The sequence below is a fragment of the Dermacentor albipictus genome, chromosome 4, assembly GCF_038994185.2.
Source record: "Dermacentor albipictus isolate Rhodes 1998 colony chromosome 4, USDA_Dalb.pri_finalv2, whole genome shotgun sequence".
Taxonomy (NCBI): domain Eukaryota; kingdom Metazoa; phylum Arthropoda; class Arachnida; order Ixodida; family Ixodidae; genus Dermacentor; species Dermacentor albipictus.
In genome coordinates, this window is record NC_091824.1 from 10,974,665 (window position 1) to 11,046,753 (window position 72,089).

The 72,089-nt window shown below is 45.1% G+C and overlaps 1 protein-coding gene and 1 long non-coding RNA gene across 3 annotated transcripts; one reads left to right on the top strand and one right to left on the bottom strand.

The window, feature by feature from the left end:
- The first annotated feature begins 36,255 nt into the window (after positions 1 to 36,255).
- LOC139059029 (uncharacterized) lies at positions 36,256 to 39,204 on the top strand. Its single transcript, XR_011513813.1, has 3 exons — positions 36,256 to 36,660; positions 36,730 to 36,898; positions 39,076 to 39,204. It is a non-coding gene; the product is annotated as an uncharacterized lncRNA (long non-coding RNA).
- A 12,768-nt stretch (positions 39,205 to 51,972) lies between these two features.
- On the bottom strand, positions 51,973 to 57,715 carry LOC139059030 (uncharacterized). Of its 2 annotated transcripts, none has more exons than XM_070536835.1 (2): positions 57,382 to 57,715; positions 51,973 to 55,765 (listed from the first exon to the last, which is right to left on the bottom strand). In XM_070536835.1, the coding sequence occupies exon 2, from the start codon at positions 55,606 to 55,608 to the stop codon at positions 54,376 to 54,378; it is 1,233 nt and encodes a 410-aa protein (XP_070392936.1). In that variant the 5' UTR covers positions 55,609 to 55,765; positions 57,382 to 57,715; the 3' UTR covers positions 51,973 to 54,375. The 2 variants fall into 2 exon arrangements, with proteins under 2 accessions (XP_070392936.1, XP_070392935.1); XM_070536834.1 differs by having other exon boundaries at positions 51,973 to 55,826.
- Between the last annotated feature and the right edge of the window lie 14,374 nt (positions 57,716 to 72,089).

Below are 72,089 nucleotides of genomic sequence, written 5' to 3' on the forward strand. Positions count from 1 at the left end.
CCATTGTTTGGGCTACAGCGAAATTTCGCCCTTACCTATATGGCAGGCCATTCAAAGTCGTCAGCGACCATCACGCCTTGTGTTGGCTAGCGAATTTAAAGGATCCCTCAGGACGGCTAGCACGGTGGAGCCTCAGACTACAAGAATACGACATCACTGTAACATACAAGTCCGGACGAAAACACTCAGACGCCGATTGCCTATCACGCGCCCCCATTGACCCGCCGCCGCAAGATGACGAGGATGACGACGCCTTCCTTGGTATAATAAGCGCGGAAGACTTCGCCGAACAACAACGAGCGGACCCGGAACTTAAAGGCCTCGTCAATTATTTGGAAGGGCACACCGACGTTGTCCCCAGGGCATTTAAGCGCGGATTATCTTCCTTCACGCTTCAAGACAGTCTACTCGTGAAGAAGAACTTCTCACCAGTCCGCGCCAATTACCTTCTTGTTGTCCCGTCAGGACTTCGTCCAGAAGTATTGCACGCCCTACATGACGATCCGACCGCTGGACACCTCGGATTTTCCCGGACACTCTCGAGGATACAAGAAAAGTATTATTGGCCGCGCCTGACCGCCGACGTCACCCGTTATGTCAGAACATGCCGAGACTGTCAGCGACGCAAGACACCGCCAACAAGGCCAGCCGGATTACTACAGCCAATCGAGCCTCCTCGCCGACCATTCGAGCAGATAGGGATGGACTTGCTGGGACCCTTTCCGACGTCAATAACCGGAAATAAGTGGATCGTCGTGGCGACGGACTACCTCACCCGCTTCGCTGAAACAAAAGCACTGCCGAACTGTAGCGCAGCCGAAGTCGCGAAATTCTTTGTCGAAAACATCCTGCTGCGACATGGCGCCCCAGAAGTCCTCATCACCGACCGAGGAACGGCCTTTACAGCGGAGCTCACCCAAGCCATTCTGAAATACAGTCAGACAAGGCACAGGAGGACAACGGCTTACCACCCGCAGACGAATGGTCTTACGGAGCGGCTGAATAAGACCCTCGCCGACATGCTAGCGATGTACGTCGACGTCGAACACAAGATGTGGGACGCGGTCCTGCCGTATGTCACCTTCGCGTACAACACGGCGGTGCAAGAAACAACACAGATCACGCCGTTTAAGCTGGTTTATGGCAGGAACCCGACGACGACGCTTGACGCCATGCTGCCGCACGTAACTGACGAAGAGAACGTTGACGTCGCTAGCTATCTCCAGCGCGCCGAAGAAGCCCGACAGCTCGCCCGCCTGCGGATCAAGAGCCAGCAGAGGACCGATAGCCGACACTACAACCTCCGACGACGCTTCGTCGAGTACCAGCCTGGCGACCGTGTTTGGGTATGGACCCCGATACGCCGACGAGGACTCAGTGAGAAACTACTCCGACGCTATTTCGGACCCTACAAGGTCATCCGACGTATTGGCGCTCTGGACTATGAGGTCGTGCCAGACGGCATTTCGCATTCACAGCGGCGCCGCGCACGATCTGAAGTGGTCCACGTGGTGCGCCTTAAACCGTTTTACGGACGCTGACGAACTTCGTCATTTTTGTTCTTTTCTTTGCTGCGAGTGCTTTTGTTTATCACTTTTGTTTGTTTGCAGCATCGGGTCGATGCTTTTAAGAGGGGGGTAATGACGCGTGTACTTATCTTTATCGAGCGACACGTTTTGCCGCCTAGCAAATGTTATCGCACAGCGCGGGACGCGCCTGCATTTATCCGAAGTTTCTGGAAAGTTGTCGATGCTTCTATCCGCTGTCTGTTGTCGCCGAACCTTGTGTTATCTGATTTCATCGCTTGACGCGAATGGTGTAGAACATTGTGGAAGGCACACGGGTCCGAACGATTAGTCTGGAACATTCGACGACCGCTCTATAAAAGCCGACGCACTTGACCCGCTGATCAGATTTTCGACGATCGCCGAGCGTGTTCGCCGCTTTCGTTGTGCTATAAGTGTAGCCTGTTTTGTGGGCACAGGTTCGCCCAATAAAAGCTAGTTTTGTATTCCACCGTACTGCTTCTTTCTTCACCGTCACTACCACGTGACAATATTTTCTTCTTTGAAGAGAATATTTGGTAACATCTGGGTGCTTGCTATGTGCACCTTTCTGGTAGTTTTAGAATCGCACTCAACAAAACTCCTGCGATATCCATCCAAATTAGTATAACGAAAGGTGCATAGTACTAAATGTACTGTCGGGAACAAATAGAGACTACTTAACAATACCACGTGTTAAAACAATTTTATGTGGATAATAAATGCATATTTTCTCAGATAAGGGGATTCAAGTAATATTAGTCTCAGTAAATTACAGGTGTACATCTTCAAATTCTAAATGAACATGTCAACAAAATTTAATGCAAATTTGTCTTTACTTTGGAATCATGTGATTGCCAAACTGCACCTAGCTCGTGCAGGAAGAATATTTGACAGAAGCTTCATAAGCGGCACCAGTTTAAAGATATTCCAGATGCAGCGACATCCTGCTCTCTATTCTACGCGCCTAACTATGTTTGGTCAGTGTGTGAAAGCTTTGCGTGCAATGTTTAATTCTAGTGCACATTTCTTGAAGCTGCTGCCAATTGACGTACTTACTAACAAATACTTTCCAGACTGGCTAGCTTTGACTTTCATTACTACATGGCCTCTAAAAGTAATAGGTAAAAATCTAAAGAGCAAGCTGTTTGCATGTTCATAAGCAATTTCAATATATGCACCTGATGTCCACCACAGCAAATAATGGATTACTGGAAGAAATGCACAAATATATACAACTCTTTTTTTTTACATTTACTTAACTGAAACACATGGTATGTGTAAATGTTACTGCAGTGTTGCAGTATATGTATACTACCTGATGTCCTGAGAGAGCCAGATAGTCTGGCATCCATTTCCAAGTTACAACACAGACATATCTGTGCACTCCAGTGCAGTTTGCACTTCTTGAGAAGCTTTTGTTTCCACCGGATATAAAACCGCTAAGAGTAAGGTTTCTGGCTTGGTAACAAGTGAAATAAGACCTAGGTGCCTCCATAATGCCAAACAGCTTAAGTGCTGACTAGTAAAAGAAGCCTATGGATTGAAATATATAAATCCCTTGCCGTCACAAAAAGTGCATGTTTTCTTGTTAAGTAATTTATTTAATGTACCTTAGACTCTTCAAGGAAGCATTGTGTAAGGGGGGGTTACATGACCAATAACACAATACTACATAACTTCCGTCACAAGCTTGAGGTGAATTTTTTGCAGTAGTGCTGTATTATGGATTAGTCCGATTAGTCCATAATTTGTTCATTTTGTGATGTGTTGCACTTTCTTCTTCACTTGCAGTCAAATGCTATTTTAGTGCTTTTTCGCAAACCTGCTATGGTCTCAGTAGAGACTGGCAGTATTGTAAATAAATAAAATAAATAAATAAATATTTTGTTGTGTTGCATATTTTTGTTCACTTGCATTGGAACCTTGTTTTGTATTTTGCAATTTGCTTTGTTGCATTACATTTTGATGTTACTAGTTTGCTTGTACTTTCATTGTAATAACTAAACCCCCCTTACTCAATGCCCTTTGGGCCTGTAAGGTATTTTAAATAAATACATAATCATGCTCGGAAATAAAAGTCTTGAAGCAATCTCATGCCAATAATTAAAAAGTGAGCAGTTCCGATCATTTCAAGTTAATCAAGTGCAACACATAGTGCAAAGAAAGTTAAGGCACCGAAACTGCAATTTCTGTCATGAAGAAATCTTTAAATTATTAAATAAAAAATGTCAATGTGTTGTATATGTGTATAGAGTTGGTCCAGTATGGGCTACATTTTACAGTGCTGTTGTTAAATATGTGCTTGCTGTAAATGATACTTGATCTCTGAAACACCCCACCCAGCACTTGTATCAAACAGTAATGAGGACAGCCATTCTTTTATGAAAAAGATGCATTTTTATTGCACAACCAGAAATTACATTCAACGATGTATATATGCATCTCAGTATGTCTATTCTTAAACAGTAATTACTCTACTTCTTGGGTGACATGGTAAAAACTGCAATACACAATGCAACCAAAAGAAAAAGGCTTAGTCTTCCACACCAAAAACAAAATTGCTCAACACCAGTGATAAGCAACCACTAATAGTATTATAGTTGAAAGGCTCACACTAGCACGTTGCTCAGAGAGGAGAAAAAATAGACTAATGTAAGTGCATGTTGAAGATTTCACCTTTTACATTTTTTAAATTTGTCAGACTTGGCTGCAAAATTCGTTCAGGTTCACAGTAGTACCAACTGTAATTACTAATTGAACCAAGGTGATCAGTGATTTGCAAGTCTGTAACCTTATATCTTAATAATTTATAATGCATGTACTGCTGCCTTGCTTGTGCTCTCAACTATGTGCACAGGCAGCATTTTCAGCCAGCTACATACCCAGCCACTCGCCGAACAAGCTAACTGGACAGGTGGTCTAGCCTGCAAGATAAAAATGTGACACGTTTCACAGGTCAGCCAAGAAACCAACTAGCCCACCTTGCACCTGAAAATTGCTTTGCTTAGGCACTGAAACGAAATGGCTTCATTTTCCCATTTTTCCCCTCGAAGAATTATCTACACAGTCTAAGGGTACTTTTGTCCTCGTCACGGTCATTAGAACGGCTTTCATAGTCTTGACAATTGTCACTGCTCACAACCTCCCCATGCTAAGTGATACACTCCGAGAAAAGTGGCCCTTGTAATTACTAGTTTTATGGTACATGAGTATCCACAAAAAGCTTGAGGGGCCCGGAAACACTTTCTATGAAAACTGAAATATGCATTGCAGCGAGCGCATTGCCCTTCCCAAAGGCTTGCCAGAAGTAATTTTTCAGATTGGCCGAATATTTTCGGAGATACGAAAAGGATTCTGCATAGTTGTCACCTCTTTGGTTATTATTATCATCATCACCATCAGCCTGGTTACGCCCACTGCAGGGCAAAGGCCTCTCCCATGTTCCTCCAACAACCCCGGTCATGTACTAATCGTGGCCATGCCGCCCCTGCAAACTTATTAATCTCATCCGCCCACCTAACTTTCTGCCGCCCCCTGCTACGCTTCCCTTGCCTTGGAATCCAGTCCGTAACCCTTAATGACCATCGGTTATCTTCCCTCCTCATTACATGTCCTGCCCATGCCCATTTCTTTTTCTTGATTTCAACTAGGATGTCATTAACTGGCGTTTGTTCCCTCACCCAATCTGCTCTTTTCTTATCCCTTAAGGTTACACCTATCATTCTTCTTTCCATAGCTTGTTGCGTCGTCCTCAATTTGAGTAGAACCCTTTTCGTAAGCCTCCAGGTTTCTGCCCCGTAGGTGAGTACTGGTAAGACACAGGTAAGACTTTTCTCTTGAGGGATAATGGCAACCTGCTGTTCATGATCTGAGAATGCCTGCCAAACGCACCCCAGCCCATTCTTATTCTTCTGATTATTTCAGTCTCATGATCCGGATCCGCAGTCACTACCTGCCCTAAGTAGATGTATTCCCTTACCACTTCCAGTGCCTCACTACCTATCGTAAACTGCTGTTCTCTTCCGAGACTGTTAAACATTACTTTAGTTTTCTGCAGATTAATTTTTAGACCCACTCTTCTGCTTTGCCTCTCCAGGTCATTGAGCATGCATTGCAATTGGTCCCCTGAGTTACTAAGCAAGGCAATATCATCAGCAAATCGCAAGTTACTAAGGTATTCTCCATTAACTTTTATCCCCAATTCTTCCCAATCCAGGTCTCTGAATACCTCCTGTAAACATGCTGTGAATAGCATTGGAGAGATCGTATCTCCGTCTGACGCCTTTCTTTATTGGGATTTTGTTGCTTTCTTTGTGGAGGACTACGGTGGCTGTGGAGCCGCCATAGATATCTTCCAGTATTTTTACATACGGCTCATCTACACCCTGGTTCCGTAATGCCTCTATGACTGCTGAGGTTTCGACAGAATCAAACGCTTTCTCGTAATCAATGAAAGCTATATATAAGAGTTGGTTATATTCCGCACATTTCTCTATCACCTGATTGATAGTGTGAATATGATCTATTGTTGAGTAGCCTTTACGGAATCTTGCCTGGTCCTTTGCTTGACAGAAGTCTAAGGTGTGCCTGATTCTATTTGCGATTACCTTAGTAAATAGTTTATAGGCAACGGACAGTAAGCTGATCGGTCTATAATTTTTCAAGTCTGGCGTCCCCTTTCTTATGGATTAGGATTATGTTAGCGCTTTTCCAAGATTCCGGTACGCTCGACGTCATGAGGCCTTGCGTATACAGGGTGGCCAGTTTCTCTAGAACAATCTGCCCACCATCCTTCAACAAATCTGTTGTTACCTGATCCTCCCCAGCTGCCTTCCCCCTTTGCATATCTCCCAAGGCTTTCTTTACTTCTTCCGGCGTTAACTGTGGGATTTCGAATTCCTCTAGACTATTTTCTCTTCCATTATTGTCGTGGGTGCCACTGGTACTGTATAAATCTCTATAGAACTCCTCAGCCACTTGAACTATCTCATCCATGTTAGTAATGATATTGCCGGCTTTGTCTCTGAACGCATACGTCTGATTCTTGCCAATTCCTAGTTTCTTCTTCACTGTTTTTAGGCTTCCTCAGTTTCTGAGAGCATGTTCAATTCTATCCATATTATACTTCCTTATGTCAGCCGTCTTACACTTGTTGATTAACTTCGAAAGTTCTGCCAGTTCTATTCTAGATGTAGGGTTAGAGGCTTTCATACATTGGCGTTTCTTGATCAGATCTTTCGTCTCCTGCGATAGTTTACTAGTATCCTGCCTAAAGGAGTTACCACCAACTTCCATTGCACACTCCTTAATGATGCCCACAAGATTGTCATTCATTGCTTCAACACTAAGGTCCTCTTCCCGAGTTAAAGCCGAATACCTGTTCTGTAGCTTGTTCTGGAATTCCTCTATTTTCCCTCTTACCGCTAACTCATTGATCGGCTTCTTATGTACCAGTTTCTTCCGTTCTCTTCTTAGGTCTAGGCTAATTCGAGTTCTTACCATCCTGTGGTCACTGCAGCGCACCTTGCCGAGCACGTCCACATCTTGTATGATGCCAGGGTTAGCGCAGAGTATGAAGTCTATTTCATTTCTAGTCTCGCCATTCGGGCTCCTCCACGTCCACTTTCAGCTATCCCTCTTGCAGAAGGTATTCATTATCCTCGTATTATTCTGTTCCGCAAACTCTACAATAACTCTCCCCTAATATTCCTAGTGCCTATGCCATATTCCCCTACTGCCTTGTCTCCAGCCTGCTTCTTGCCTACCTTGGCATTAAAGTCGCCCATTAGTAGAGTGTATTTAGTTTTCACTCTACCCATCGCCGATTCCACGTCTTCATAGAAGCTTTCGACTTCCTGGTCATCATGACTGGATGTAGGGGCATAGACCTGTACAATCTTCATTTTGTACCTCTTATTAAGTTTCACAACAAGACCTGCCACCCTCTCGTTAATGCTATAGAATTCCTGTATGTTACCAGCTATATTCTTACTAATTCTCTTCTCCGGTTCTGAATTGCCCTTGAGTTTTTTTGGTGTTTCACAACATCTGTCAGTGTTTATTGCTGTCTCAGCAGGCAGAAAGTTGACCAACATTACCCTTTTCCAGTCCCAAAACACAGTTGCCATGACTTTATCGGCAGACTGTGTTAGAATTTTTGTGGCTGGGGCAAAGAGGGATGCCGCAACTTGTGGGACTGTTTTGTCTCAGGTGTAAAGTGGAATGCCATGGTACCCATCTTGGACACACCTTCCGATATTGCAACGTTTCCATTAAAATCCTGTGGATGGTGCTTCGGGAAGCCCCGGGAACCAAAATGCAGAGAGTACCCAGAGTGACCCTCCGATCTTCACGCATGACCTCAATCTTCGCAACTGTCTCTTCGGAAACTGACGCCCTACCGCTCCTTTCTTTGTCGTGAATTTCAGTACCGCCGGCTGTAAACTCTCTACACCACTTGCAAACGTTCTTGACATCCATGCACAAGTGGTCATACACTTCCATCAATTACCTATGAATTTCAACCTGCTTAACGCTTTTTGCATTAAAAAATTTAATAACTGCGCAAACTTCACACTTGGCAGTAGTGTTCAACGGGAGCTTCATTTTCAATGGCTGCCAAACCAAGACTGAGCATCCGAGCAAAGCGCACACGGGCTTATTTGAGAGTGGAGGAAGCGCCACTCACAACAGTGTGGTGAACACCGTATTAACAGTTTCTCTATGTCCCCCCAAAATAGGAGAACTTTCATTTGGAATTTTCCTCGTATGTAGAATAACAAAATCGAAATTACATTCATATTGTATTCCAAGCTCGCTGTTTTTCTGTTAGTAAGGAAAAGCGACTAATATCACACCTTTTTTGCCTCTTTTAAGCCACGAAATGACATGAGCTTGGGTTTTCAGTAGGGGGTGTGCAAATATAAAAATGTTTGAATATGATTACTTACAATCAAACATCAAATGATATGCACATGCATTTATTAGCAAGTTGGTTTAACATGTTGGAACACTGCAATTACATTGTCATTGGTACAAAAATAAACTAGTAAGGTATACTAAAAAGATTGTTATCTCTTGAAAATTGAATAATTTCCGCTGGTTGTCTGTTCTCACCAACCTGTGCCCTGTTATACTGCATGAATGTCCTGGAAACTCGGGGGCATTTGACCCTGTACCAGCCGAAACTCATCGAATTTGCTGACAAGCAATAAGCTCAGGATTGCAACCTGCAAAAGAGTGCACCGTCGCTGTTTACAAATCCGTGTCCTTTGCCAGAGAGAGGTTAGCTTCGCTGCACAGCTTAGAAGTCCAGCGGCTAAGCATGTTTTACAAATGAAATTTTGCCAGCTGCACAAAATCGCGAAATTCAGCACAAAATCACGCACTTGCTTACCTTGGTTAAAACCAAACATTATGAAGCGTGTTTACTCCTGCACCGAAAGAAATATATTCAATTTATTTCAAATATTCCTATCCAATAGAATATTCAAAAATTATCGAGTACCTATTGTCGAGTCGAGTATGATTAAAATATTCAATATTTTTGAATATTTGCACACCCCTAGTTTTCAGGGCTCCTGTATCAATATTTCACCTACCATATGTTAAGGTAGCAAGCACACAAGAGAGTGCAAAGCAAGCTGGTGAAGGCTGGTCTGGGAAACTACTACTGGCACTACTCTCTAAAATGCTTCGTTTATATGACCGGTGCACCAGCCAGTGGGAAATCGCAACGACACCGCTGTTGTAGAGGAGTCGTGTGTGTGATCAGTTAATGACAGTTACAAAAGAGGTCCAGAATATTTTTTTTGTTAACATATTTGTATTAGACAGAAAAACCTATCCACACATTGTAACCGAGACTACTTTCCCCACATACGTCTTTGTTTCACACAGAAAAAATCTTGAATAAGATGAAGTGCAAAAATGTCACATCCATGTTTCAGAATGTTCTAACTTAAAAAAGCGAGTGGTATTGAGAATACAGTTTTGTACACATTGAAAAGTCATCTATACAACCTCTCTCACAGAATTAAGGTAAGTTGAGTTTAATCATAGCACGGCATGAACAAAAATGCTAACTTTCCACTTTCACATACAAGAAAAAATTGGTGGCTTATTTGGCATTTTGAAATGATGGGTTAAACTTCAAAGAATTCATGCAGGAACTCCACAGGTGTAGTCCAAGTATGCATAATCATTGTGCCACTTGCTCATCTCCATGCAACCCAGTACCACCATCAATCTTATCAAACTTGATCCGGCCAGTCAGTATAAATGCTTATCAACCCTTATAAGTCATTATAAATCTTATCGCAATTGATTGGCTCCTTATTAACATTTATCTGTCCTTATGGGACACAATCCAACTGCTATCAACTACTATCAACCTTACTAGTATTGCTCTGATCATTATAAGCCCTTTTTAGCACTTCATCCACCCACATTGAACCAGTAGCAACCGTGGCAAGACCAATGCTACCCCTCATCACTCCTTATATCAATTCATTGACTCCTTGTGTATCTGTGCTGCGAGATGCGAAGCACACGAGCCCTTGAAGATCAGTGGCATTTCGGTCGGTGAAGGAACCCTCAATGCAAGGCGCATCACGTGACCACTGAAATGCATTGTGGATGTGGCATGTTTGGCATTACATTTTCCCAAAGTCTGAGTTTTCATGATATGCACAACGCTCCAAGATGGCTCTACGTGTGGTTCTATAGATGGCTTTTATTCCACCATCATCAAATCTTTCAAAAGCCTTCACAGAAACTGTTCTTGACATTTGTTTTGTACTGCCGGTACAACATTCATATGGTTCAGCTATATTCAGCAAGCGTGGGTATATAGCCCAGTGCATAAGAAACTCAGTATTAGTGTGGGGAGCCCGGACCTCAAACTGCAATTCAAGGCCGTCCAGAGGGCCCAAGAACTGGCGGAGCGTCACCACGTTCCCGTCCCGACTTGGGCGTCGCCTACGGTTTCGGCCCAAGGAGCTCGCCGCGTGCGATCTCCAACGGCTTAGACCCCACAGGACCTCAATAAAGTTCTTGACTGACTGGAGTGTGGGGTGTTAGGTTCAAAATTCAATATTGCCAACATTTTTCTTTTCGAATTTATTTTGTTTTACACATTAATTTCTTTGTAGCGATTCATCTTACATGACGGATGGATGGGTTTCCTGGTTGGGTATGCCTAGAACTGCTTACATATGGAAAATCTTTTGCTCTATTTGTAATGTGCTACATATCTTACAAAAGAGTGTATTTACCATTTTCTTTATCGCTAGGAACTGGATGGTAAATGTAAAAAAAATCATAAGTCAGGATATCAACTATTTTTGTCTTCAAAAAATACAAATAATTTCCGAGTTCTGTAAAATTACTTGAGGTTCATCTCTTGTGATCAGTTTCCTGCAAAATTATGTTGCTATGTTTTGTTATTGATAAAAATATGCAACATATATACTAAGGTACTCACTTCACTGTTCAACGATGGGGGTAGTTATCGAGGTCAACAGCATACTTATTCCAATTTTGTTTCCAAGAAAACAAATTTCACAGTAGCTGGAGTTGGTGGAAATCATGCACAGGCAGCCAGAATCATTATTGTGATAAAGGGCCGTTTTGAAGCTATGACGAGGCTATAGAGATCGACTAATTTATCATTCAAAAAATAAATTATGGGTTTTTACTTGCCAAAACCATTTTCTGCTTATGAGGCACGCCGTAGTGGAGGACTCCAGAAATTTTGACCACCTGGGGTTCTTTAACGTGCACCTAAATGGCCGTTTTCACATTTCACCCCCATCGTAATGCGGCCACCGTGGCCGGGATTAAATCCTGCGACCTCATGCTCAGCAGCCCAACACCATAGCCACTGAGCAACCACGGCGGGTTTATCATTCAAAGCTTGGGTTGAGAGGTCTGTGTCTGATGAAGTTATATGAAAGGAAGAACCGTAGCTTTAGGTTTACGACTTCGGAATGTAATTATTTGCGTTATTTGTGCCCAGTAAGTAACCATTCAGAGAAGTAAGTACTAATGCAAACCGAACATTCTTTTTTCAATCTGTGCATGCACACTGCACAACATATAAGGAATTTCATTGGTAAGGTCGCACAACGTAATGTTATTTCACATACTGAATTCACCTTAGTTCAATAGATCTATAGTGAAATGTTTAATGTGTAGAAAACTACTCTCTATACCATGCGCTCTTCCAGTTGCAAAATTTTGCGGCCTGATAATGCGATTTTAGCACTTTTTTACAGTTGAGATTTCTTCTGGGACAAAGTAGTCTCTGTCCTATTCTGTGGGATGGCTTTCGTGCCTAAAATAAATATTTGGAGCTGCTTCTACAATCTGTCCTTATCTAAACACACCCAACTGACTCCTCCACTGCAGTTGCGTCACTTCCCACTAGGCATATACACTGGTCATGTAAATGGGATGAATTTCAGATATCAAGCTTAATTAGAGAGCAGTGGCAGTAGTACTTTACCCAGACTAGCCTTATGCTTGTGTCATACAGGCAGGCACCCACAAACTTCTTTACGATAAAAGAGTTCGACCTCAAGGAAGTCGTGATTGTGTACGGTCTATAAAAGAAACCGTGAGAGGTGCATTTAGTACAACAATGTAACTTACTGCTAATTATGCTTGTAGCTATTACAGTGAACACTCCTTCCACAAAAATATTCAATATATTTGATGCATGAAAGATACACCTCGTTAAAAAACAAAATGCGCTCGCTAAACAGCAGTGCTGACAGCCACACTAGCCACCCTGTGCTTATCGACATTTTCCTTTGCGGACTAGTGAGTAGGCTCTGCGTTCTGCAACCTTAACTGCTGCAAACTATACTAAAACGCAACATTTCATGCAATGGTCACCTTGTGAGCTTTCTTATTTGGTCTACCCCTGCATGACTAGCACGACAAAGGCTGCACTGACATTTACCCAACGCAAGTGGGCAGTAAAAAATTGGGCTGACTGAGCCCCACGTGACCGCGCTTACATGAACTCGCTTCTGACAAGTCCAGACAACGATGGCACACGGTGTCGAGCTGAGACACCAACGCGTCCTAACTGAGCTTCTGGTTCGTTTCTGTCTGCAGCAGCTCTATTCCGTGGGTCTTATTGCTACGATGAGGTTGGGCTGCACAGTGCTTGTTTTGGCCTCATCTTGATGCTATTCCCGCTGCTGGCACCTAAATCGCGACATCACAGTGTTCCTGCACAAGTCTTGGCATTGGCGGGCCCGACCCTTCTATGTGTGCATACACGCTGCAAACAAGTTGGGCAGCCCAACTCTACACTTGTTCAGTCCAACCAGCTAATGTTTACATGAACTTGACAGGTACCGTATTTACTCAAATCTAGGCTCAGTCCCTAAAGTCCAAAGCCAACAAAAAGAAATACTATATATTACTTCGAATGTAGGCCGAACAAGAAAAGTCAGGACAGCGTTCACAAAATGCAAACAGCGTTTATTGAATCTGAACGTGCAGAGCTCATTCAACGTCATCATCGCTGCTAGACTCGTCGCTATGTTCCTTGTCACTGTCACCTTCAAACAGTGCACTATCTTCGGTACCGTCAAGCACATTAGATAGGCTGCACTTTCTAAAATGCAGCACACGATCAAAGTACCTGGGATGTCGTCCCACGCTGCAGCTACCCAGCCCGCAAGCTGCGATTGTGATGCACGTTTGATGCTGCCTGTTGCCGTTAGCATGTGGTCTTCATCAGTCAACCAGTCCGTGTAATATTTCCGCAGACGATCCTTGAAAGGTTTGTTGATGCAGACATCAAGTGGCTGCAACTGGCCCGTCATGCCGCCCGGTATGACAGCGAGCATGACATTTCTTGGGAAAGTTTCTCGAGCAGGCAGTGTCTTCCTTTTAAATATCATATAAGGAGGGAGTTTATGTCCATCAGCTCTGCAGCACAGCATCACAGTTGCGTGCTGCTTCCCGTAGCCTGCAGAGTGCACCTTCACCTCCTTGGCACCCTTTTCATTCACGGTGTACGCCACTGGCATAACAAAATACACAGCCGTCTGGTCGGCGTTGTCGATTTGCCCAAGGTTATAGCCTGCTGCTTCTCTCTTTCGCAGCACGTAGCGCTGAAAAGCTATCAGCTTTTCTTCGAAATTGCTTGGCAGCTTCTGGGTGATTGAAGTGCGACGTCGGAGGCTGAAGCCGAAGCACTTCATGAATTTCTGAAGCCAGCCCCGGCTGGCTTTGAAATCATTTCGCGTTAGGCCTCGCTCCCTTGAAAGTTCCCTAGCTTTCGCTTGGAGCACTTCTGTTGTCACTGGAAGGGCGGCTGCTCTCTGCGTCCGAACAAAGTCAGCCAAAACTGTCTTAACTTCGTGGCGATGGTCTTTCTTTGGTCCGCTAAATACCATCCTTGTTGCAGCGCACGCAAAAAGCTGCTGTTGTCCCTTTCAATGACAGACGTTTTTCTTGTCGACGCCAAAGTGCTGCCCGGCTTTAAGGTTCGACGATGCCTCTGCGGCTATCACAACTTTTTCGCTTTAAAGCGGCACTGTAGTGGCATCTCCTGCTTGGTGCCATCGTGATAACACCACGGCCGACACGACACAGGTCAAAATGGCGACCTCGCTTGTGTACGGTTGGCTACTGGCACGGCTAGTAGCGGCTGCGATACTGACTTTTCTAGATGGTGCTAGCTATGCACCATATTTAGCAGTTTCAATGAAAAACTGGCACGTTTTTTTTAAAATCCTCGAATCTAAGCCGACCCTAGGTTTGGAATATGATTATTTGAAAAAAACTATCGGCCTAGATTCGTATAAATATGGTATATTCCAGCCCGACAAGCCGGCTCAACCTGATTCTGTCGGGTTCATGTAAACACCCTGAAAGACGAAAAAAACACTGTGCCAAGCAGCCTAGGTCAAGGGTATTGTGCAGCAGCAAGTACAACTGCTGCTGAACTGTGCTTGAGCTTTTATTTAATTCAATACAAACGTTCTAAACACACACAACAATAAAGTTTAATGCAAACAATCTCAATTTTACAACAACCAGTATGGGCACGAGAGTGCTCCATTTAGCCGTCGAGGGGTGTCGCCAATCTCCTTTGACCAAAAGCTCCATTAAGTTCCCTTAGCGGAAGGGTGACTGTGAGCCACCAAGTGCATCTCCCTCGAGATAAAGACGGCAATGTTAAAAGGAGTTTGTGGGTGCCCATGTCACAGGGGTATTAAACAGCTCGCTGTGCGCGCTCTCCCATGCTTGCTACCTTAACGTACCGTAAGTAAAATGTGGTTACCAGAGCCCCGAAAACCCAAGTCTGTCATTTCGTGAGTCGGAAGAGGCAACTGCAGAATCTGGGTTACTATTCTTTAGTAACAGAAAAACAGCGAGTTCGGAATGCAATGTGAATGTAACTTTGATATTATTACAACTACACACATCATAGGGCTCTAAAAAATAGGACCAATCTTTCTGCCTAAAATAATGCTGAATGTTCTTGCAGCACTAGATTTATGACTCCTGTGAGGGTGTACTGTAAAATTTTGGTGACTTCGCCATTTTCTTACAAAATAAATACGCAGTGTAGCTGCAAATTTTTTACGTTAATTTGCAAAAAACTTCTTCGAAGATTTGTCTGGAAATTTTTCGCTTCGCTGCCCTGTCTAAAATAGCCCCACATGGCCGCTGATCTCAGGGTCAATGAGAGGCGCTTGCTGAACAAGAAAAGTACAGCAACTTAAATAAAAAAAAAAGATTGTGGGTGGCATAAATTTAAGTTTTTTTGGGCCAGTAGTTCCAATAGTTTATTATTACAAAAATATGTTTGGCAGTGTACAAAGTTTTATTTTTGAAGTGATTGGTCTTCAAGTTTGCAAAATCTGAAAGTCGCAAGAATGCTCTTCTCCACGATTAGACTTTCTCCAAATTCGCGCTGAATTTCTTAACACAAAGGTTGATCGATTCTTTTCTATAGAGGGACTAGAGCACATGCCCACCTCATACAAAAACATTTCGCTGAGAAGGAATAGTCGGCACCCCCCCAAGTGTGTCCTCATCTGAACACGCCTACGCCGTTATTTCTCACTTCCTAGTGGAATTCTTCATTTTCTTCTTTTTTTTTAACTGATGCTTACAGCTTGCCTGTCTTCTCGATTTTGCCTTACATCAAAGTCAAGAGCCGCAGCAGGCGAAAAGACACTCTTTCTTCCCTGCGCTCGGGGATAACACGTAACCTTTTTCGTCATGTTCCTCTTCGTACATTGCTCTCAACACCATGTTACGTACTGACAACAAGAAAAGCAAATGAGAGCGATCAAGTAAGTTCCTAGCATTAGCCTATGATTCAACTCTCAAACAAGGGCGCTCGTACGAGAGACGCTTAGTCAAATGTGATGCACGCCAACAGAAACATCACAGCACTCCTAAATGCTACTGCAATATAAGCAGTCATCGCAAAAAAACTTCATTTACCTTTCCTGGAACAAAAACCACGGTGAATTGTCATGCGAGTCGCGCAGAGTGCTGATGCTACTGGGGGACGCCATGTTTGAAACACTTCACAGAGAGGCCCCTGGTGACAGGAATCGAAAGTAACGGGAAGTGAAAACCCTATTAAAGTTTGTAAACCGTGTGCTCTACCAACAATTTCAGATTAGATCTATAGATGTTCGTGCTGTACTAAGCTACTGTAAAAGCCTTGCTTATGGCATACACGTAACTAACGTAGCGGCCACATCATGTTAAACATCCGAACGTCGTAACGGCAACATGTGCGTGGAGAGGGCAAGTGGCATTTGGCGTTTTTTTGCGCCGAAACCGAAACCGTAAAGTTCTCGCGCTTCAATCACCTGTAATGCCATTTATTGTTTTATTTTTCGCGTTCCGCGCTTTTTAAAAGACTAAACTGCTTCTGCGCAGACATGGTGGGAGCCTACCTTAATCTTTCCAAAACGATAGCTGCTCATCGCGTTGCGCCCAGCTTTTTTCCTGCGGTGGCGATAACAAATGGCTATCACATCCAGCGTGCGGGTAGCAGTGGTGTGTGGTACAAATGTTTACCACCGTTTAGCAAATCTGAGCCGGAATCAATACTGAGCCGGAATCTGGCTCAAATCAGCACAGAACAGCATAGGGAAAGCAGAAAGACGTCAGCTCATGGCAGCTTTCCAGAAGGTAGAGCAATGTTTCAGATAATTAATACTTTTGTTGTGTATACTTAGATACTAATTAGTAAAAAACCCTGAAATGATTTTGACGATTTTGTACAAACGTACTGAGTTGTTAGGGTAGATCTTTCTGATCGTTAATTGACATATCTAAGTGCTCCGCATAAAGCCTGTAATTTATTATAAGGTTTTAAAAACGTACATTGCTACCAATCGCACCATGTCACTCAGCTGAATTTTCAGCCACCCCTAACTATTTGACGCAAGTTTTCCTAATGATGGCAGTATGGTGAGTTATCCCATAGGCTACCTTGAGCGCATCATCTATAATTTTTCTAACTTTATGGTGAACAAATGGTCGTAATAATTGGAAAATTATTAATTTTTTTCTATAAAAAGAAAGTAACACAACGAGAATGCACCAGGACAATTTCTCACTACACTTAAGCACTTGTGGCACAAAGCAAGTGTTTGCTTTTGTTACAACGTGTTCCGTGTAAACAAGAGCCCCACAGTCAGTGTTGATCTCGATCTTTACTTTCACAAGCACCATGGTTCACCCTTGTCACGTTGTGGGCTGCAAACCTAGCAACTGGCAATACGTCAAGCTGCAACCTTGTGTCCCTATGCAAGGAAGCAGACAAGCGGAGTGGCTACAGCGCATAGACTGTTGCTATCTGATCGATGCCATTTTGCGCGTTTGTGGCCGTCACTTTACACCTGAGCAACCATCGCCCTCCCATTCACAACCCGCCACTTCACAGGAGAGCCGACGCGAGGAGGAGAATAACGATCCGGCACGTATGGCACCACGCGATATTCTTGCTCACCAGCGCGGCATGCGGCAAAAATACGGCGCCCCCCACACATCTTTGCAAGGGGAAGACGCAAAAGATCTCCGCAGGATTCAAACGGGGGTCTACCCAAATTTATTAAGATTAAGCAAAATTTTCCCAACGATGTACGGGCGTGCCTGTCCGTGGTGTAGCGACTCACCACCGTCTTTGTACCACATCTCATGGGGATGCCAAAATAGACCGCCAAATTTAAATGCCTACTTAGTTAGGTATAATCTAACCAACACACTGGAGCAATGGGAGGCACAACTCGCCAGCTCAGACCCGAAGGTGCAGAAGGCCCCTCTTGGTCACGTTCGGTTAGCGGCAGAAGCCAGTGGAGCCCTGGACTTGGGACACCACCCATCAAGCTCCTAATCCCCTATCCCCATTTCCCCGATTCAATAAAGTTATTCTCTCTCTCTTTACACCTGAGAATTATTACCACAATAGTGTTTCGCATGTACATTATTTGGGTAAATGCAAGCGCAAGCAGACTAGACCAGGCCATTTGACTGTGCCGTTTCACAGGATGAGCAGAAGTGCAAATGTGAATAGTCTGCACGGTGAAGCCACCTGGTTGCAAAAGCTCAACCAAGGACAGTAGCTGTAGCGAAGTCTATTATACTTTGATGCTGGTGTAAATTTTTCTCAGGAGCATAATCGTGGACACATAGTTTTTATAAATCTTTAAAACGTTTTACACTTGGTTAAAGCAATATTAGCTCTTCGGGTGGTTAAGCTCTGTACCACCAGGTGGCTGGACCATGCAGACCAATCAGGCCACTCACATCTATGCCAAAGCTTTTTCATTAGCTTGAGTTTAAGCCTCCACCCATCCTTTGAAACGCTCAGCTCGCTTGCGGTTACCGAAATACCAGACACGTTCAGCGCTGCGACAGAATGCTCGCAGCGCACGCTGCTTCAATAGCTCTCGCTCACACCGTGGGATCGACTGCCAAGCAGCTGGCGGAGAGGTTGGAGAGGCTTTGAGCGCTCGCTCCTAGACAAATGGAAGTAGATGACATGACCTGTCATCACGACGCAGAGCCAGTGAAGGCGGAGCTTAGCCCCGATCACTCGGTGAACAAGTTGAGGAGAAAATGCATCACTATGGAGGAGGGTAACTTGTACTCGTCCCTAGCTATCTTAACATGCGGCGCTTTCTATGAATTGTGATGTGAATAATCTACTGTAGCTGAACCCTATGCGTCTACAATATTTCTCCAAACTGTTTCGGGGCCCTTTCAGTAGCAAGAAATTTAAGATATTTAAGAAGACTTGATGCAGTGTCATCAAAACCTCTGGCATGAAACTATGAACTACTGAAGTTATGTATCTATGAAGTCAAATTGTTTTGGTCAGCTTAAATATTTTTTGTGCTCTAATTTTATCTTAGACTGGTAGGTGTACATTGGCTCGGAATGCTTGGATGTCAGGAGGCCTTAGTTTGCTCATTGAACATGGTTTATTATATATGGCACACTGAACATTATGCAGCTACAGCAAACAATGAGACAATTATCTGAACTTCTGAGAACTGTTCACATTACCAAAATTTTGGGGACAGAACTTTTATCCAACAGCTGCCCTACGATGCCTATGTAACATGGATTCCTGCTTCAAGTGACATGCACCTTGAAATGTGTGTAGTACTTTGCACATTGTGAAGTGCTATAGATAGATAGAACATATAGAATAGCTTTATTTCCATCTACTTGATGGAGGAGGCTGCAAGTAAAAGCTGCTCCAGTAGGCAGCTTGACGAGGCCCGCAGCCCCCTCTACAGAATATTCGGCAACAGCATACATGCAAGCACATATGCATCATACATACGTATATACACATACATTGTATACATACATATATATACACATACTCATAAATACTCTCATGAACCCACATACTCGCATTTACACATGCACACCCATATCTATACAGAGCCACTGGTGACTAAACCAACAATACTTAGGATAGCTTGTGTGGTTCTCGTGGTGATACAAATGAGGCAAGAATACGCCGCTGAACATTATATACACACATATATATATACATACACATGCATTCATATACCCGTATATGCATACACACTCGTATGCATACCTACACACACACACATATACAGAAGCATATATACACACTTTATATACATACTAGCCGAGAGGATGTACACTCAACCAGTAATTTAAAAATCATGCATATACAAGTCTCTCAGTTGTTCGGCCGTTATTTGGGTGATATCAACGCCTAGATTATTATATTTATTTAGAAGCATTGGCATTGTGTGTGACAGCTTCTCCCTTAGATAATTTGTTCTGGGTGTGACCACCCGCCATATCTCTTTATGACGGGTAACATAAAATTTGTCATTAAGTTCAAGGTTAGAAAGTTCTCGTAGAAAGGAGCAGTTCAGTTTTACTTCCCGCCTAAATGCAGTTGTTAACTTGTACTGGTATAACTTTAACACAGAAATTATGTTCGCTTCCTGAAATAAGTTTATAGTATGGGAGTTGTAGGGGACATTAAAGAGTAGCCGAACAAACTTCTTTTGCAAGACAAGTAGTTTATGCAAATTAACAAAGGTAGTTGTACCCCATACCAATAAGCAATAATAGAGGTACGAATAAAAAAGCGAGTTATAAATGAGAAGTTTAACTTTAAAAGGCAATAGTGATTTACATTCCACGTCACGCCGATGACCCTAGATAACTGGATTGTGACTGCGTCAATGTGTTCGTCCCAGAGCATATTACTCGAAAACGTTACGCCGAGAGTTCTCATACTAGTAACTATTTCTATCGTTTTTTCCCCGTACATAATGTTAATATTTGAGTTCACTGGCTTATTTTTGGGCCTAAAGAGCACAGCTTTGGTTTTGTTTGTATTTATTTCTAATTGGTTCATTACCTCACCTTAGAGAGCATGAGGTTCGTTTCATACTCTATATCTGTACAGTTTGTTCCTGAAACAAATATACTGGCGTCATCAGCATACAGGACATATTTCGCATTTAGGTAAATATTAGTTACATCATTGATATAGGCGTTAAAAAGAAGGGGCCCCAAGACACTTCCCTGCAGAACTCCTTTTGAAATAGGCTTCATACTTGAACAATGCATATCTATCTGAACAAATTGCTGTCTGCTTGCTAGGTAAGATTTAATTAGTGCTAAAGAGTGACCTCGAATGCCATAGCTATAAAGTTTTTCAATCAATGTTAAATGGTGAATATTATCAAATGCTTTGCTAAAATCCACATAGACGCCAAGCACAAGTCTTCTTTCTTCGAACTGGGATAAGATGAATTCCTTTTGTTCCAACAGTGCATATTCGGTGGACTTAAGCTTTCTGAAGCCGAATTGGGCAGGTGATATTATATTGTTCTTCTCGAAAAAATTATTAAATTGGCGATGTAAGATTTTTTCCAGGCCCTTAGAAAAGATGGACAATATGGATATAGGCCTATAATTTTGGATATCATTTCTGTCTCCCTTTTTAAATAAAACACTCACTTTAGCGATTTGCATTCTTTTCGGAAAAGTTGCACTGGACAAACATAAATTAATAATATATGTAAGGTACGGTGTGACAATATCTAACACTTACTTTATCGGTCTAATTTGCATGCCTTCAAAATCACACGAGGAACTATTTCGCAGTGACGTGAAAGCAGAGAAAACTTCATGTTCAGAGACAGGCTCAAGAAATAATAAGAAGGAGCTAGCAACAGGCTTCAACTTAAGCAATGTCCTAGATGAACTGTTTTGATTGTTGCTAACAAAGTGATCATTAAACATAGTGGCGAGAGGGATGCCAGATATCTTATTGCCATTTATGTTCAGTTTTTCTATACGAGAATGCGATTTATTACGATTAAGGACAGTATTTAACCTTTTCCATAAGAAGTCAGGTTTTGGTGCAGAGCACTTAAATTCAGACTGAATGTGTCGCACTCTACTTAGTTTTATTTCTTTATTCAGTTTATTTCGATAAGGACCCAGATACACTGAAACAATTCAATGTTTCAGTGTATCTGGGTCCTTATTTTGAATAAATTTATGATACAATTCGTTTTTGCGATGTATTTTTGCAAGCAGTTCAGGCGTTATCCACGGTTTACGTATTTTTTTGCCTAAGGTAATTCTTTTTTCGGGAAAGTGGTACTTGTATATACCAGAAATTATATCTATGAACTTTGTATATGCCTCATCAGCGTTCGCGATTTGACCGATAACTTCCAGGTCACAGGTTAACATCGTTAATGCCGTGTAGCATTAGACAAAGGAATGATGCACAGAAATGCACCATGGGCCAATGGAACACCAAGTCTTATGATGGGTCACGCGACTAGGCAGTAGTATTAAACAATGTGTATGCACAGTGTGTTTGCAAACTGCAACAAGATTTGGTAAGCCTTTCTTTTCCACTGCGAATCCTCTAGCATGTTCAAAGATGTGAAAACACACATACACAGACAAAAATAAGAACAAATGGAGCTTGGCAACAAAGAAGTGAAATTAAGAAAGAAGAACCGCTGCGCACTCGTTACCGAAGACACATATGATATGCACTGTCACATTAGTGATGGAGTGTAAACCCCGTGAACAGCGCAAACTTCGTTTTACTCCTTAAGCCACCCAACTTGCAAGAATACAAACAGATAAGTGACATCTCCCACTCAAACTGACATACTGCGAGCACACATAGCAAAAGCACCAAATATTCACGTTTGCAGTTGTGGAAGGATGCACATGCAGAAATATTAGCGTCGATAACAAGTGTGCACCGCTATAAGGTGCAGAAGCCTATTTTGCCATGTGGTTTCATGCCATGCAATATTTTGTGGCTGGGGGTCAATCTATTAGCGCTTCTTTATTGCAGTTGTTTGCAACTAAACTTGTCAAAAGTAACACGCCGTTCATGTACCTCACAATCCAACTTGCCTGTGAAAAAAAAAGGAAGAATAGGTTACATCCCTTTCTTACTGCAGGAATAAGTGAGCTGACTTAATTGCGTGCATCATCTCAGAGGCAATGTGCACTACCTTGTTCACTCTCTCACTCCAATTACAATGTAGAGCCATAGCATAATATCAAAACAGAATCAGCACAGCATTATGGCGAAGCTGTGCAGATGACGGGACATGTGAAAAACGGGACAGGACAAGACATGTCCTGTTGGCATTGTTTCACCATAATGTACAGTCAACCAAAAACAGACTATGGGAGGACCCTCATGCCACCCAGCATGCTAATCCAAATTTGTCATACTTGTACTGCTCTGTCACGTCTCTCACATTCACATAATTTCCTCATTCATGGGAGCTCTGTCTGAGGTAAGAACGTAAATTATTTCAAAAACAAATATCCCAATTCCAGCGAAGGCCTCTTGTGTCACTCTAAACTCAACAGCCTTATTAGTGTGTTCATACCCTTTTATATATTTTAATTTTTTCTTGTTTGCTGCATACTTTATACAAATTAAATACCAAAACAATGCAGCAATCCTGTCTCTCCACACCAAGTAATTTATTCATAATTAGAGCAGAAAAGTTGCAAAAATTATTTTCATGCTTCCGCACATGCAGTGCTATCTCTAAGCTCTTTCAACTGAACAGCTTTCAATTGAGATTAATAAGAGCAACCAGGAAATTTTGGCCATGACTTTTCTTTGGCTAGCATGAACCAGAACGCATAGTACAGAAAAGAATGTCACGCACATGCACTCACAAACACACATCACTAGAAAAACTACTATTTATTAGAAATGTGATTCCCATTAAAAGGCAGAAAAAGAGCACGCTTGGAGGGACTAAGCAGTGAGCCCACATGACCCATGCTGATAGGCACAGAACCTACACTAAGAATTGGATATTGAATTTCCACTATCTTGAAATAATTTATTTTTCAAGTGACATTATCACCACTTAAATATATTTTTTGATAAGTTATAACCAATAAAACACAGCACCTTTTACTGCCTTTTCCCAAAGGCCTGTGCATGTAGTGTCGAATTAGCATGAAATTTGGCAATCTTTTTTAACAGTAACAGAAGAAAAGGAACACAGCATACAAGTTATTGTAAAGTAAAAAAAAAATATGTAGCTGAAGAGAAGTCATACGGAAAGCAAAGTTACTGCTATCACTGACACGTACAATGAAATGAAAAAAAAAAGGAATATATCATGATACTGTACACTTTCCATGTGGAAATCTTTTCTGGAAAAGTTATACTTTTCAATGGCTGCAAAACTCTGCTTTAACAGAGAAATGGAAATAGCAGATAACGAGATATGCTGAAAACAAAATGCTAATAAAAAAATGCATGCTTGAACTGGTGTTTCAGATTCTCTATGCAAAGGAGGAGCACAAACTGGAGACAGCCATTGCAGAGCTTCAGTCCTTGCCTCATATGCCCTATGTTCAGAGATGAACACGTTTCTTTTGCGCCAATGTGAGTGGGGTGCTCTTGTATCGTACTGGTGTGCTAACAAGAGGCCAAAACACAACTATTCGGAGGCTTCTGTCCGTATTCTAAAGGACATCATCCTAAACAGAACAAAAGCCTACAATGCAGTAGCTTTAATTGAATTTGTGATTAGTAATTGGGAGAAATATTTCGAAACACGGCTGCTGCGCCACGCACACAATCGGGAACCTACCCACCGAATTGGCTATGAGCACCTTCTGCAAGAAATGCCGGAATCCCCCCCAAAATCAATTCTAAAAGTAGAACAAAATTGCTACCATGTTCCGAATTCTTCTGGAACTGGGACATATGAGGTATGGGCGGACATTGGGCTATGCAGCTGCAGGGCAGGGAACCAGGCTGCTGTGCAACAAGCCTTTGGTGGTGCTTTCCTGAACAGCCCGGAGCTGACAGTTGGAGACCGCACAGAGCTTGGCCAGCTTGCCCTCGGAAAGCGTTGTCCAGCAGCAGGCTTTTTCATGCCTTTGACTGCACATGCCCTCACCTTGGCACCCTCATCTGTGTGCGAAGCAGGACCATCGACTTCGCACAAAGACGTAGGGCAGGAGACGCAGACAATCTCCACAGCGCCAGAGGTGCAAGGAGAGATGGCTGACTTGGGCCAAATACATCTGGTACGAGGTTTTGATAGCATTTTCCTTTATAAAATGTGACGAGCTCAATTCTGAACAGGTTTGATTCAACACTATCAACATAGAAAAGATGCGTCCATCACACAATTACACCAGCATTTATAGTACTATGCATTACACGACTTGTCTATATCCACTAATTCTTCTTAGTATTGATTTGAAAGTTAGGTACTTTGATTTCACTAGCTGTTCTCTCTGCTTTCTACAGCAGTGGGAAGAGTAATTTTTTTTTCCTATACACTACAGTTGTTCCTTTTGTCAACCAATGCATGACCCTTACCTCCTTTTCAAACTTCATTGCCACAATAAGCTTCTGCCTAAATGCTTAGGTCTAGCATTATACAGCTCTTATAGTGTGCTAAGTATATCTAGAAATGTGAATAACTTTTTAAGATATCCAATTAGGGCTACATACAACTCTTCCACCTTTTAGCTTACTTAACCTAGCCAGTGCCACTCGGCTTCCATTACCAGTTGGTGCCCAAACATCAATAATGGGTAACGTGTCCAAAGGAAGGCATTCACTTTAGGAGGGGGAACAGTGATAAGCTCATGTGGCTTTCTTTTTTAACAAGAAACGTTACCATAATTTTGGCATGCAGTAAAATACCTACAACTTTTGAAGAATATCACTAAGCTGTCATTCAGGAGCAGACACTGAATTATATCTCCATTTCTTCAAATCAAAGGCAGAAGATTAGAATTTATGGGTTATGAAGAAATTTATCAGAAATTTGATGGTGCCTGTGAGTTATCAATTTTCTAATCTACATGCCTATAGATGCCAATTGAAATTTTAGCATCTCAATTTCTGTGCAAGCAAGTGGCACTTGATGCATTGTAAGAAGTGTAGCCCTTATATCTCCATTACCTGCTCATTGCATCAGGAACTGTATGAAATGACAGGTTTGCTGCAACATTCTATTAGTCCATGTGGTAGCCTGTCACAAATCCAACCAAGTGTATAGACTATGAAGGGTTGCACAATACTGTTCCTCCCCTAAGTGAAGGCTTTTGTACTTTAAGGTAGATATGAGACATAACTTTACTAGTAGTTTTGAATATTGTGCAATTCTATATTCACAACAAAAATAGTTTTTCAAAGTGTAATAGTAATAATCGGTCTTTTTGATTCCGCTTCGTCGCAATACTAGTGTGTCATGCAGTGAAGCATATATACCATGCATACACGTAAGCATTCGCTTACGTGTATGCACGCGCTGGCTACAGTGTCAGTATGAGCAGCACGATGTCTATTAAGTGTAATTGAGATGTCTAATTAAGGTGAAAGCACTGTTATGGCTTATGGCACCATCCCCTTTATACTTCTAGTCATAGCTGTAGTCTAATTGTTAATGCGTGCACTGTTTTACTTTTGTTTCTTCTCATTAACTTACTGCATTCACAAAGGCAGTTGCACCATGCTTTACTATCAATTAACCTCTTTATAGTTTATGACATTTATTTAACAAGTCCTACAGTACCAAAGTTTGATCTCATTCTTCCACAGAACAATTAGTACAATATTCAGTAGTTACATTCCATAAGCCCCTGTTTCACCCTGATAAATTAAAAAAGTTCACTCATTCATTCATTCATTCATTCATTCAAGTTTGCAGTGAATTCTCTACACAACAGCTATTCAATATTCGATTGAGAAAATGTTCATCCAAAATCGATATTTGCTAGCTCAAAATCTACTATTCGCACATGCCAAAAAAAATTACTGTGTGCAAACAGCTTGTGCATATTGTGGCCTCTACAGCACCTAAAATATACCTTTAGGTGCATTTTTTGGGTTAATATAGCCTTTTTTTTAATGGCTAATATACAATCTCTATCTATAGCTTGTAGATTTCTAGAAAATGTACTCTGTTAAGATGTCCACAAACTAGAACATGACTTGAACAACTTATCAAAGGAGTGTATTTTTGATGGCTTCATCCGTCTGCGTCCCTGTTCTCTTCTTTGGCTTTTTCTTTTAACACATATGTAAGTGCGTTGGCTTTAGCAAACATCACTTCAAAGCAAAAAACATTTGTTGGCTTAAAGGACTTTCAAGATTTAAACATGTTCATTTACGTGACTTTTCGCAGGACCACAAAAAAGAGTGTGCTGCATTCAATGAAGCATACCAGCGCGCCCATGGACTTGGTGAATGCATTCCTCAGTATGCTGCTGTTATCAAGTCCATAACAGAAGACCTGTTAAAGTTGAACACCAGCAGCGCTGTGTTTGCATACATGTTGAAGCAAAAGGCCATGGGAAGGGCTATCAGGCATGGTAAAAAAATTAAGGTACAACCAACAACCTTGGCAAGGCGCCGACCTGGCCTACCGAGAGGTTCGGGACGCATTCCTGCCGGCCGACCAAGAACAGCTGGAAAAAGGAAAACAAAACGTGGACATGTGCTCAGCCAAAGTGTGCGGGATGATGTACCTGGGGCCAAATGCCATTAAGAACTCAAACTTTATGGAGACCTCACAGTTGACCCACTAAATATGTCTCAGCATGCTTAAGGACAGTGAATACGTTGAACACACATCATCTGTCATCGAAAATGCCCATTTTCGGCCTGCACTAGGATGATTTTTAAGCAGTAATTGTAGCTCACAAAGTCTGATTGCAGTGGTTACTAATGCTAACGTGCCCCTTTCCTTTTGCAGTTTGTTATTTTTATGAAATTGCATAGCCAGCTGCTCCTGAACCCTATATCAATTGTCTGTCCCTTCTTGAGGTGGTTTAAATACTTCATGCAGCATCCGCACATTACCAAGAGTCCACCTCTAGTTCTGTTGCCTTCATAGTGCCATTGCTTCAAGTGACTTTTCAAGGATGATATTGCTATTTGTATTGAAATCTAGCACTAATATTGTAAGACTGAGACTAACCAAGCTGTCAAGCGCTTTTTATTCCAAAAAGGAAATGCCCCAGCTCATGCGTGAAGAAGTAGAACAGGGAAGATGATGATGGCTATGTACAAATTAAAATGACGAAGTATGTTAATAGTGCTTACAATATCTAGGTTTGCAAGTAAAAAGATGTTTACTGAACATGGGCCATGAATGCAGAAAGCTCCGTAGCGATGAGCACTGGTTCAGGTCGAGCACTGTCTCGTGCTCTGCATTGGCGATCCTGCTTGCACTTCAGCTGTCCTCCACTCCTTCATTTTGTGTGTAAAAACCACCAGTGCTGTGGTTATAGTGAGCTGTAGGGCTAGCTTTTGTTTATCAGGCAGGGCTTCTTGATTGGTAGCAGTAAGGTACAGCCCAAAGCATTGTATGAATAGCATCCGTTCAGCTTGCAAGTTGCCAGCCTTGCGCATAAGTTGTGCTTCAAACATTGATGCCACATGGTGGCCCTCGGTTGCTCACACCTCAGTAAATTGTGATTGGCAGTGTTACACTGGCGCTCTTCGTAAATTTTGTTACTTTGGTCACAGGAACATTTCTAGCTCTGTTTGTGTCGTTCTCAACCTAGTGTGAATAGAGTGTGAATTTTTTTAATATTTAATTCTGGGTTTTAAATGCCAAAACCATGATTTCATCATGAAGCACGCCATTTTAATTTTTTTTGTAGCGTTAGTCCTGTGTTGATTAGATATGCGACCAGCACCAATACACGCCATGATGCAACATCAAGACATGCCTTGATGCCACAGAAATGCATAATAGAGGTAGACGGTGCACTGCATGAAAAAGGTAACCATGGAAGAGACGTAAGATGAGCTGAACAAAATGCTATCTTCGTTCTGTACCATATCCTTTTGGCATTGTACAGCTCTTTATTTTCTTTGCCACCTCTCCTCTGTGACTTCACATTTCACCTTTTGTTCTTTGTTGTACTGTCTGTTATGTTTTTGCCGCGCAAATGTGCCAAGTTGTTTTGCAACTGCTGTTGACACGTTTAAAGATTAAATTGTTTTCATTGGCAGCCTACTATTCTTTCTTGTTTCTCTTTCACAACAATCTGCGTCCTTCGATATTGACACGCAACATTTGCTCTAATCATTTAGTGAAGTTCTTATAACTGAGTACTGACAATGGACATCACATTCCAGCTTGAACAAGCAAATGAGACTAATGATCATGAACCACCTCTTAGTAAACATACCATGAATTATACTCAAAACATTTCACATGAAATATGTAAGCGAACTAAGCGGCCATCCATCAAACTTCTATTTTTGCCAAACTTACCAATCACTATCTCAAAGATCTGTTGCCCTTTCTAAAACACGAATCTGAGCATTTTTTTCCATGTCAGTGTGGATTCATCTAGAGTTACTGATGCGCTTGGCTGAAGTTACAGTGCCTGCGCTTATGATCCTCACTACTTTTATTGTTAACATATTTACTTGAAAACATAAAATAAAAGGTGACAATGAATACACATGGCTAAAAGGTGAGAATATTAATGTTCTTAGATCTGGCAATTGTTCCTTCTGCAAACTGTAAGTATGGAGCTAAACTGGAGTAATATTACCATTTAGGTAAGACATTCAGTAGGATAGTCTTACCTAAATGTAAGGTGGGGTTAGTTTTCTTTATTTAGATTTGTAAGGAAGTGAGTATCGGCATATGTGCACGTCTTAGTTCTTTGTACATGCAGTCCAGCTAATATTATTGCATTAATGTTTACAGCTTACAAGCACTCACAGATTAGACAAGTGGGCGCGAGGCCAGCAAGTTAGTTTTTTGATAGCTACATGAAATAAGTGCAGGACATATGCAAGTTATCTATTTTTCGCACTTTGATTTGTTTACACCAAGACAAGTCAATAGCGTGCAGGAAACCAACATATTCAGGCATGCCTTGTAGCAAGGAATTTTTTAAGGTACTGTCACGCACTGGCTGGAGCGCTCCAGATGGCAGAAAAAAAAAGCAACAAATGAAAATAAAGCTTTATTTTGGCAAGCTTGTGCCCAACAGGAAAGCCAAGAATAATTCATTAGCAGTGATGACAGAAAATGTATTCTGTAATCATAATATGAAATCCCACAGGCGTCAGCTGTCGTTATTTATCTCAATATCATCACACTTTCATAAGTAATGGCAGCAATGGGGTAAACTGCAGAACAAACACAATCATCTTCAAACTTGCACATAAGATGATATGACGAACCCACTTTCCTTGAAAGAACGGGAGTACTCAAGACACGTGCACAATCCGACTTCACTAGTGCATCATCATGCGACAGTACAACAGAAGCTAGAGCTCATTTGCCCAGTGTCAGATACATGGAGAGTATGTGAACTCAATGTTAAAAGTAATCTGACCAATGGAGCCTCAAGGTACGGCATGCAGCCAACTATGTTAGGGCATATTTTGATAGCAATATGATGTGGCAATTCATTATTAAGGAGTTGAAGAACAAGGCTGAGGGCAGTGCCCTGCAGCACACGGGATGAGACACATGCAAAAGGCGAGTTATTTCAGTTACAGGACTTGTTAAAGGGACACTAAAGCAATTATTAAGTCAAGCAAAAGTGATAGATCAGTGCTTGAGAATCTCTAAGGCGTCAAAAACTGCACCTAGAGTCAACCAGGTATTAATTATATGAAAGAGTTAAATTCAAGATAAATAAAAATATGTTTACACATTGTATTTTTTAGCAGTTGAAGAGAGTAAACCCATACGTCAACTAAATCGCTTGTAACTTTTTCAAAAGACCCAAACCGTGACCACAGTGGTTGAATGTAGTACTTCAAACAGGAAAATAGAAGCCAAGTAAATCATCAATTTTGGCACAGCATGGTACAAAATGATCACAAAAAAAAGTAATAGAGCCATTAATCACATGAGTGAAATAGGGAAATCTAGCGTAGAAAACGTTTCTACATGAAACAGGAAGGGTACATAAAACTAAGACCACATTATGATAAAAATCGAAATTCGTTGAACGCGGTGCGTATACCACGCAACGTGGGTTACAAAAACGGCTAAGTTCTGACTTGGTGTTGCAGAACTTGGCGGCTGGACACATATTTCGCGAAGAAAAACGTGGCTCGCGACTTACAACACCAGTCAGAAGCGCGTTAGCAATTAAAAAGCATGTTTCGTGGGCTGATCTGTTTCAAATGCCACAATTTTCACAGTGTATTTGCGACTTCTTCAGTGAAGCTGAGACACCAGCATCAAAAGACGGAAGCGTACGCTTAATCTCCGGTGAGAAACGCGGGTTACTGCACCAGTATAGCGTTCAGTATATAACGTTTGCCTTCTCCCAGCCCACACAACAGCCAAGACGCAGCCGCCACACAGCGATGCCAAAGTATCACACCAAGTTCAGAAACAAAAACAAGGAAATGCTTACCTCTACACTCTGCGTAGACCCGCAGTGTGTGCGCACAAAAACAACGGAGTTCTTGCCGAAGACCCAAACGCGTAGAACGGCGGGGCGTCGCCGAAGGCCGTTGGCGAGCTGGCGAAGCAGACTGCGCGCCCAGGCGTGGAACACATCCCTAGTCCCCCAAGTACCTAGAAGAATCTAGGGGATTTAGAGCGCTTGCCGTGGTGCTTCAGCAAAAAAAGTACCCAGAAGCGTGGTACGCGCGAGTGGCGCATGGCGGCGCAGCGGTCGAGCGCTGGGCTTGGGCGTAAATAGAAACACGCTACCCCTGCGCGCGGAGCGAGCGTTGTTTTCGCCACGTCGAAACCGCTGACCGAGGTGGCGAGGGGGAAGCGAGAGGAGTGCGCCTGCTTTGCGAGAGCGTCGGCGGCTTCGTTTCCCTGCAGGCCAATGTGCGCCGGAACCCATTGCAACGCCAAATCGCAGCCCTGGCTGACGAGATGGCGGAGCTTAGAGCCGACGCGCTGCACCAGCGGAGGTCCCACGTAATCCTTTGCCAGCATACACAGTGCCGCGCGCGAGTCCGAAAGGATCGCGGCGGAAACAACACTGCACTGTTGAAGGAGGAGGTCGGCCGCTAGGTCGATCGCAGCAAGCTCGGCCACCGTCGACGACGACACAACACGAAGGCGGCACTGCCGTGTAGCACAAATATCCGGCGCCGTGCACGCTGCCGCACCGGAACCATCACTCGCCACCGAGCCATCGGTGTAAACAAGCAGCCGGCCCTCCAAGCGCTCGTGCAGAAGTGCGGCCGTTTCCTGCTGCATAGCACAAACAGCTGTTCGACGCTTGGATTTGACGCCCGGCACCGTGGTGTTGACATCGAGTAGCGCGGAGGCGTGCGGCGAGGCCGGCAGGGGCAGGAGTTGGGGCGTCGACGCGATGAGTGTGCTGAATTCGGTGGCACGCTGGCCCATGCCCGAGCCCTCGAGGGTATGGAGGCGACACACGAGGCGTTGTCCCTGTGGCGAACGTTGAAGGCGCTCGACGTGGTTCAACGCTTGCTTCCGTGCGCGTAGTGAGGGCGGCCAGTCTCCCGCTTCGGCGAGAGTTGCTCCCACTTGCGAGTAGCGAGTAAGCCCGTAAAGTTGTCGGATTACGGTGCGGTGCTCCATATCGATCGCCCTCCAGTTGGCAGCTCTGACGTTGGTAATGGGCAGTGCATAGAGCGCACGCGACGTTGCGACCGAGTTGTAGACGCGGAGCGCAAGTTGCGGTGTACATCCACGACCACGGGCGAGCAGGGAGCGTGCGGCGCCGGCCACCTTCTTCGAGTCCTTGCATAGCTGGGAGACGGCGGCGTCGAAGTTGAGCCGGCAGTCTATATTGAGGCCGAGATAACGTACTTTTCTCTGCCACGGGAGGGGGCGTCCACGCAGCATGAGAGGAGGTACTTCGAAGCGCGCACGAGACCGGGGATGCACCAGCAGCGCCTCAGTTTTTGATGCCGAGAGCTGTAGCCCTATGCTGGCAAGGTGTTCATCCACGGCATTGATCGCCGACTGCAGTGACTCTCGTACTGGATAGCCGGGATCCGTGGGCCCGCACGCGAACAGCGCAATGTCGTCGGCGTAAATCGCCACACGGACTTCGTGTGCTGTGAGCTTCGGAATGTAATCAGGGAGCCTTGCCAGTGCCAGGTTGAAGAGAAACGGGCTGATGACGCTTCCCTGTGGAACGCCGGAAGTCACGCTTCGGGTGGAGCTGAGCGCGTTGCCAACTCGTACTCTGAGCGTGCGGTCACTGAGGAAGGCCGCGACGTAGTCGAAGAGGCGGCCGGTGACATGCAGCTCATGTAGTGCTTGAGTGATGGTGGCATGGGGCAGGCCATCGAATGCGCCTTGCACGTCAAGCAGCACAAGATATCCAGCCTCACGGCGACTTGCCGCGTCCTCAAGCGTAGCCACGACGTCCGCGAGCGAGTCCGCTGTTGAGCGCAGTCGTCGGAACCCACTCTGTTCGGCGGCGAAAGCGTCAAGGGCGGAAGCGATCCACTCAAGGCGGTGCAAAGCCATGGCCTCCAGTGTTTTGCCGGCTACCGAGGTGAGCGACACTGGACGATACGAGCTGGTGCTCGTGGCCGCTTTGCCGCGCTTGAGTATGGGCACGACGATCGCTTCCTTCCATTCAGCAGGGATGATGCCGCTGCGCCAGACGCCATTGAATGCTTCGAGAAGTGAGGGGAGCTGCGCTGCATCGATGTTCCTCAGAACCTGATGTGTCAGTCCGTCGGCACCAGGCGCGGAACGTCGTTTACGCGTGTTCAACACCCTTCGCAACTCACTGAGTGTAAAGTCCGCCGAACACAACACCTCGACATGTTCCAAAATTGCACGCGTTGGAAAATAGCGCAGGGGAGCGAGCAGTTGAGCCCTGTTGTACGGCGGAAGTGCGCAGGGTGCACTCACGGGGCGTGCAGCGGGTAACGGCGGCGCGAAGGAATCCGCGAATAGTTCTGCCAGTTGCTGCGTGCTCAAGCCCTGAGCTACTGCGATGGAGAGTGCCGGGTGGCGGGGGATCTTCGGGTGAAGGAGGGCAGCGAGAATGCGCCAAGGGCGCGACTTGTCGCGACTATCCTCCAACGACACACAAAGGCTCTGCCAGCTCTGGTTTCGACGCTGATTGGCGTGACGGCGGCATGCAGCGTCAAGGCGGTTATAAATCGTCCAATGTTCCACCTTGTCGCTTCTGATGGCGCGGCGTTCGGCGCGACGACGGACAGCGCGCAAGTTGAGAACCGGCGTTCCAGCAGGCACCACGCACGATTTGGTGGCGGCGTTCACGCACCTTGAAATATGCGTGACGAAATCCGTGTTCGCCGGAGGGGGTATGGCACACAGTGATCGGAACTTGGACCAGTCCGTGACGCGGTACGTACACGTTCTGGTGCGGTTGAAGCCGAGCGGGTCGAGGCAGATCGGGTAGTGATCCGATCCCTGTGTGTCAGGGCTGCGGACCCACTCGTAGTGGCAGCGCTCGCTCACGAGCGACAGGTCTATTGCAGTCCTGTGTACCCTCCGGCGAACAAAAGTGGGAATGCCTGTGTTCAGGATGAGCAGGCCCGTTGAGTTGATGCAGTTCAGCAAGTCCCTGCCACTTGGATCGCTGTGGGCGCTGCCCCATACCGTGTTGTGAGAATTAAAATCACCACACACGACACAGTCGCCACCGATGCGCGTGATGAGGCTCGCGATGAACGACGTATCCCACCGTCGTACGGGCTGCACGTACACGCTGGCGACACAAGTGTCGGCCCCCCCAACGCGCACAGTCACAGCCACGCACTCCACGGAGGCAGGGACGATGTCGGCCACGTGAACGACGGCTTGAGCAAGGCTCGCACGGATGTAAACAGCAGCGCGGGAGCGACCGGGCGGGTGGGACGGGTCACAACACGGCACGTTCGCGCAAGTCTGTAGCTCGCAGGTGGTCGCGCTGTGGTAGCCCACGAAGCCCGGTAGCCTGCAGTCCCCGTCGCGCGTGTACGTTTCCTGCAACGCGAGTACGTCGTACTCGTGCAGGAGTAGGTGCGCGGCTAGTTCCGCGTGACGACGCCGCAGTGAACGCACGTTCCACTGTAGGATACGCGGCCGACGTTTGGTGTTGCGACTAGCCATGCTGGTTGGGTGGCTGTTGGCTAGCCACTGCCTGCAGGCAGATGGTCCGGAGTGGGTGGTCAGCTGGTAGCAAAGTGCTGACTGCTTGCATGGTGAGCAGCAGATTTGCTACCAGCTGATCCACAGTGGTCTGGGCAGGTGGGGCGGCGGCTTCCTCTCTGTGCTGTCGTTGGGAAGCACGCGGGGCTGGCACTGGGCGACTCGGTGGAGGGCTGGGGCCCTTCAGTGCGCTGGCGTAGGACCGTGCCGGGGGTGAGGTTGACCGCTGCTCCTCGCGTACTGCTGCCCTGACAGCGCGCCTCGACAGTGCCGAGGTGGACGAAGCCATGATCGTGGCCACCCTCCGTTCTTCCTGCCATTTGGGGCAAGCGGGAGTGTCTGCTCTGTGGGAGCCCCCGCAGTTTCTGCATCGGATGGTCTGGCAGGGGACGCTCGCCGCGTGGTTTTTGCCGCATGTGATGCAATCGCTCGGCCATCGGCAGGACTCCACGGCGTGCCCGAAGCGGCCGCACTGCCGGCACTGTACTGGACGGGGCCTGGCTGGCCTCACCCTGAACCCGAGCTTGAGCAAGCGTACATGCTCAGGGGGGACCGGTCCCGCGAAGCGAAGGGTGGCGGTGCTCCCGCCCAGCGTCGCCGACAGCACCGGAACGCTGGATTCGATTGCTCCCAGCAGGTCCGTGTCAGCAGGGAGCCCGCTCACCCCGTGTAGAAAACCGGTGCTCTTGCCCCGCTCAGCCGGTAGTCGAGCGGTCACGGGGATCGCGTGCAGCTCGGTAAGCTTGAGCAGCCCCTCCAGGCACTCGTGGGTGGTGGTATCAGCGGCCACGATGTTGCGCCTGTGGTTGACGCGAACCGCTGCCACCCCGGGCCGCGAGGAGAGGGCTGCAGCGAGTGCAAGGCGTGGTGCTCCCTGGAAGGCTCCGCCGGGTGCTGAAGGGCGGAACAGCACCGTGCCAATGACCGCAGGGTCCACTGGAAGAGCAGCAGTCTCGAGGGCCTTCGCACGACGCCTGTCCCCCTTCGACTGTACGAGTGTGAAGCCGTCTGAAGTAGGCTCGCTGGCGTGTGGTGACTTCCTCTGGACGGCCGCTGCAGGCACGCTGTGGGTGACATGGTGAGCGGGTGGGCGCCGCAAGTCGTCCTCAGCGTCGGAAGAAGGCGAGGCATTGACAGGAGCTTTCATGTGCTTCTGGTGCTTCTTCCCCTTGCGTTTCGGCAGAGGAGCAGGTTGGCGTGGCGGGTCCTTAAGGAATCGCGAAGCAGTGTGCTCGGAGCCCTGCTGGGACGAGCCAGTGGGTTCTTCGTTCGCTAGCTCCATCGCGGCAGCATCGTTCTCGCGCGCAGCCAGAGAGCTAGCAGACGACGCTGCGGGAGGCGCGCCGCCATCGGGAGCAGACGGCGCGTTGGGGGCGGGGCCAGGAGCGCCCTCAATCGGGGGAGGCGCGAAGCAGGTGGCTGTCGACTCGTCGGGACGCCGAGAGATGGCGCCCGCGCTTTCCGGAGGGGCTCCTTGGGCGGCCGGAGGGGAGAGACTCGCAGGTGTTTCGGGAGAAGCGTATCCCCGCAGGCCGGCTGTACCCGGTTTAGAGGCAAACCGGATGTGACGTGAACCAGTGCCGTACTCCCTGCCCCCAGATAGGTACTTGTACGCCTAGGGAAAGACGCTGCTAGGTGCTGCTGCTAAATCCCTGTGGTTTCTGCCGGCTCACGTAGGTTCGTTCGCGTGGTCTTGTTACGCCTCGCTGGATCGTGTTCAGTCATGCCGTCCTTGCGCGGCGTCATTGTCGGCGAGTCAGGTTAAATTCTTTAATAGGTCGCGCCTGCGCCTAATTGAGTCTATTAAAGACTGCACATTCAGTTTTGCTGGCTACAATTCAGTGTGGCTGGCGTGGGCTGTCTCCACGATGCGCTTCGAGCGTGTCGATTTCGCCGTTCTTTATGTTGGCGGAAATGACCGTGAAAGCAACATGGATCTACAAGAAATATGCAACAACATCAAGGTAAGTCTACTGAAATCACAAAATTTGAAACAATAAGCGCTAATAGTTGTGTTTTCTTTTAAATTTTAGGCCTTGATTGTTCAGCGAGACGGCGCCCGTCGCGCTGGTTTTCAAGGTGCTCTCTCGCTGGCTAGAAGATGCTGATGCGGAACAGAAAATGCAAAAACGTCGCTTGCTCAACCGCAAATTGACGGCTACGCTGAAGCGCATGCCGTGTCTGCGGAATTTGAACCCCGAGGTATGGACCCCTTTTTTCCAGCGGCATGCCGTTACGTACCGTCAGGAACACGCTTGGCTTATTTCTGACTCGGTAAAAAGATGTTTCACTTTTTCTCGCTGCTCGCTGCTGAAGAAATGCGGACCGTTTGTCGTAGTTGTCTCCATTACAGGGTGGCATTACTGCGGTGAACCAAGCAAGTGTTGCCGTACATACTGTGCGCACTTCACCCTTTGTTGGGCGGTCGGAAAATATTGGTCCCACTATTCAGGGCAACTTCGCTACTCTAGCGGTGAAGTTAATTTCTACCATTGAACGTTCCCGTGTAGACATGTTTCTGAATCACGTTAAGCACATTTTTTCGTCAATTTCTTTGTCAAACACGCGATAGAGCGGTTGCGCAGATTGTTTACTTCCCTTTCTACAATGTTTGGTTTATTCTGTCGCCGTCCTTCAAACCACCACAGCGGCAAATGGACTCTTTTGATCGAAATTCCGCGTTTTCATAATAGCTGAATTTTGGTGCGGTTAGGTGTCTAAATTTCTCGTGCCCACAGCTACCAAAACAGGTGATCAAATTATTAGCATCGCGAATAAATCGCATTCCTACATATGCAAGCTGCTATATATTTTTGATTGATTGATTGAATAACTTTAATGAGCGGTTCTTAAAACGAAACCCTCTTTGCCTCTTCCTTGCTCAGTGGGTGGTGGCTGCTGCAGTCCTGCCAATATTGGTCACTGTGTATGGCACTGGATATGTGCTGCTTGGCATGTGTCCAAATGGCAACTTGGATTACCTGTTAAGTGCAGCTCAACATGTACCACTGGGTAGACACGTAGAACAAGAGGCAAGAAATTAAGTATACAACAGGAAATTTAAGAAGTCAGCCACAGAGAAGTCGGAAAGTCAGCATCGAAAGCAACCGAGTATGGACAAAAATGGACTAAACGAGACCAGGACATGCATTGTGTGCAGAGTTATAGAAGTGAACGAGTGGTTGCATTTTACTGAACATTACAAAGGCTTCACTTATAACCGATTTTCACATATGCATGGAATCTGCTAACTTTTCTGTGCAAAACTCTACCGGAAAGAATATATTGCATCCATCGGTGTTAGTATATTTCCTAGCATATTTTCTCTTTTTCAGCTAACATACACATCCCCGTTAAATCAAATAGATCACTGTAGATGGCTGCCACAAGCATATTACAAGAACTGTGAATTGGAAGCTGTTAGCTACCTGTGGCACGAAGTCATGCAAGGGTACATGTAGTCTTTGTGTGCACATTGACTTCATGTTTTACTCATTTGACTGGCTCCTATTGCACTCCGGCTGAATAGCAATAACACACAGGCCACTTTACGCTCGAGCTACTCGAAAGCCTGCGAAAGCTGCAGGTACATTCATAAAAGTTCATAAGTACATGGCATTAGTGAAAAAAATTAAAACCTTTTCTGGTACAGCCGTGCGTTGTCGGAAGTGTCTCAATGCATTGCAGTGATTAAACAGGCACATATTGGCTGTACCACTTGGATTTCAGCGTGCACGCGTTGGCTGGATAAAAAATTCTACCATATTTTAACTCCAAACATTTGCTCACGGGTGGAAAGCGCTGTTTCTGTTGTAAATAGATGTGGCTTGCACACAAGGTATGCTGCATGAACAGAAGGTGCTGCAGCCACATAACCTGACCTTTGATCTTCATTATGCTCACAGATTGAAGGGATGGAACTAAGTGCGTGTCTTTTAAATGCTTGATTGCAGCCAGTTAAATTTGCCAACACGGGGGATTCAAACCACTGGTGTCCATCTGCTGTTGGGCTGGATTCTCAATTTAGTGAGAATACTAACCACTGCGTTCATTGGTGCTGACAGATATCAAGTCAATTGTAGCTCGCATTTACTGTATTCCGTTTGTCACCAAAATGCTAGAGAACCACTCGAGATCCTTCGATGTCAGCATCCTCATAATCAGTGGGCACCCCATAAGAAAAATAGGTCAATTTTGGATGGTATCCTTGCAAGTGTGAGAAGGCTAGGCCACAGAAACTCTCGTTTCTGATTTGTGCACTATTCAGCCACGTTAAAATGTGAGGAGCCTAGACATCTAAAAGACGAGGAGCAAGCAAATTGAATGTAGCTACCAAGCAAAAATGTGGAAGCGTAAGCTGTTGATTTTTTACTCTAAAGGCACGTTCACACTGAAGACGGAGCGGCTAAACCGGGCAAAGCTCTTGGCCAGGCGGATAAAAGCAGGCGTTAAACGAGGCAGCAAGCCCGATCGCTCGCGGACCACTTTTTTTCCTGCCTGTCAGAGCTGTCCGCTTTGCTGCAGCCAATGGGAACACCAGACGACGCTGGCGTGTGCGCGATAAGGATGGACGACCGGTGCCACGAGACGGCGACAAGTGCACCACAAAAACGTAAGATACTCCGCCTCGGCGGTGCGGGCAGCCACGCAAGCTGTCCAGTATACAGGGTGTTTCAGCTAACTTGTGCCGAGGCTTTAAAAGAGAAAGACCGAAAGAAACTAGGCCTGCAGTACTCAAATGCAATCAATTCAGTAAACTACCCTTTTGAGCAACTTTAGTACTTACGGCTCATTGAGAGACATCTGCTTTATTTTTTCAAGACAAAAGAAAGTGCACAAAATCGAAAAAAAGTACCATGCAACTATGCACTTTTTAGCAGTGATGAACAATGCGGCGTGCTGACAGGATGTAAAAAATATGCAGTTCCGACACACTGTGAAAATTATGTAAGCAGCTTTCTTTGCTGCTTCTGTTCGTTGATGGCATTTGGCAGTGATGTGTTAAATGTTACCTTGCATGCACCACTTGTGTTCGTAGTACACAGAGCTCACAGGCAGACGTGCGCTCCGATGCTCAAGGTGGTGTTGTGCACCATCCATATCCTGTGAGAGTAGTGGCACTGTCATTCCCTCACATGGCGCATCGCATGGCGGGTGAGGTAGAGAAATCCGTTTATTGAATCCTTAGGAGAAATAGTTGCTGCCACGTCCTGTGCCTGACAGAGCAGTGCCTGCTGGCCACCCAGGCTTCTGTCACGCAGCATGGCCTCCCAGTGTTGCAGTGTAGGGACATTGAAGTTTTGATGCTGGACCACCACTTGCATACTGTCGTTTTGACGGCGTGGTGCTGTATTGCAGTTTTGCATCTGCACATCCTGTGTCAATTGTTGGCATGGACACACTTGCCGTGTTTATTTTTTCAGAAATAGCATAAACATGCCATACCACACCTTGAACTATCATTATATTTTTAGTTTGCCCACAACTGTCACCATGTCTAGTTGTAGTGTTTTTCTTTTAAAGAGACTCCATACGAAAGATGCTTTCTGATGGCATCTTTACCTTCTCGTATGATCATTCAGCGAGCACAAAGTACTGCAGCTTCTGCAATGCTTTTGTCTATTCCTTCCAGGCACACTACTCTCAATCATTAGCGCTGAAATAGAATACCACCTGTTGCTCAAAGCAGCTTCAATATAGATTCTAATCGGAATAGGCAGACTTGTGGCAGTATAGAACTTTCTATAGCCATAAAAGGCAAGCTAGCATAGTGGGGCATCTCAATGCTCGTAAAAGCATTCAACTGCATGTATCTCCAAATAACTAAGCTCAAGCAGACACTGTCAAAATCTGTGCTTGTCACGGTGAGTTGGTGCGGGAACTTGAAGGTGTCGCTTTTCCTTCATTTTTGTGTCTCTTATGTTTTTGCTAAGGCTCTTGCCACAGCAAAGTTGCTCTTGTGGTATTTTAGAAGGGTAATTTACTAATCACCTAGGCGATGTCATTTCCTACATTTGGTTGCACCGTGTGCATCAGTGCAATAAAATGGGTCAAACGGCTTAATACGAGATGTTGCCAGGCCTTTTTGACACGACACTTGTGGATAACATTTTGGTGTGGCTTGGGCGAGACCGACAGAGAGAAATTTACACATACGAGCACAAAGGCCAGGCACTGTTCCCTTGTGGCCTGCACAACCACTAGAATAGCAGCTAGTCTTATCAATTCATACTGAGTATCACAAAGTGGAACATTGCAAGAACTGTAGCTTGGTTGAGACAAGGCACTTACAGCTGCAGCTGAAACATGTGGTGTGATCAACATGTACAAGGTTACAATACTCTTCACCCTTTTTGTATTTAAGACTTTTTAAACTTTGCCCACAATTTGATTACAGCTTTCCAGAGTTCCTTGGAAAATCCTCCCATGCACCTGCCATGTACATTGCCCCCCCCCCTCCTCGATGTGGCATGCAAGATGGCAGCAGCAGCTGTGGAACAGTTGAAGAGGCGAAGGTCCACATTATAATAGGTTGTATGTAAATAAAACTGATCGAACACAACCGATTCGGCTTCCACTTTTGTCAAGACAATTGTCAGCAAACAAATGGAGTAATTTCAGTAGGGCGATACTAATAGTGCATAGAAATTCTTGGAAGCCTCGTCAGCTTTCTTGCTGTTAACAGGCTGTGTTGGTGAGGTGGTTTAGGCAGGGAATGCCAATTCATGAGGGATGGTCATGGCCACCATGTTCAATGTATGTGCAGCATCAATCAGTTCTCTAGACCGAGTGCACTAATGTCATGGCAGGCCAGCACTTCGTCGCATGATATATTTTCAAACCTCGCATGCTTTCTTTGGGGCTCTGAGAAAATTAATGAAGCATGAAACTAAAATTGGCATGTTGCAGTTTTCAATACAACCATCACTGCATTTGTCCATTCTTGAAACAAATTTTATTGTACCAAATGCATACAGAATTGTGGAATATCCGAAGTACATTTTGTTTGTTTTGGTCAAGCAGCTGGCAGAACAAAACCACAAAGTTCCAAAGCAGGAAGGTAACACTTCTTTTGAAGTACACGAGTGCAAAACTTGCCGCCAATTAAAAAAAGAAGGGAGCTGCTACACACCATTTCTTGGTTCTTTTGTGGCTGATGTTTAAAAATCCTTGCTATAGCAAATGCAAAGACATCAAAAACCAACGCACGACAGATATTGGTACTATGGTGTAAAGTAATGAAGATATAATTTTGCATGCACATTATTTCGTCTGAAATAGAGGGATATAGCACAAACGTTGCTCTTCAATCCTAATAAAATATAAGGAACTCGTGGGCTACAAGAGGGCTACGGATGATTGTTGAGGGCCTCGGATTCTGTAATGTGCAGCTATACTTAAGTACACAAGCATTTTTGGAATCTGCCTCTACCTGGGTGCAGCTTTGTGACCTGGAATGAAAAGCCACAGCCATCGAGATCGAGCTGCTGCAGTGGCGACATCACAGTAAAAGGTAAGAGCGAAAAATTAAAACAATAATGTGGCCATGCAACTTGCAACAAATCAGATAGGTCACCTGAAGCTTCTATTTCCAATTTTTCTGGTGTTGCATGGAAGGGCAAAAATCTTGAAAAGTGATAGTGTACGACTTTCATGCATAAACAATTGTGCATATCTACTTTTTTTTAACCATGCAGATATTTAGCAAAAAGTTTTGAGCACGGAGAGCCCGGCGTTTTTGCAAAGGAGTTTCTAGGTGAGGTGGACACACTATGCTGCTAATAATGCGAGTTTCAGAAAATTAATTTTGAAAAATTCAGTCACTTTTTTATTAGTAACTTGGCGGCAGCCTTCTAAATGGCATATTTGGAGGCAGTCGCATGTGAATGCACACCCTTTCTTTTTCTAAATCTCGAAAATTGCACTTATTTTGAGATATTCATTATCGCGCTCAATTGAGTACAATCAAAACTTGGTGCATCCTCCTCCACATCAGGCGGCAGTGCCGTCAAGAAGTGTGGGACAAAGCTTAAATGATAGCCTGACATGGCACACTGACGCACATGCTTGCCAGGCAAAGTGTGTCGTATCAGCAGCTACAATGACTGGCCAAGATGTTTCCATCTGATGAGATAGCGGGACCTTCTTTTCTGCACTCCCAGCACACTCAGTTCCAATATTGCCTCGATTTACCAGTGAAATTCAATGATGAATATCTTGAATTAGGTGCAACTTTCAAGATTTGTAAGAAATGAGAGTGCATTAGAGGAATTCCTCTGCAAGAATGCCACATTTTCCGCGCTCATAACTTGAAAACAAGAAAATCTGTATGGTAATAAAAGACACCCTATACGTATACAGTGTGCATTGGAGCATTTCATGCAACCAATATTCAAGCACCTTCTGTCTACAAAGAATTCATAAAGCAAATTTATGCATTAATACTGGAATCAGTTACGAGCACTGGAAATGCAAACACTGTTAAGAACCCTGGTCACATGCCAGGCATTGTGTTGCTGCTCTCTGCGTAGGGCCTATGAATAAAAACCACCTTCAACATCACACAGTAAGCTACTAATTGCTATGTGTAGGAAGACTTACAGTTCTTCAAATGCAATTATGACCTAGACATTCTAAAGCTTTTCTAATAATGTACTTTTAGTGAACAAGTCCCCAAAACTTGGAACAACTCTGAAGCTATAATGCCATTATTATCTGAAAGATGCACTACATTTTTTTAACGCAGTAAGGAAACATTCATAATCGACAATGCCACCATAGACATGAGTCATATAATATTGCACTGTGTGCAGCAAGGATAGCACAATCTCGCACAAAAGATTAGTCTCTCCCGCAAGCCTTTGAGGCCCCCTTTATTATGTCTCGCTTATGATGCCGTAACATAGTACGAAACCATGATGACGTAACTTATGATCGTGAGTTACTCTTGAAAGAAAGCTTGTGCACACATGCATATTCCTGCATTGTAACTCTGGAGTGCACTTACAGTAAAGACACTGTGAAAAGAAGAAAAATAAGGCCAACAGCAAGAACCAGGCAGCGCAGTGCTATTTGCACCTTCTCGGCTGTTGTCGGTTTAAGTCACCTTTGCTGCAGCAGAGTGGTGTTATGCGGCGAAGCATATTTATCATCATGCAGTGAAGCATATCTGAAGTTAAAGGAGACACTGTCACGGGGCCCCTGCGGGTGCTTATGGTTACCCGACACTAGCTTAAATACCTATACTGTGACCTCTTCATGCATTTGGACAACACCAATCACCATGTGAAAACCTCTGTGTTCACTGCTAATCTCGCCAAGAGCCTAAATTGTTCCAAACTACAAATTTCACCAAGTGGCAAACTTGGCAATGCTTCTGGAACCTCATTCTAAAGTACTTTAATACTACCAGGATGCTTCAATGTCGAACTGGATTAACAACCTGGGATGAAATTGCGCCAGCTTCTAACTTTCTGAATGTTTGCTTCACCTCCTACATCAGTGAGTAGGCAGTGTTCAATTGGCGCTCCCGCTTCACCAAGCAGACGACCGCTGACGAAAGCACAGTGAAGGCGAATAATGAGAGCGCAAGCAAACATTCAGAATGCGAGATCTCGCCCTTGGATTTAGAGAAAGGAAGGGTAATTTCATCACCAAGGAACCGAAGTATGCATTCAAGAACAAAAGCTTCTGAACGGGCCACTTCCACATCAGCACTGTGGAAAGACTCTGATGAGCTTATCAACCAGCAGAAATTTTCACTCGTGGCAGAAATTTTCACTACCACAATCGCAGGTTCAAAGATATTTGCATGATGACATTTTGGTCCAAAATGAAGATCCGTTTGAGCGATGGTGTAAGCGTGGTGCCCGCTGTTGGCTCGGCTTGCGAAGAGCGACCTGCTGATACCAGACACTTAAGCAGCTCTTTTTGATGTCTGAATCGATGGTGACATGCACTAGGTGTCACTGCTCTTCGAACATGTTGAGCTGTTGTCCTTGCTTCATGAAACATTAAGTAACTACAATTATGACATTGTCAAACAAAAGTGTTGTATTAGAGAATTTTGTTAACGACAAAGCATAATATCCCTGTACATTATTTGCTATGCAGTCTATGTAGTATAACTATTTTGCACCTATGGTTGGTGAAAAGAAATGGATTTTTGCAATACCAATAGTATTCATATTTAAAAATATTCGCTTCGCACTTAGGTTTCATTATTCGAATTAGCTTTGAAATTAAAAAATTGATATTTCCACACCCATAGTTTTTACTCAAATACCTGGAGCATAAGTCATTTGAGGACGTAACTTCAGGAATAGCAACAGTATGCCACCAAAGAGTCAACACAGTTCAAATTTTTTTTTACATTCTTTTACAATTGTTTCCTAATGTACATTCATTAAAACCATCTTAAGCCTCAATAATTGACTAAACTAAGCTTTGATAACAGCTGCATGCTTGGAACGAACGGTGCGTGTTCCAGCCACTCTAGGGTAGCAGTTTAGGGTAAAAAATATCTGTTACTTAGGAATGCCACTTGGTGACCTTGTGCAGAGAAACCCCAGCTGGACTTTGCCATCTGAAGCTGCTGCGCACAATGGTTAATCACTGGCTTCTTTGGTCTTCTCGATGGCATCTACTTGCTTGAGAAGCTCGACCTCAATGACGTCTGACCACTGGCAGCACATATTTCTGTTTATCACAGATAAAAATTGCCTATGAGCTCTTATTTCGCCCAAAACACAGACTTTTGCCACATTTAAGAAAGTGGCACTCTCCAAGTCAGTGTGGTCAGCATGTCTGGCATGCACTTTCATCTCCTGCGTCAGAGTGGAGTTACTATCCTAAATTAATGTGCTACAGAGATGACAGAGAGGTTGGCAAAGAAGTTATGTGCCCATACAGAAAGAATGATAATATTTAGGTCTAGTGCAATTCAAAGCCATCTATTTGAGCACCTTGCACCACCAGAGAAATCCTAATGGCTTCCTTTTCTTCCATCTCATAATGTGGGCGGTAACACCCCATTAAATGGTCCCTAAGATGGTTTTTGTCAACCGTGAGGAAATCTCTCACAGAAAACTTGTAGACAGTCTTGATAAGTGTTGTCAGATTACCTTTCAATGTGTCCTTTATCATCACTGTGGTGATCGTAATTTCAATTCATGTGCAGCACTCACACAGTGTGCACTCCTTGCAGACATCTGCAACTAGTGGCAGTTTACCAGCATACTTGAAGGGAGGAAAAAAGAGCATGGCCACACCAACCACATCACAGCATGCGCATACATCAGATGACATTGTGGAACCTAATTCTATGTCAGCAGGAAATGCATGGCTGCTGTCGCTATTTCGAGTGCAAATATTTGTCCCACGGGTACAGAGAAGTCATTATGGCAACCACATAATCCAGGCAGCTTAGTGCTGGGCAACTGCAATATTTATGAAGCAGCACACTGCATTCAAAGCCAGGCACTGTCACACTTGTCTGGGAAAATCGGTGCTTGTATACACAGGGGCTGGACCATTTCAAACCACAGTCACATTGGAACTCTGTCCACTCTCGTAGGGTGCATTTTCTGTGTAGTCACTGCCACTGCAGGAATAATTTTCTTCAAACTGCACAAACAGAAAATTGTAGCACTGTGCTCTGCAGTGCTTGGTGCAAAGGCAGAACAGCCATGAGCCTTCTCCCATCCACAATTCAGAAATCCGCCAATACATAGATGGCTTACAGTGGCATCTGTACAGGCAGCACACACCACCTATATGCTGCCACTTAGATTGCAACACACTGAGGGTCTCCATGCCTTTATGTAAATGCTCAAATATACTACAGGACAGGATCTTTAGGGAATAAAGGTTGTTTCACGGTCCTCATATCTATGCTATGACAAAGCCAACTCCAACTGCACAGGTAGAAATTGCTGTGGAAAATTAAATTTTACAGTTCCATGTACCATATTTTCCATACAGTACTATAGTCTGCAGGATCTAATTTGGGCTGAAAAGCCCCTCTCATTAAGCACCATGGCAAATTTTAGTTATAGGTACATTGGAAGTTGTAAGATGCCGTCAAGGGAGCATTTCCTCAAACAAATATTTCTAATTAGTTTATTATTAAAGGAAATGGAAGAAATTGAAATGTTGCATTTTCACGCTGCCAGGAGGCGAGTGCTAAAAGTGACGGCACTCAACCCCTTTGCCTCCAAGTGATCTTCCTTCATCTTCCCCCATGACGGAGCCAAGGGTTCACGTCACACTCGCATGACGAGCCGTCTTTTCTTTCCTTTTTTTCTTCTCTTCCTTCTTTGCTGTGGGGCACACAGCCAGTGATGGCATTTAACATTGGTTGGCTTACGAAAGTCACGTGCCATGGTTGGTGATATTGCAGGCAGCACGTTTTACATAGAGACATTTGTGCATGTAACCTTGACTCTGGCTGAAGCAGGGCTTCGTTGAGACCGTGATGGCTTTTGTTTAAAATTTCAGTTGTTTTCCCACTGTGCATCATTTTGATAATTTGGAGACAGGATTGTTAGTGTGTGATCTATGCACTGCACTTGTCGGTTTGCAACTTCCAATCTTGGTGAGACGCCTTTTCATATAACAAAGTGCAAATGAACTTCCTGAAGGCATTTGCCTCCTATGTTCAAGGGAAGCAGCCCACATCCGCATACCTTATTCACAGATGTCAATTCTTTTTTTGCTGCTGCTCCATATTAAAGATGGGAACCCAAGACTGTGGAAGTAGCGTGGGCTTGGTGGTCTGGAGCTTACCATTGGTTGTCGGATCGTGCCGCTGACTGCATTTTGCAGCGGCTCATGAGTGCCGAGGGGGCCAGGCAGGAGATACGGCAACAATTCAACGAGTAGCAATGAATGTTTACTTCACATTGTTACGGAGTGGTCAACTCTGCAAGTTTCCCGATGGTGAGCGACAGACATGCTAGTTTGCTCAAAAACTGAAGGCTGAAGTCCATTAGCGAAGACGTCCTTTATAGTGTTTGGAATACCCTCGCTCAAGAAAAGGAGAGAGAAAACACTCTCCAGGCTGGCGGCTGCCGCTCGATACATGGAAGTGTTCAACGAATTTTCTAACCCCCATTGGCTCAGTAGAAGGAAAGGCACTGACATGCGCATACACACGCACACAACGCTGGCATCTTCCCTGCCGAGGACGAAGAGAAAGAACGAATGCACACACGAAGCTTAATCGTCCCACTTGCTGAAGGGAGACAACACTGTGGAGACTAAGCAGACATCAGGGCGTTGTGCAAGCCATGGGTAAGAAGGCGAAAATGCCTGCACAAATGATAAGGTCTTATTGCTATTGGGGCCTCCTAGGCGTTTTCCAACGGTTGCAGGCGGCTCGGCGTATCTAAAGGGTCCAGCCTTTCGCTGTTGCTTTGGTGGCGCGACACAAATCGTTGACCACACAGGCCAGTCATAACATCAGTTAGACTAGTTCTTGTGCACGCTCAAGGACACTGAGCTTGAACGACGCCATGAATGCTCTGTCTTTTCAGTGCTATTAGAACTGTTCTTGTATTTTCTGTGTATACGAAGTCGATTATAAATCTCTTGTGCATTTTGCAACGTGGCCTTAAATATCCAAGCACTGAAACGCAGCCACATGATCAGAGTAAGCAGCATTCACTTGCATATTGTGAGTTGCCAGAATAAATTGAAAATATTGTGCTGCGACTATCATTACTGCGTCATGAAGCAACCAGAAATGACAGTACCATGCTTCACAATGCGACTTTCATTTCTCCCCTGGTGCGCTTGTACTTCTCTGGTCCCCTTTCCACTGTGTAGAGCTCCCAGAAAAGCTTTTCTCAGGACAGGGGACCATACTGTGCGCTCAACCAGGTGGCACCCATCACCACAACATTGCCCCAATCAGTCTCACCTTGTCATCTCTCGTCCTGTCCAGTGACGTTCTTCACATTTCAAGGATGAAGGTTTAGCACTGTGCTTCCGATGACTCTTTAGAGCTCTGGGACAGTGCTTCCGCTGCCAGGGATAATGCTACAGAACAGCGAGTCCACTGACGCAGGTACGCGATGTTTGAAGAGACAAAGATAAAACCTTGTGCAGGCTGTCCGACATGCATATACATCTTTTTCTGCGCCTCTTTCTAAGCAACAATGCTTTCACTGGTGAACAGGAAGGCAGCCTTTGTTTCTTTTTTTCATTATCGTTTCTCAGTTTTACAAGGCCATAAAAAAAATAAGGAAAACAGAAAAGATTGCGAACCAGCCCTGCAATTTTCTTGAATTATTGGAAACGAATATGTGCGAACAGAGGATGCCAAATGAAATGAACAGCCAGGTGCAACAACAAGTGACATCATTCAGGTGGTGCAGGCGGTTTGGGAGGCCCATAAAATGCCTTAATAATGGGATTTATTTGAGCGTGAACATGGTGAGAAGGCTGCTTCTGCCTTGCAGTGGTGTAAAGACTGCTGCATGTCTGGAGGTTAAATGCTCATCATTCTATCATACATGGAAGTATTCCGACTATTTAGTGGAGGCATGGGAAAGCCACTCAAGCCTACATTAGCAAAATGTGTGGTACTGATTACAGCGAACGCACTCCCTCCATGTTCATGCAACCGAATGTAAACATACTGAAAGCTGAGGTGTACCTGACGAGTGTAGCATTGTGATGCTTGCCAACAGCCCATAGGACAGGAAAGGCGAATCCCTGTGCACGCATAGTGAATTCGTCACTACTGTGCATGCTCATTTCGGCAAACTGGCATAACAGATGTATTGCGAGTGCAATATGTGACTGTAAAGCATGTGGCGCGTCTTTGTCACCATAGCTTGAGCTTGGTGAGAATCAAGTGGTTTGATAAATGTACAACAGAGTCAGCAATGGTGGGACAGTTCTTAGAAACTTCACAGCATGCCCGTCTGCCTCTACAATGTAAAAAAAAAATTGGCTTTGATGCAAGAGCCAGATCTTTCTGACTGGGCAACATTCATGCACCAGCTTTGTCAGTTTTTTTTATGCTCCCACTACTTGTGCTGAGGTTGTGAGAAAGGCCTGGAGAGAGTATACAATTGGAGAATCATGTACCTCTTACATTGTGGATGTCCTGGAATTGTGCTAATGCATGAACACCACCACATCTCAAAATGATCGAATGCGACATATTAAAGGCACAAGCACTGTTACCTTATACGCCCTTGGTATGCAGAACCCCAGCACCTTCACCACTTCTAAGGAACCGCTTTATTCTTGCCGAGCTAGAGCTAGCTATGGCGAGGAAGAAGCGACACACTACGTACGGATGAGGAAGATGAAGGAAAGCCACATTGCGCTCACAATATCGCTAACGTGGTAGTTTCCCAAAGGAAGCGGTCACACCACTGCGTATAAAGTGTATGCACAGGGACACTCATGTCTTCCCTGTCAAAGGGATTGGTGGCAAGCACCACAGAGCAGCACTGGTCAGGTGCATTCCAGTTAAATTCTTAAGAATTGAGAAAAGGCCGATTCCACACAAAGCAACGACCTGACACCCTTGCCAACAAATATGTTGAACTGGCATTGAGTTTCAGGTATTTGCGGCCACACATAGGTAAACCAATGGGCAAGGTTCTGACTGTGTTGTAGAAGTCGCGGGGCGCTTTTTTCGTTGCGACGATAGATCGGATTCATTTACAAGTACTGCTCCAGGAGGGCACATGTAACCGGCAAACAGAGGCCTCAGGAGAGCATTAGATTATAATCAAGGAGGCGGCAGGGTACCCAAGGGGTAGCGGAGGGATCAAAACTGGAAGCAGGGCGGTCCCAAACTGGAAGCAGGTTATGTTGCCCCAACCCACGGACCACCCCGACCCCTGCTTTTTTGTCCGCGAAAGCGGACAGCTGATCTTAAAATGCGTCAGAAAATTCGGGAAGTACGACTTACACACAGCCTACGGGCATCATAGATATACTACTATTACGCGCAGGCCTCGGCGAGCCCCAACCCATGGACCAGTCCGGGTTCTAGCTCTGGTGTCCCCGTTACCGATTTGGTGTCCTGGAGACGCCGCCAATAATATGAAATAGTGACACGTTGTTACTAGTAATAAAACACGATTTAAGCCGCTAACGCTACGTTCAGCACTGCCGCGCCCAACAACTTCTGCAACGCCTGTGAGAACTTCGCCAATCAATGGTTGTTCTTGGCAATACTTAGAACTTGTGAATTTTGTGTACCGTTCATGCTTAACTTTGTAGTGCACTGTGGCTTAATGAAGCACTACGCTTGCGTGTAGCATACGTACACATCTTACCTGATAGACGGTGAACGGGGTCTTGTACATATATCCGCTGAAGAAGAAAAGACTACACCTTCACATGTGTTAAAACACATGCCAAACTTGAAAAAACAGACGTACAATGAACCTCCACACGTTAAAATAGCAAAAGAATCACTTAAAAGGCGAAAACTATTGAAAACTTCGCAAGCGCCACGGCAAGCGCAAATCCGCCATTGCTGCTGATATTGATGTTGATCAGGCTGTCCTGGCTGTCCCCTTGCGATCGAGTCGGCAAGCGCGCGGAAGCGCGTTTCTTTATTCTATGGAAGCGCAATTGGCGCAATGTAGCCAAAATAAGTAAATAAAGAAAACTGTGCATCAACTCCAAATACACACACGCAAAAGAAAATAGTCGGGATTCTCTATAGCGACGTTTCCAACCCCTTGACTGATATTTCATACAGCTCGTTGCATTAATTAAAATACCTGCAGTGCATTGTTTTCATAACGCGCAAAAAAAAAAAATTCTGCGCTTAAGTTTACCCGCACAAACACGCGGCGCAAATTCGTAGAACGCCACCAGTGCAGCCCCCACCATCCAAGAATATATATAAAAGACTAGTCAATAATAATAGCATATAATTATAACGTGAGCGTCGGTGCAATCAATGGAGAATTCGATTTTATTTGTTATAGAAAATCAAATGCAATGCAGTAAACAATGGATAGAATTAAGCATACGGCTTCCTGGAGTCTAAAAAAAATCTGCCTTGAAACTTGACATGGTGACGAGGCAAATTGTGGGTATACGATTGAAAATAATTGCTGTAATGTGTTCGCGTATGAGTAAGCTTCTCAAAAGGAGTTTCAAGTGTTTCCATGGTATGGCAAGCTTATATCTTGATTCATAAAGTTTTTTTTTATTCATATTGGTCAATTATGTTTAAAAAGAGAATTGCAAATCCCAATGGTTTTGTTTTTTACCGGGGGAACACAGAGTTGAGCCACTGTTTTGAAACAAACTTTTATTTAAAGGCAGTTACAAGTAACGCCGACACCCTCACTCATGACAAAACAACTTTCACTTGCTGTGTCCAGACACTTGGTTCAAGTTGCATGTAATGCTTCATCTCCAAGCTTTGCGTGGTTCCTTAAAGGCATTGTGAAATCTACACGGTGTTTTTATTTTACACCTCCTCATCTCACAGCACAAGATCTGAAATGCGTGATTAAGAAGAATCAGGCCAGCACATATTCACAGAAACGAACTCTTCACAGTGCAGTTGACAAGTGCAAAAATTACAGCAGAAACTGTCAGTCACATGATATGAGCAAAACATAACTGTTCTTTTTGCGGGAAAGCCTCAGTCCCATGCCGACATTAACCCATATGGTGGTCATCACTGGCAATGTTTGAAAGATTTTCATAAATTAGAGACTGAATGTCTGGAGTATTTATCATAAGGGAAGTAGAAACTCGCACGTCTTCTAAACAGCACTTTGCAGTGCTAAATGTATGCTGGCTATTGATAGTAATAAATAGCATGACTGTTACAACTGTTAAACAAGACAAAAGCTCACAGGAATATGAAGGCTTGAAGTGATAAACAGTGTTTGGAGGGGGAATGTAGCTGTAATGAACCTTTTGACAAAGATTTGTCTTCGTCAGTGCTGCAATTAAGTTCTGCACAGCAATCTTTATGCACGCTTAGCTCACTTTCCCACACCGTCAATGTAGGATGAAGAGGAGAATAAGATAGTGCGTAGAATGAAGTTGAAGTGTAGAAAAGAAATGGGGAGACAGTGAAAGAGAAGGTAGGAGCATTGTTGTAGATTATTCTTCCAAGGTTGCTCTTCCAAAAGAAAAAAAGAAAAATATTAAATGTGTAAGGAAGCATTGCCAATTATTATTCTGCCACCATAAGCACCATAAGGGATGCAATATAAAACTGATCTGATATGTAGAGTGGCCTAAAGCTTTCTGCATAGTCTTTACTATCATTATGACACTGTCTGCTGCAGCCAAATATGCAGAAGTTTTCATTGAGTGCTCATGACCAGAGCAACTTATCCAGACTGCACACAACACCACTGCATATACCCTCTATTTTGGTAATCTGAAAAATAAAAGTTTATTCAAATGGGCAATAAAGAACATCACATGGAACACAACATCTAGATCGAATTATGAGGCATGCCACAGTGCGGGACTCAGTATTATTTTGACCACCTTGGGTTCTGTGATGTGCACTTGAATTCAACTACACGCTTTTTTTTTCATTTCACCACCACTGAAATGCAGCCACCTTTGCTGGGATTGAACCCGCAGGCTTGAGCTCAGCAGTGCAACATCATGACTACTGCGCTACTGAGTGTTTACACAAATTTATAAGTAGCAAAACACATTGGAGGCTTTTGCACACTGAAACACTACACACCGTCCAATGCGCTTCCTATGTACAGACATACTTACCAGCGGCTCATATGACAAGCATGGAGGCGTGCTCTAACACACTACTATCCAACAGCTGCCACATACCAGAGATAACCACTGGGTCTGTACCTATTTTCACTGAACACTTACCAGCAGCTCATACAACAAGCATGGAGGCATCTCTCGTGCTCTAACACACATACTATCCAGCTGTGACATATGGCTGCACACCACAGACAAAAACAGACGGGCTAATCATCAGAGACCACATGTCATGATTTGTTTATATGCGAGCCCTCAACCTGCTTCTATAAGGCATGACAGCACAGCACTACTGCACCACTTCTCTCTTCCTAACTGCACTGGAGGCTTGTTACCAGTAATCGTGCCCTGCTGACGTGGTTATCTCTTCAGTTTCTATGTTGCTGTCCCTAAGCTGTTATTTAAGGACTTCCTTTTGAGCTTCAGTGGGCCTTGAAAGGCTAGATGATGGCTGCGACAATCTAAGGTTTTTTGTAGAGTGAAATCTTAACAGGTGCACAACTTTTTTGTTGGCTGGTTCATTTGAATGGTCTGGCATCTTTCTTTTTGGGTCACTTTCACTTTCCACAAGCATGAAAACTGGCTCAAACAAATTGTTTGCCTTCTCAGCCACACCCTCAGAGACTTCACCATCTGATATTGCCTGTCTGACTGAGTCCATTTTTGCTCTTAAGAGTGTTGAGCTTGACACTGCTTTGGCTGCTTCCAGCTTTGTTATACTCTGTACAATGTGCAATGCCCGACTTGCCTCACATGCTTCTTTGGGTGAGCTCTCATGGGCCTTGTTGCTGCTAGTTGGATTAGCGATGACCACACAGTGACTGTGCTTGCACACACACTGCGCATTCCTTGCACCTCAAAGGACAGCAAGCACCATCTTTCACTTTTGACACTTTATATGAGAGCCCTTTAATAGACTGAGATGGCACAGTTCATATGCCATCTTCATTTATTTTGGCACAAGCTGCCATTTCACTGCCAGACCTGTGGTTCTTCTGAATTGTTCTCAGCTCCTTACCCTTTGCCCCTTTCATCATCTGGCTAGCCCTTTTCATTAAAAAATGATTTGTCAAGTCCATGAGGGCAGAAATTAGTTTGTCACCATGCTTATTCTGTTTTCTCTCCAGCATAGTATGCTTTAACGTCCTGTGCTTGCTCTCAAGGTGCATGTTAGTGTTGACAGCTGCTCTAGTCCTAAAGCGATAGGCCCACTCTTGCAGCCTAACTGCATAGTGGTCTTTGAAGTACTTCAGGAAGTCCCTCAGTTTTTCTTCCTCACTAGAAAGGAATTGCTTAAAATAATCTTCAAATGCCTTTTCCGCGAGGAACTCTAAGAGTAGCCACACACTATGGTAAACATGTGGCCTTAGCTGTCTCTCTACACACTCGAGTGTCTTCTTACGCCAATTGTTATCCACATGCCAGGCACAGAGAAGTTTCTGTTTTGCGGCACCCATGACCCTGGACCATGCTTTGTAGAATTGCGAGGCATCATCAGATATCAATGTCTTAGCGGCCACTTTTTTGGCCATGGCCGACTCCAGATATTTGAAGAATGCTGTCAAAGTTTGCTCGTTCATCTGGTTGCAGATGAAATAAGCTATAGCTACAACTGATGCTACTTTATCTAGCACCAGAAGAGTGGTCAGCTCAAACAGGTACTCTATAGTTCCATGTGTGGAGTCAAGACATACAGTCCCTGCAGGGCCCAATTTTTCTAGTAGCTCCTTCTGAGGCTCTGTCATCAGAACAAGAGCAAAGTCTGCTGAAGAAAATGTACCGCTTGGGTCCACTGCACCTTGTGCCTTGTACAGGCGGACAAGTGTTTCACCTTTTTCTTTCATCACAAGCACCCACATGTCTACACTGACAGCGTCATTAGTGTGACAACGTTCAGGAGCAGCAATGTTAAACTGCCGTTTGATGTTATGCAGGGTTGAGCACTCTGCCAAGTGCACTGGCCTCAGCTTGGATGCCACAGATGTTCTTATTCGCTTTAGAATGGTTTTCATGGGCACACCCCTTTCTAGGTTCTCTGCTACGCTGGCCTTTTCCTTGTCACTCATTCCCAAGTGCTGAATTGCTGGTTTATGACCATAATGGTTTCTTTGATACCTGACTTTTATGGTGGTGCTTTCAGGTGTCGGACTCTGAGTGTTGTCCATTGTGATGGTAATAAATGAAAGACATATCTTACCAGACCTACAGCTCCCCTGACTTTTCTCCCGAGGGTCACTGTGACCTTCCTTCTTCCTTGCCTCACATGATCTATTACAGTAATAGTGGATCCTTGTCTCTCCACTGGCCAGCTTTTTGGGGTCCCTGGGCAAAATGAACCAGCAGTTCTCGCTACCCTCTTCTTCTGCTTTCCATTCATGAAATTCTGTAATAAAAGCACAAAATAGCATTAGATGGTGACAAGTACTTTGGGGAGAGAGATGCAAACAAAAATAATCACTTTGAAGGCTTTGGACACGGGCTAACGTAGCATTTATTTTACTCCCTCACCTTCAACTCGACTGTGTCATGAGGTCGCCCTTGATATTGCTCAAATTTCTGTTAAAATTGAATTTCAAATATGCAATACGCCATAACTTCAAAAAATTTATCATATTAGTTTTGTTTTAATAAGAATCAAGTATGAAACTTAAGCATGATCTATGCTCACTCCATCCTCAATATTGAATCAGACTGTACATTCACAGCAATGCTGTTACGATAAGACAAAGACGAACTGAGAGCACGTGGTGCAAGCTACGCCCCAGAACAGTGTGAATCCCTTCCCTCAGTTTCTTCTTGAAAAGCTCCTTCTTTTCAAGAAGAGCTTGAATTTTTACTCTAGATAGGGGCTTGGCGAGGGAGTGTTCCATGGTCACGTGGTTATGATCTGGCTTGGGCATGCGCCTGGTTCGAAGAGGCAGCATTATGTGTGATTTCAATAAACCAGTTGCTAATCTGCGTTCGTCCTGTCTTCTTCTACGTTGGTGTCTTTTCCCAAGCGCAGTTTAAGTTCACAAAAAGATGTCTTACCAAGTAGCCTCCTAACACACTCTTCTTAAAGAAAAAAGGATTGCGCGTGCGTCAAATTTGGCTCTATTTTATGAAATCTACAACCAGAGTCCTTCAATTGAAGGACCGTGGTACTACTAAAGAATTTTCCCAAAGTACGCCGGGAGACCAAGCCGCTGACAGCCGCAATTGCAAGTGTATTGCGGTCGGCACTGAGGCGAAGACTGTACCACGCACGCAAGTAGCGCAAAGCAACGTGAGAACGCAGAGCAAATCCCTCCTCTCGTTTAAGAAAAAAAAAAGAAGGGGGGGGGGGAGGGTGCGCGAGCGTCACATTTCGCTCTATTCTATGAAATGTACTACTAAAGAGTTTGCCAACAATACTCTGGGAAACCATCCCGGCGACATCCGCAAATTCAAGTATGGTCCCGGTTCTGCGTCTCTGCCGCATTGCAACGTGCATTGAGGCGAAGACTAGGCCACGCACGCATGTGGCACAGAGCAACGTCAGAACGCAGAACAGCTTACTCCTGTCGCTTAAAAAAAAAGAAAAAAAGATGTGCAAACGTCAAATTTCACTCCACTTGCTGGGCAGGAAAGCAGACCATGCCAAACGTATGTCATGTAGCGCATCGCTGGGAGCGCGCACACATGACTATACTATATATAGATGGTTAAACAAACAAATTATATTTAACGAGGATACAAACTTCAACATACCCCAAGGAAATAAATTAGGCACGTGCGCAAAAGATACTCTTCGCGAAACAGATGGAGAAAGAAAAAACAAAGGCCCGCAAGTTATAAACAACTGCTTTTGGAGGCACACTGCGCAACAAGAAATTTAAAAAAGTCCGACATATAATATTGCGTTTAAACGTCATTTGCTTACGATGACTGAGAATAAACTTAATAAAACTGTTCCTCACCCTTATTGTTCCGGAACACAGGTGCACGTAGTCAGCCTCGAAGTTGTGCGCAGCGATCTGGTGCACCGAATACTTCTCCATTGTAGGCAGCGAAGTGCCACATACGTCGCATTTCATCAATTTCTTGACATCCACGACCATTTTGTGAACGTTCCTGATGTGTTGCAGCATGTTCTTCCTCTATATGAATAGTTTGCTGGGAAATTCGCATCGACGATTGTCACAGACGTGCGCCATTCCGAAGCGGAGTAGGCGGCGTTTGGAAGCACGTGGTTTCTGTGTGACTGCACGCATATTCCTGCTGCCAAGCGCGTGCACCCAGCGCCGGCCATAATCCGGCAGCAATACAGGGAAGAAACCTCCCCAATCATGTGACACACTAGGTATTCATTCGCCCCATAGGGACAGTTGGAAACCAACTTAGGGAAACAACATCCGGGAACGCAGGGTCACGTGGATGCTGCCTTCTATCGTTCACCGGCCTCAGCCGGCCTGCGGGGAAACGCATGTGTTTCGGGGAGGGTTGGCGAAATGGCGCTGCCCAGGTCTCCTTGCTCCACGTGGCTGCTGGCTGCAACGTGCTGCTCCGAGCTGGGGGGAGTGCTCTGCGGTTGCTTACGACGCGTGTTGTCCTCGTCATCGTCGCTCTCCGCTTCGCGAGCTCGTTTTCTCGAGCTCGACAGATCCATGTCCTCGTCGTCGGAGGAGGGCAAGGGGATTGAGGCATGGGGCTCCTCGTGTGGGGTTTTCTGGGGTGTCCTCAGGTGGTGGGGAAACCATGGGTGGAGTGGTGGTGCTGGCTAGGTGTTTGAGCCACTGGCCCAGCATGCGAGTGGCACGGATTTCAAGGTCTTCCCTTGCCCGGAGTTCGTCCAGTGACGCGGGGCCGAGTGTCACCATGCTTAGACTGGCGTGGCGACGATGGCGAACGCGTGGCGGGCGCTCTCCAGGCGAGGCGAAATCCATGATGTGCTTTGCTGTCGGTCCGTAGAGAGTCAGGAAAGCGAATCCATTGCTACTGCTTCGTATCAATCAGGAGAGGGAATTCTCTAGCTGCTGCTTCGAAGCGAGTCAGGAAAGCTTGCTGCTGCTTCGAAGCGAGTCAGGAAAGCGAATCTGCTGCTGCTTCGAAGCGAGTCAGGAAAGCCCAAAAACTACTCGAACTATCCCTTAAATAAGTTTGCACAGCATCCATGAGACACTTTTCTCCACCAATGGGCTACTTTGTTACTCCGACCAATCAGGCAAGCCGACATCATCCAATGAGCGTCAGAGTTCAAGGGGTCAAGAAGTGGTCGCGTCAACACTCCGTACACAAAAGCACTCTGACCATAACTAATCGGCTTTTGACAGCCGAGCGTGGGACGAAGATGCGTCATGATGTCTCAGGTGCGGCGGCGGCGGCCGGGCGCCGTCGCTCTTATTTCTGGACAAAGGCTTATCCCCGCGTTGAGCAGCCCACAAAATTCCCCGAAAGCAAGCAAAGCGGCCCGCGCTATACACTTTTCGCGACAATATGCACCCCGAGCATGACAAAGGGCGGCGCAAAGCCCGTGTACGATACATTGGCCGCATGCTTTCAAGCACCCCGGAAACACATACTTTATACACGGACACATCACGCACTCAAGAGGGCTATACCTCGCTAGTTTTGGATGGCACCGAATCCCTGAGAAACTGTGCTGCAATGCGCGGAACAAATGCCGCTTACGGAGAAATTCTCGGTGTTGCTCTTGCAATTCGATACGCCATCCGTGTTCCTGAAGAAGTGTATATATTGACGGACTCGCAACAGGCATGCCGGGCGTACCTATCAGTACATAGCATCGCGAGAGCGGCGCACCAAATTCTCAAACAGATCCCGCAAAATACACCAACCACACCTCCCCGCATCCACTTACTCTGGACCCCTGGTCATACCTCGCTGCCGGGTAACGAACGCGCACATGCGGTTGCCCGAGAAATTTCCCTCCGGGCGACTCGGCGTGGTGAGGCGACTAGTTCGGAGTTGGGCGATCCCTTGCTCCGTTACAAAGACATACTCCGTCATTATATATACACGCATCCGTCGCACCCACGCCGCACCACCGCCGTCCTTCTCGCGGGAGGAAGCAGTGGCATTACGCCAGTTACAAACCGCAACTTTTCCAAATCTTGCCTCTCTCAATAAATTCTACACACACTGTTTCAAATCTCTCTTGACCAAGGCAACCAATCTGGCTAAGGATGCACCGTTGCTTATTGGAGGGGACTTCAATGCACCATATCATGTGTGGAAGTATGTTTATAGCACTATTAAGGGGGAGAGACTATGGCAGCAGGCACTAGACTTGAATTTAACTCTGATTACAGACCCTTCGTATCCCACCAGATGTGGCACGTCGACATGTAGAGATTCGACACCTGATCTCACTTTTGTTCGGGGGATGGTGGATTCGTCCTGGTCCAATTCTAATATACATTTTGGTAGCGATCATTACATACTTATGATTACTTTGGTAGTGGCTAATGAAAAGGAGCGCACATTCAGGATGGTTGACTGGGATGCATTTAGGAAACGAAGAGTGCAGAGGATCGACGATGGGGGAAATGAGTTGACCTTGGAGCCGTGGACCAGTCAGCTTAAAAGTGACGTTGAGGCGTCCACAAGAGAGGTTCAGACCGATATTGACACGGAACACATGGATAGTCGCTTGGTGCATTTGTTGGAAGCGAAGCAGTCGATGTTCGCGAGATGGAAGGGTGAGAGATTAAATAGAAGGCTTAGAAAGCGTATAGCAGTGGTTAATCAGGAAATTGAAGACCATTGTCGGGTACTGTGCAAGCAGCAATGGGATGAAGTATGCAATTCTATTGATGGGCGTATTAAGAGGGGAGGCGCATGGAGTCTGCTCAGACATTTGCTAGATGAGACAAACATTAAATCTAATCAGAGGACTGTGATAGGCAAGCTTGTCCATCAGGCGTGTCGGGACTCCACGGAGCAGGCGTTGCTGAAGGATTTGGCTGAGAAATACCTTCCGTTGGAGACCTGGCATGATACGCCTGACGTGATGCTGGAATATAGTGGGGACGAAAATGCAGCTATGGATGAGGAATTTACTGAAAGTGATATCAGGATGGCGCTGCAGAATCTTAATGGTCGATCGGCATCAGGGCCAGATGGCATTACGAATAAAATGCTACGGAATTTAGACGACGGGTCAGTTGAGTTCGTTACGCGGGAGATCAATTACCGATGGAAGGAAGGCTCTTTCCCGGAAGAGTGGAAACTTGCAACTACTGTTCTGATACCCAAACCGGGGAAGGCCTTAGGGCTTGAAAATCTCAGACCCGTTTCCCTGACATCGTGTCTGGGGAAAGTCGCTGAACATGTCATTTTAAATAGGCTAACACGTTATGTTGAGGCCAATGGGGTCTTTCCGCACTCGATGATAGGATTTCGGCCCGGCCTCTCGACTCAGGATGCTATGATCAGGATTAAGCATCAGCTCCTTGACCGGCGGACTAGGGATACTAAGGCGCTAATTGGACTTGATCTGGAAAAAGCTTTCGATAAAATCCGACATTCTTTCATTCCACAGGCGCTATCGGACTTGAACATGGGGCAGCGGCTTTTCCATTTTGTCAAGGCTTTCCTCATGGATAGAAGGGCATGTCTCAAGTTTGGGGAGATAAAGTCGGAAGTCTTTAAATTGGGTTGCTGTGGTACTCCGCAGGGATCCGTACTCTCGCCTATGTTATTCAATCTGGCGATGTCGAAGTTGGCCAATACACTGGACACTGTCCAGGATATTGGCTATTCTATCTACGCGGATGACATTACTATATGGAGTGTCGGTAGTAGTGATGGAGAGCTTGAGGCTAGGCTGCAGAAGGTGGTAACGCTTGCGGAGGAGTATCTGGGTCTCATGGGGCTCAAGCGCTCCACTAAAAAGTCGGAGTTGTTGATCTTAAAATCTAAGAAGCTAGGTCGTAGGCCGAAGGGTTGGATACCGGAAGTTGAGCCTTGCATTAGAATTCATACTAGGGGAGGGTCGGTGATACCCAAAGTTGAAGCAATCAGGTTCCTGGGTTTTGTACTTGAAGCGAACGGGTCGAACATTAAAACCATTCAGCGTATTACCAAGAAGACGGAGCAGGCGATAAGACTTATAAGAAGGATTTCTAATAGGCATAGGGGTTTAGGAGAAGAAGGTACGATGCGCTTAGTTCACGCATTTATTATGTGTCATTTCTCGTATGTGGCAGCTATGCTAAATTGGAATAGGGGGAAAAAAATAAATTGGAAACATTAATCAGAAAAGCCGTCAAGGCTGCGCTTGGTCTGCCTATGACTACGTAGAACGATATGTTGTTACGACTCGGTTTGCATAATACTTTAGATGAAATTGCCGAGGCTCAGCGTACTGCACAGAGGGAGCGGTTGCTAGGTACATCAGCGAGTAGGTGTATTTTAGGGTCAATTGAAGAATCGGTGGCTGTGTCGCACGATAGGGCGCCGCTACACGAGTTGAACGTGAACCTTAGGGCAAATATCATGGTTCGTCCGTTTCCGCGGAATGTGCACCCCGTGCACAATGTAGGGAGGAAGGTCGCGAGAGCTAGGGCTTTGTTGCGAGAGGCAAGGATCAGGAGCAGGAGTCTGCTTTTGCTGACGCCGCATGGATTAATGGTAAAAATGCTTATTCGGTGGTGGTGGTATATGGCAAAGGGAGCGTTAAAAATGCTGCTTCCATTTATACCAAAGATCCGGGGGTTGCCGAACAGGTGGCTATTGCTCTAGCACTAATTGATTCAAGAAGAGTTTTGGAGTTTAGTGACTCGCGATCTGCGATTAAAGCCTTCTCGAGAGGACTTGTTGCGGAACCGGCTAACAGACTGCTGCAAGGGATATCACTTCGCATACCGTTACTTGGTTCCCGGCGCACATGGGGACTATGGAGAGAGCCCCGCGTAACCTCAACGAGGTGGAGCACAGTGAGGCACGAGGACTAGTGTGCCGTGTACTCCCTGAAGGGGCTGGATCTCCCGCTCCTGAGTACAGGGACCAGCTGTTAACCTACAACGAAATCACCAAGCACTATTACCTAGGGCGCAGGGCATTCCCCCTGCCACATTCTAAATTAAATAGGCCACAGGCGGTTACATTAAGGCTTCTGCAGACACGTACGTACCCTAACCCGGTCATCATGAACAAAATTATTCCGGACTGAGGGGTTTCACTCTATTGTAGTAAGTGTGGGGGTTTGCTCGATTTAGAACACATGCTTTGGCGCTGCTTGGCGTTGGCCGGTGATGGTTCTCGAGGTGAACAGCGGTGGCAGCGGATGCTGCACAGGAAAGTGCTGGCGGACCAACTCAGGGCTTTCCAGAGGGCCCGTGTGACGGCAGAGGGGCTCGGCCTCTCTGTACCGACGTGGGAGCGGCCCGCATCAGTCCCAGACTGATCCTTCAGGACCTAAAGAAGGTTATTCATACCATAGTGTTATGCAGATCGTTACCCCGGCTGTGGCAGCTCGCCCACAATCTTCCACGTAACGATTGAGTGCACTGCAAAGCTCTTTCCTCCCTTGCCAACTCTCCTTTGCCCCCTAGGCAACAAAGAGCTGTGGGACGATGCCCTCCGTGACAGACCTCCCGAGGTCCTCCGAGCTGTGATACAATGGGCTCGAAACATCGCCGGAATCATCTTAGGGATACTGGACTTAGGGCTCCTCCCACACTGCTCTCGCCATTAAAATATTATTAATAAAGATGTTTTACTCCTCCTCCCAAGGTTCGGTCTTAGGTCCCCTCCTATTCCTAATATAGATTACCAATCTTCCGCTGCATATTTCCTCCCAGATTCGTATGTTTGCTGATGACTGCGTTGTCTATCGAACTATCACTAATAGCAATGACCGCATTTATCTCCAAAATGATCTGAACAACATTACAGCCTGGTGTGATCACTGGTTAATGGTCCTAAACAATAATAAATGTAAATCTATATCCATTTCCCGCAGCCGTAATCGGCATGGCTTTCTCTACACAATTAATGACATCCCAATCGACACTGTAAACTCTATTAAGTACCTAGGTATTACGATCACGCATGATTTAAACTGGTGCTCCCATATAACTAACGTCATACCACCTGCTTACAAAACCTTGAAATTTCTGAAACGAAACCTCCGCAATGCTACTCAACAGGTAAAATCACTAGCATATAAAACACTGGTTAGGCCAAAACTCGAATACGCATCACCCATATGGCATCCTCATCAGATTTCCCTCAGCAACGCATTACAATCCACACAGAACCGCGCCGTAAGATACATTCACTCGACATACTCACATGATATCAGCGTATCACCATTAAAAGTAGAGTCTGGTTTGGACACACTAGCACACCGTTGCCGTATTGCAAGCTTATCATTATTCCATAAATTTTACACCAGCTCGCTTCGCCACGCACCCTACATTTTACCACCTTTACGCACAGGCCAGCCACTAAATGTTGCTCGCCCTAGCGCGCGCACTGTCACCTGCTCGTCATCATTTTCTCATCGTACAGCTAAAGACTGGAACGGCCTTCCCCACCACGTCGCTGCCATCACCACCTCATCTGCCTTCGTGGAAGAAGTAACGAGTGTTCTGTCGGTAAAATAACATAGTGGGCAACCTCCTTTATTTTTTGTACCACCCACCCCTTATGTAATACCCCGCTGAGAGGACTGCTGAGAGGCGCTCGAGGTGCGTAGCGAACATTGGGGAGAATACGATAACGTCGTCCAAGTAGCACAAGCACGTGGACCATTTGAAACCGTGAAGAAGGGAGTCCATCATACGTTCAAAAGTGGCAGGAGCGTTACAATAGGCCGAACGGCATCACCTTGAATTGATAAAGACCGTCGGGTGTTACAAAGGTAGTCTTCTCGCGGTCGAGATTGTCCACGACAATCTGCCAATAGCCGGAGCGAAGGTCAATAGAGGAGAAATAGCGAGCACCGTGGAGGCAGTCAAGGGCGTCATCAATCCGAGGTAGGGGATACACGTCCTTTTTGGTAACCCTGTTAAGGTGCCGATAATCCACGCAAAAGCGCCATGAGCCATCCTTCTTTTTTACCAGCACAACCGGTGACGCCCAAGGACTACATGACGGTTCAATAATGTTCTTGGCAAGCATTTTGCGAACTTCTCCGTGAATAACTTGACGCTCAGCTGGTGACACTCGATACGGGCGGTGATGAATAGGAGGGGCATCGCCGGTATTAATGCGATGTTTGACAGCTGTAGTTTGGGCTAAAGGACGATCGTTAAAGTCAAAAATATCGTGGTAGGAAAACAGAACGCGGTAGAGTTCACGAGCGTGCTCGGAGGGCAAGTCGGGGACAATAATTTTCCGTAAGTCAGCGATGGTACAATTTGTCGACTGCGATGGTAGAGGAGTATCGGATGAAGTGTCGTCTACTGCAATGGATGCTACTGAGTGATCCTCGAATGAACAAAGCTGGGCCAAAGACATCCCACGTGGCAGCACTTGTGTCGTCAAGCCAAAGTTGACCACTGGCAGGCAGACGCAATTCGCCGTAATAGATAAAACCGTATGGGGTACTGTGACCCCGTGTGTAAGGAGGACGTCTTGCACAGGAGCCGCGATGTAGTGACCCTCGGGGACTGGTGGGGATGACACTAGGTCAACGTAGGTCAGTGCCGAAGGTGGCAAGCGAACGAAGTCGGCGGAACTGAGGCGACTGGGGTGTAGTTCGGCAGGATCCAGAACAGGCAGGTCAAGGCGGAGAGTACTGGCGGAACAATCGATGAGAGCAGAATGTGCGGAGAGGAAGTCTAAGCCTAGGATGATGTCGTGGGGACAGTGGGCGATGACTGTGAATAGCACGATTGTTGAGCGATCGGCGAAGGAGACGCGGGTGGTACACATACCAATAACGGGGGCTCTTCCGCCATCGGCGACACGGACAACAGGCGTCGTGGCGGGCGTGATAATATTCTTGAGCCGGTTACGAAGGTCAGCGCTCATTACGGACAAATGCGCCCCAGTGTCTATGAGAGCAGACACAGAAACACCGTCGACTTGCACGTCAAGAAGGTTCAGATGAGTGGGCAAAGTCAGTAGAGGATTTGGCGGCGTAGGGAGCAATGCAGCGTCACCTCGAGGCGCCGCATCGTCTAGCTTTCCGGCTGGGAGCGGCGTCCGAAGGGAGTCGGCGAATAAGAGCGACGGGGCTGGGGAGAGCGAGATTGTCGTCGTTGGGGCGAAGGCGAACGAGAATAGGGGCGGTTCGTTGCAGGAGAATCAGTGGCGGCATTATCGGAGCGTGCGGCATAGGGACGAGAAGGGCCACCTGAGGGGCGAGAGTAGGCAGTATAAGGAGACCGGATCGGGGAACTCCAGCGACTACGACAGTGCCGAGAAATGTGCCCGATTTGATGGCAGTGGAAACAAATAGGCTTGTCGTCAGCAGTGCGCCATTCAGATGGGTTGCGGAAACGTTAGGGTAACAAGATGCGGGACGGGGCGAAATCGAAGAAGCCGGGCGGGTAGATGACGATCCCAAAGAAGATTTGGCTGCGTCCGAGCAAAAAATTATCAAGTTTTGCTCAGAAAAACTTGGCGTCCACACGACAGCTCAACAATTCGAGCGCGTGCACCGTTTGGGCAAACTTTCGCAAGAAAAACGCAGGCCAATCATAGCAAGGGTCACTTTTTTCAAGGAGAAAGAGCGTATCTTGGCTTCAGCATCTAAACTTAGGAGGTCGACGTTTTCAATCCGCGAGGATTTTTCTCCCGCAACGCGACAAGCGAGGCGGAAATTAATTAGCTTTGCCAGGAATAATAACAAGGCATTTAAGTTGCATGTCGACCGAATGCGCATAGACTCTGAGACATACACCTACGATGTTTCAACCGATGCAGTTGTCATGGTCAAAATATAGCTCCGGCACAATACGCATGTGCGCAATCACCATAAACCAGTCAAACGTTTACTTATTCTTCCTTATCATTATCGTTTGCTAACATCCGTAGTATTATGTCAAAGCGCGATCTTGCTTCTTCTTTTCTGGACGATTGCAATTCGGATGCTCTTGCTCTTACCGAAACCTGGTTAAACCCTGAAATAACTGACAACGAAATTTTCCCCGGTAACACAACCTACAACATATACAGGCGCGACCGACATAAAAGGAGGCGGTGTCATGATAGCAAATAAAAAGAATATCACATCATTTGTTGTTCAAACCCGTACTAACCTCGAAATCATTTGGGTAGCCTGCTCTGTATCCACCGTGAAGTACTGCTCGTTAACTGTTACCGAGCGCCGGATTCTGATTTTTCCTTCGTAACTGCATTACGTGACAGTATTAATGAGGTAATTGCTCTGTATCAGGCAGATGTAATGTACCTACTCGGAGATTTCAATCTTCTTTCAATCGACTGGTTTAATCTATCCTCTTCGTGTCATATGTGCACGAGCTTTATTTCCTTAACATTAGATTTTAACCTATTTCAAGTAGTTAATCAACCGACTCGTAATTCCAATCTATTGCATCTCATTTTAACAACAGCTCCAGAAACTGTCACACATATACCTTAGTTAGATGGATTCAGTGATCACCGGCTACTCCAGGTGACCATCGATATTCCGTGCGCGTCCACTGGTTCCATAACAAAGCTAATTAGAGACTACAATAAAGGTAATTATGATATCATCAATTTAGAACTAGACAACTTTTTTGTTGCTGTATTGGAGCCATCCTTTTACAGCAGATCTGTCAACGAAAATCGGGTTCTGTTCAGAGATAAGTTGTCTACATTGATTGAAAAGCACGTTCCTCTTGTTACTATAACTAACGATAATTCCAACCCATGGTTTACTAAAACTCTTCACAGAATGAGAAACAAGAAAAAGCGCCTATATGAAAATGCAAAGCGTGGACAAACAACATTGGCTCGGGATAATTACAAAAGCTATCTAAAAGAGTACTGCACAGCTTTATTGGTCGCCAAGAATAAATATTTTTCAATAGACTTACCGGGAATTCTTACAAGCAATCCAAGAAAACTCTGGAACATAGTTAACCCTAGTAATAAAGGCAGTAATATTTCATTGCAGGATAAAAACAACACACCTATTCCTGACAGTCAATGTCCGACAGCATTCAACTCATTTTTCACATACGTCTTTACAAGAGAAGATAGTTGTAACATACCTTTCGTTCCCGATTTCGATTTCCAGTACATGGCACCCATCACTATCACTTTAAAAGGCGTAGTCGATCTTATAGATAACCTTAAAATGTCTTCATCCTCTGGTATAGATGGTATAAATTCTAAAATACTAAAAAGCACAATACTAGTATCAAGCAAAATTCTGCTACACCTTTTTAACCAATCGCTTACAACTCGTATGCTTCCCACAGACTGGAAGATAGCAAAAGTAGTTCCTCTCTTTAAGAAAGGTAACAAGAGTTCTAGTGATAATTACCGTCCTATATCACTAACATGCATTTGCTGCAAAATGTTGGAACACATTATCACATCCCATATATATTCTCATCTTGAATATAATAACATTTTTACCCGAAACAGCATGGTTTCTGAAAAATCCTCCCAACTACTAGAATTCACGTCAGACTTACACTTTGATATGAACAGTAATAAACAAATTGACAGCATCTTTTTAGATTTCTCGAAAGCATTCGATCGCGTAGCCCATAGTCACCTGATATCAAAGCTCTCAGCAATTAAACTCGACTCACTAACCCTATCATGGATTCGTAACTTTCTTACTAATCGCGAACAGTTCACTGTTGTTGCTGACTTTTCCTCTGGCCTCTCTGACGGCACCTCTGGTATACCTCAAGGCAGTGTACTTGGGCCTCTTTTCTTTTTATTTACATTAACGACTTACCTAACAATATATCATCTTCTGTACGATTATTTGCTGACGACTGCATTGTATACCGTTCGATTAACTGTCCCTCTGTCCACACGGCACTCCAAGATGATCTTGCACATATCAGTGATTGGTGTGCTACGTGGCTCATGTCCCTAAACGTGTCGAAGTGCAAAGTAGTTTCCTTTTCTCGAAAAACTGTTAACTCTCACTTTTCTTATCATCTGGATTCTAACATAGTTGACCACACCACAGAATATAAGTACTTAGGAGTGCTCCTTACACACAATCTTTCATGGACTAAACACATCACCTCCATTTCAGCTAACGCCTCCAGATCATTAGGATATCTGCGCCGCAACTTAAGAAGTACGCCTTCACCACTACGAAAACTAGCTTACGTAACTATTGTACGGCCACAAATTGAGTACGCCTCTTCTATATGGTCTCCTCATCAAAATTACCTCATCGAACTCCTGGAGAGCATCCAGAATAGAGCAAGCCGTTTCATTTCTAAAAATTATAGTAACCAGTCAAGTGTAACCCAAATAAAAATCGATCTTTCGTTGCAACCACTAACTACTCGCCGTGATATTTCCCTTTTATTATTATTTCATAGATTTGTTCACACAGTTGGCCTAACCTTATCAAACCTGAAGAAAGCATCCTCGACGTCACAACGACTGAACAATCAGTTCAGCTACACCCGAATTTATGGCAACACACACGCTTTTAATTTTTCAGCTTTGCCCCATGCGGTCCGCTTATGGAACGCACTGCCAGATACCATTGCATGCCAAACTAAACACACTGCATTTCGCAATCTGCTAACCAGTCAATATGCCGTTTCAACCGTCTAAACATGTCATGTCTTTTGTAATTTTCTTGCATTTTTTCTACAATGTTAAACGTTTCTACAATGTTTCTACAATATTTTCTACAATATTAAAGCATTTGTCTCGCAAACCATATCTATTTCAAGGAAATTTTCCATGTCTCAATAATTTCTCTCGTCGTATTCGAGTGCTGATTGCCGTGTTATAGTTTGTTAACGAAGCTTTCCCTCAAGTCTAAATATTTTAAGGCAGTTTGCCTTGTGCGTATCATAGCCACGCACGCTTATATCGCCTTCCGTTTCTCTACCACGGGTGTGCTTTAAAACCACGGCGCTGCAATTTTTGCTTTCCTTTCCTTCATTATTCTCCGCCCTTAAACTGGCTCTCTTAACTACTACACGCAGAGACAAAGCAACAGCGCGCGCATTAGATCCCATAGATGAGATGAATATTTACTATTATTATTAGGGTTTTAATTATATTCGAATGCTGATTGCTGTGCTATCGTTTGTTAACGAAGATGTCCCTCAAGTCTAAATATTTTAAGGCAGTTTGCCTTGTGCGTATCATAGCCACGCACGATTATATCGCCTTCCGTTTCTCTACCACGGGTGTGCTCTAAAGCCACGGCGCTGCAATTTTTGCTTTCCTTTCCGTCATTATTCTCCGCCCTTAAACTGGCTCTCTTAACTTACTACACGCAGAGACAAAGCAACAACGAGCGCATGCGATCCCATAGATGAGATGAATACATATATATATATAGAAAATTATCAGTCATAGCTCTCGTAGTATAGCCTTCTGGGCCGTTTCCTTTCTTTTCTTTTTTTTGTTTTTCGTTTTTTCGAAAGTAGTCCTATTAGGGTTATTACAATTACACGAAGGTATTTCGCCCTCGTCAGCAGCAGTCCTTCAGATAGCTATTCTGGCGGCTAGCTTCCCACGCTATGCGTGCCACCCTCGCACGTGTTTAAGCTTTTCCTAGACGCTAGAGCTATACTACTATGTCCGCGCAACCTTGAGCGATCGGAAAGCGTGTTTTCCCCTCTTGGCCGGCGTAGAAGGGATGCTTCGTTCCGGCCGCGAAGCTCCCCACATCTCAGTAAGGTGCCTGGTGGTGGTCTCGTGCTGACGATGCCCTCTCGGTGAGCGCATATTTCCCCCCTTATCTTCCCCCCCCCCCCTTTTTCCCAAGAAATTATGCCTTCCAACCACTCGAAATCGACTATCGCGGACAACACCAGTCCCTTTCCACGTAAGTATGAGCCTCGGAGCAGGAGCTATGGCGCTTGAAAGTAACCTGGGGCCTGACGAACCAACCGACTGAGCTATCTATCCGGGCAACATCCAAGGGTCATGAGTTCAAATCACCTGTCATGTTCCTTTTTTCCCCTTTTTCTTTTTTTCTTTATTTTAATGTCTTTTCCTTTATTTTATTACTGTACGGGAACCCTCCTTAAAAAAATTATATACATCCCCAATTAGGTATGGCGACATATGTGCAATATCATAAATACCAATAGACCATATTCACACTATCAATCAGGTGATAGAAAAATATGCAGAATATAACCAACCCTTATATATAGCTTTCATTGATTACGAGAAAGCGTTTGATTCAGTCGAAACCTCAGCAGTCATGGAGGCATTAAGGAATCAGGGTGTAGATGAGCCATATGTAAAAATACTGGAAGATATCTATAGCGGCTCGACAGCCACCGTAGTCCTCCACAAAGAAAGCAACAAAATCCAAATAAAGAAAGGCGTCAGACAGGGAGATACGATCTCTCCAATGCTATTCACCGCATGTTTACAGGAGGTATTCAGAGACCTGGAGTGGGAAGAATGGGGGATAAAAGTTGATGGAGAATACCTTAGCAACTTGCGATTCGCTGATGATATTGCCTTGCTTAGTAACTCAGGAGACCAATTGCAATGCATGCTCACTGACCTGGAGAGGCAAAGCAGAAGGGTGGGTCTGAAAATTAATCTGCAGAAAACTAAAGTAATGTTTAACAGTCTCGGAAGAGAACAGCAGTTTACGATAGGTAGTGAGGCACTGGAAGTGGTAAGGGAATACATCTACTTAGGACAGGTAGTTACTGCTGATACGGATCATGAGACTGAAATAATCAGAAGAATAAGAATGGGCTGGGGTGCGTTTGGCAAGCATTCTCAGATCATGAATAGCAGGTTGCCATTATCCCTCAAGAGAAAGGTTTATAACAGCTGTTTCTTACCAGTACTCACGTACGGGGCAGAAACCTGGAGGCTGACGAAAAGGGTTCTACTTAAATTGAGGACGACGCAACGAGCTATGGAAAGAAGAATGATCGGTGTAACGTTAAGGGATAAGAAAAGAGCAGATTGGGTGAGGCAGCAAACGCGGGTAAATGACATCTTAGTTGAAATCAAGAAAAAGAAATTGGCATGGGCCGGACATGTAATGAGGAGGGAAGATAACCGATGGTCATTAAGGGTTACGGACTGGATTCCAAGGGAAGGGAAGCGTAGCAGGAGGCGGCAGAAAGTTAGGGTGGGCGGATGACATTAAGACGTTTGCAGGGACAACATGGCCACAATTAGTACATGACCGGGGTAGTTAATTGGAGAAGTATGGGAGAGGCCTTTGCCCTGCAGTGGGCGTAACTAGGCTGATGATGATTATGATGATGATGATGATGATGATGAAAGAATTTCAGTGCTCCCAATTTTTTTTTACAATACTTACTACTGTATAACATGCAAAAACGTTTACTATGTTAATATGCTATTATGTTATTGTTTACCATTTAGTATTATTGCTCTACATATTGTATTTGCTAATGTATTTATTTTCCATGTTCTGTGCGTACTCCTTTCATTATGCTGATGTTTATTTCTTTCCCGTTTCCATACTAATATGTTACCGTATTTCCCCCCTTACACTATGCCTTCTCGAAGGCCTGTAAGGTACATGTAAATAAAT

Bases quoted from the DNA above. Each gene is read 5' to 3' on its own strand.
- LOC139059030 (XM_070536835.1), bottom strand. From the start codon at position 55,608: ATGGACAACACTCAGAGTCCGACACCTGAAAGCACCACCATAAAAGTC.